The sequence below is a fragment of the Triturus cristatus genome, chromosome 11, assembly GCF_964204655.1.
Source record: "Triturus cristatus chromosome 11, aTriCri1.1, whole genome shotgun sequence".
NCBI classification, from domain to species: Eukaryota; Metazoa; Chordata; class Amphibia; order Caudata; family Salamandridae; genus Triturus; species Triturus cristatus.
The window spans coordinates 1,181,368,878-1,181,440,966 of NC_140594.1; the positions used below are offsets into that span (position 1 = coordinate 1,181,368,878).

Here is a 72,089-nt window from a genome sequence, read left to right on the forward strand (position 1 = left end):
GTGTCTATACCCCTGTCTTTCTCTCTAATGAGAATGCTGCCACCAGTGGGATCTAACCCACTCAATTTCTGTTCTCGGGCCAAGGCAAGTCTTTCTTTGGCGAGGGCAAGTTCTTCCCGCTCGATCCTCAGATTGACATCCCTCATCTTCGCTTCGTGCTCCCTTCTCTGAGGGGACGTCATTCCTCTCTGAGAAGATGCCTGAGAAACATGTGTTCGAACAGATCTGTTAGAGCCTGTCGAGAGAGACCTAACTCGTCCGTTCCCAAGGTTAAGCCTGCTTAAGCGTGGGCCCGGGGCTCCCCCAGTTCCATTCTCATGCCTGCTTAAGTTGGTCCTTGTGAGCCTACTGACTACTACTGGACCTCCGTCTGCCTCGTCCCCTGCTAACTCTTCTTCCTCTTCCTCCTCACCATGGAGGTCAAGGTCAGGGTCACCAAGGGTTCCCTCTAAGGGAGGCATGTCCCCATCAGGATTAGGGGGGCATGCGTTAGAAGCCCTCCTAGCATCATAAGTCTCTAAGAGACCTATCAAAAACGTGATGGTAGGGTTAGAACCCTGGTTTAGCTTCCTGGAGGCACACAATTGTCTCATCTCCGTGAAGCTAAGAGCTGCATATCGTGACACGACCTGTGGAGGGTCGATGACCACTAAGGGAGTCTCTGCAGACTCTCCGTGGCCCGACATGCTTTCTAGTGAGGTGTAAGTGATGCACCTACCTACACTATGTGTTTCCGTACTGATCCCTTGCTAAGAGTTATAGTCAGGGTGTGCTAGTCCCTGTTTCACTATAACAGCTGGTTCAGTAGAACTCAGAGTATTCTAAGTTAAGTTATATGTACCTGGGTACTTATGTGATCTTTCAACTTGATATTCTTAGGATACGTGTGTGGTAAAACAACAGCAAGCTCAAATCCCAACCGCTGCTCACCAATGTGAGAAGTTGGCCTGATATGTAGTGCTCACTATTCTAGTGATCACTGTGTATCATTCCAAACGACCCTTATTGATGATTGGTTGTAAGTCAACCTTATAGACCAGCTATCCTAGTAGCGTGGACAAGAGCAGTCTTCAGGCTAAACTCTAGAGGGCGTGTTAAGCCAGCTGTTTACCATCACATATACCCCTTGAACGCCAAGTGAAAGGACACCACACAAGTTGTTATGAAAATAAAGGATATTTATTTATAACAAGACTACCCTGGCTCTTTATGAGTCAGGGAGCTAAGCACAATACAAAACTCTTAGGAGAATACTTCTAGTCGCACAATTTGCACAAATGCCCGAAGGGCACGAAACCATTTACACTGCAAGTGGAATGGGAGAGGTTAAAGAGTCTAAAGTTACTGATTGCGGAGGAATCCGATCAGTTGGACTAAACGGGAGAGGAGCTGGACACTTGCAGAGTGAACCTACGATGGAGCACCGAGATGCTCGAGTTACCTAGCCAGAGGCTGCGGCTGCGTGGGGTTCAGCAAGATGTCGGGAGTCCTTGTTGTAGTCTCGGGAGCCTGAAAGAAGAAGTTGCTGGCAGGCGACCAGTGTCGATGTTCAGCGAGATCCAAGCCTGGATCGGTGATGAAGGAAACCTGAAAGCAGAGGGGACTCAGTTCTCAACTGCTAGCCAGCGATCGGGGGGGTACCAGGAAGGTACCGGCTGAAGTCACCTCGACCAGGTGAGTGGATGACGTCGGACTCGGCTGTTCCTCGGACCAGGAGGCGCGCGGCGACCAGGATGGAGGGCGAGCTGTACCACGAAGGTGTCTGCTGTCGATGATGCTGGGCCCAGGGATGGGGCAGCGGATCTTGGCAGTGGCAAGCCCACGCGGTGGAGTCAAGATGGCGTCTGGAGTGGACCAGGAGGGTCCGAGGTACTCCTCTGTTGAAGGGGAGCAAGAGCCAGTCTGGAGCAACCAGACCAGTGATGAAAACTGTCGTGGTGCGTCGTGAAGAGGGCCACAAGCCGGTCGGCGAGTGGTCGGACAACGCGGTGAGCCGCAAGGAGCAGAAGGGCCCCCCACGTAGATCTCGTGGATGCTGGGGAGGCAGACTTCGGTGCTGGAGCCGCTCAGGGTTAGGGCTTCTCAAACCCTAGGTGCACTCACTCGAGGGTCCCTCGGTGGGCGCGCTAGATAAGCGTCGTGCAGGTTCTGAAGATGGCCGGTCCCGCAGGTCTCGTCACACCTACGAATCTCAGCTGGGTTGACGACGTAGGTAGAGGTCAGAGATGGCAGGGAACCCGGGTCTCGTCGAGCTGGGCAGTCTTGTTCCGTAGGAGAGACGTACAGCAAACCGCAAGCGCTTAGGTGGTGCCTGCTGGTGCAGGGTGGCTAATCCTTAGCCACAAGGGAGAGTCTTCAGAAAAAGTCAAGAGTTCCTTTTGTGGAAAGTAGTTCAAGATTCAGAATTATCCAATTTGGGAAGGGGACCCGCTCCCACCTTTATTCTAGGAAAAGGGGCTGGCCCGTGACTAGGTCGTACCTATGGGTGGGGCCAGGAGGGGGGTGGTTACACCCCTATCCTTTGTCCGGCTTCGCCCCAGCTCAGGGGCTGGTGTGCCCCCGAAACTGGTTTGAGCCGGGCTATGCACAGTGAGCACCGGGGTGCCACTTGCAATCACCTTCCTTTCAGCCCTGCCTACCTGGGATACACAAACCCTGTCTGGGATGGTGCTAACACCGCCCTCAACAGGAAACCCTTTGTCCAAGCTCCCCTCGCTGGAAGGTCTCCCAGCAGCAGGAGGTCAGACTTGTGTCTGGTGGCAGCATCCATTTTGTGATGCTGAGGCTTGAGTCAACTTTAACCGGGGTTCAAGGTTACTTCCATGTCGTGTCCCTCTAGAAGGGTGGAATGCTAACCCCGTCGCCAGAATTGGCGAGGGGTTCGTATTCCAATTCGTATGACACCTTACTCGACATGTGTGGGTGATGCGATGCCAAAGTTAGCAAATAACCGCGAGGATTATAATGCATTTTAAGGTAGTTGGCCCGCGTCACCATGGAACGGCTATTAGGACTTGGTTCCGCAAGCCGTCGACGGGCTCAGCTCGTGCCAGAGCACCATCCCACATGATTCCCCGCACTCTGCCTTCAGGATTGATAAGGCCTGCCATAGGAGTGACTGATAGGAATCCATGTGTCCATTTTAGGGTTAGGTATAGGAATACTACACCTACAGCAACGGGTGATTACACCACCTTGCCCCAGCTGTCGTGCAGCCAGTTGTGTCAGATTTGGGTGGCCATCCAGGGGTGGCATAATACATGCTGCAGCCCCTGGTAGGCCCTGGGTACACCGATGCCCTGGATACCTGTGGTATGCTGATACAGGGACTGTTAAGGCGGCCCAGTTCCAATTGGTGGATGCACCTAATGTACATGTGTGTTAATTTCGAGAGAGAACAGCTAGGCTGTGGGTCTGATTGGCAGGCCCACAGCCGGGGAAAGTCGTAAACCAATGAAGCAAAAGCAAAAAATCTGGGTGATCATAGGATTGCAGACCCTACTCTCCTACACCACCGCTGGCGGCAGATCCTTCTCCTACCTCGCCGCTAAGACCTGGAACACTCTCCCCAACGGCCTACGACAGACCCAGGACCTGCTGGCCTTCAGACGACTTCTCAAGACCTGGCTTTTCGAGTAGCAGCAGCCCCCCCAGCGCCTTGAGACTCTCACGGGTATGTAGCGCGCTCTACAAATGATTGATTGATTGATTGATTGATTGCATACTTGGCATAACGGTCCATATCCTCCGGTGTAATGATTGCTAAGTCATAAAACTGGTGATTGCTGGTGGGTTTTATTTTGCACTACTGCTCTCCACGACCTCAGGCTGTAGGTTCGGCAATACCCGCCTACATCCCTCTTTCCTCTCACACATCCTTTCAACCAGCCATGCATTCATTGTACAACCATTGAACAAACACATGTCCATTTAATCATCCCTTTCTGCACTCTTGAGAAATATTTTCCCATGCACTCACTCCTTCATCAACCATACATTCACTCATCCATCCACACACTCAGTCATTCTCACATCCATCCACTCACCCCTCTACACAACCACACACACACACACAAACTCGTCACTCAATGACGAAGCAGTTGGCCTTATAAAATAGCCAGTATTCGTCAATGTGTGTTGAAACTTGCACTGGCGAAGACAACATTCTGTTTCAGAATGCACCAATAGCTAGTTAAGTTGTTGCTGAAGGTGTATGGGGAACAATCCTTGTGCCGTATTGAAGACTTTGATCGCAGTATTCGTGATTAACCAGCGAGTTGGCAGCTGCAGGCAAGATGGCTCAGCGAGTTAACGTTCACCTCTCACATCTACGGTGATCTGCAGTTCATGAGTGGGAAGCGTGGTTAGGTCAACCCAGCCTTTCCTTCTTCTACATTTGGAAAGTTTTAGGATATTACACTAGTTAATAGTAACATGGTACTCACCGTCACCGGCTGTGCAAACTGAGCATCATTCAGAACTTACGTCACCGGAAGTGGGTAAATGCTGGTTCTGTGTTTTACTGAACTCGGATTTTGTGCAGTTTGCCTGCACGATTTTGACCGTGTTTCATCGTGTTGTTAAAACCTCTCATTCACTGACAGTACATTCCACTATCGCACGAGGCATCTCTTATAGCTCTCTTGAAAGTAATAGTCGACACAAATAGACTTTTTATTTCTCTTAAGTATCATAATTTTGGTGGTGTCAAGGAGGCTTGACAGATTTGTACAAATTTACAAAATCAGAAATGCATTATATTTGCAAAAAACGTGGTTTAACAGGTTTATACAGATTTGTAAACTGAAGCATAAAGGACTGAATGAGAAATGTAAAAGTATGTGTTAGTAACATGGAAATAAGTGCTGGCTATAGCTAGAAAAGTCTGTCTCCAAATTTAAAAATAACATAAAGACAAATTACAATTTTCCCAGTGTTCATTCAGTTTCACAGCATCACACAATAATTGTATTATACTTTGCTGTACCTGCTTGCTGTGTTTGTGTGCCTTGACAATGTGTGTGTAAGCATGTGTGTGCCTATATTGACTTCTATATTCATATGTACTTGATTGTATGCGCACATTTGTATAGATGTGCATGTGTGTGTATATGTGCATGTAAATATGATGTGCATGTGAATGCTTGTAGATGTGTGTGTGTGTGTGTGTGTGTAGGAAATTTGATGTTTCTGGCTGTGAACCCAGGGGAGTGTTTTGTGTACGTGAGTGGCTGCATGCACGTGTGTATGTTTGTGTGTTCTTGAGTGTGGCTGTGTACTCATGAGTGTGTGTCTGTGTGTGTGCTTCTATGTTGGCTCCCATGTCCTTCTTATGCACTTGTTTGCATGAACACATTTTGTATGTAGGGGAATGTGCATACGTTTTGCTGTATGAGCATGTGTGGTTGCAGGCATATGTGTGTGTGTTTGTGTCTTCGAGAGTGTGTGTGTGTTTCTGTGTCAGCTTCTGCGTTCTTATGCACTTGTCTGTGTGACCACATTGGTATGGGTATCTATGGGTGCCTGTGTGTGCACAGACATGCATGCATACATGGGTGTGCATGCCTGTGATTGTAGGTGTGTGTGAGTGTGTGTTTGTGTGTATGTGAGTTCACACCTGCGTTTGATTGTCTAGGTTTGCATGTATCTATGACTACGTGCATGAGTGTGTGTGTAGCTGCCTGCCAATGTGTGGGTGGGCACGCATGCAAAGGCTGTGGTGGAACTGTATCATTGGTTTTCCCTCATGGCACCTCTAACCCTTCTCTCTTCTCCTCACTCATTACATATTAGGGATGCAGCAGTACTGCACAAGCAGTGTGCACACTTTGCAAAGATGCTGGTGAAGTCATTTGTTTATACTTCGCAAACCTCCGGAGGTGGTGTAGTTTAGAACAGAGCAGTGAAAAGTCTCACAGTAAGCAGAAGAGGTGGGGGAAAAACTACAGGTCGATAGTTCCTGTGAGATGTAACACACTTTCTGCAGCATTGGCCATAAAAACATAGGTGCAGGAAGGAGGGGTGGTGTTGCATGCTGAAGCACCCCAAAAATAACCCTTCTGGAGTTCAGAAGGTAATTAAGCAATAAAGAGGCCTTTACATTTTGTTTTTCTCTTGTCACATTTGTTGTGCATTCAAAGGCAGAAGTCAAATATCGGGCAATGTCTTCTGCCAGATTGCTGCTTTTTATGTCTTGCCGGTGACAGCGCATTCACTCTCGCTTGCCAGAGATATTGTATACAACAAGGGGCTGCAGCCCACCCATTGATTAATATTTGCCGGCATCATTGTCAGTCTTATTTGCTGCCTTCTGATTGGGCAGCGTGTGCTGGCTTCACTTGCTCTTTGTTCGGCTGGAGCATGGACCAAGTACTGATTGCTTCCGCTTGCTTGCTGTCCTTCTGGTGATTGCCCTGTGATTGAGACACTACTTTTCTTCTTCCCTGTCATTTTTGCTTAACCTTTTGCCACCTGTAGCTGTGTTTTACTCTTCCACACGTACTTCACAGAAGCCCTTTTCTCCTTTGAAATGGATGTTTATTGTGACATCAGATATTATTTGCTTCCAAATGTATTTTCACTATGACACGGAAATGTGTGCAATTGCTATCTTTAACTGATGGGACTTTTTGACTAATGTTAAAAAAAAATCTTTCTGTTTCATGCATAAGGAGATTAACTGATTAATCCGAATGAAAAAGGGTGTTGTGTCACGACCTAACAAGGGTTGGCAAAGCTAACTGGTGTCGTCTTTGTGGCTATTAATCTTCAATTGCCTTTTGTACATGCTGTACAACATGTGCATTGCCGTCTTTGGTAATGGTTTGTAGTCATGCTGTATAGCAGTGCAGCTACTGTGCAGCATGGCTAAAAATAATAATATAAAAAAAGGATGATGATGCATCCAACATTAATGCACTTAAAAAACATGCATTAGCCCTGAGTGCGTCATAGCAATTTTTAAAATTATTTTTAGCCAAACTACAAAGCATCTGCGCTGCTGTACAACATGAATACAAAACATTGCCAAAGCCATTAGCTCTCACGTGCAAGCCCTATTGGCTTTACCAATGCTTGTTCTTTTCACATAGAGACTGTTCACTTTCTTCTCTGAGTGCAAAGTTAGAGGATTTTGTAAAGTGAACTATGTCACAATCTTGCAGTGCTAAAAGGAGCGTAGAAAGAAAAGCTGTAAGATGTCATTTTTTCTAAACCACAATAACATTTAAACACCTGTGAGTGAGATGAGCAAGTTATTCGAAACATATCAGAAGTTAGGAAAGCACAAAGGAGGCACAAATTATTTGTAATTCTTAAGCATGTGTTCTCCAAAATGCACCACCGGCTACATACCACACCCTTAGCACTCTGCTGGTGACTGTGAGGATTTACACCCATGTAACTCAGGATGAGGTGGGCCGCCGACCCCTCATCAGCCTCCAGTGGGACAGCATGCCGTACAGTTGATTTTCAGATTGCAACTGAAGTATGAAGATTTGCTCACACTTGTAAATAAGTACAGTCATGTGCTGTTCTCATCACTTACGGTTTCAACGCGCGTGGCCTGGTATTCGGGGAGTTAATATCGCACCCGACAACTACCAAAACCACTGGGTGTGGCATCTACCCCTTGCCTAACCACTTCCTGTTCTCTGTTTTCCACTTCCGGCTGAGAGGTAACATAGGAACACCTGACACTTTCGCTTTTCCGAGTTTCCAATATCCGATAATTTCAGTTTTTCTCGTAAAATTCCGCCAGGTATTACCTGACTATTTGGTGGAAAACAAATAGGGGGCAACATTCTCTAAATACCAAATAATTAGAGATATTGGTGCATTTTACAATCTTGCGAAATTTACCCATGTAGGTCTTCAAAATTCTCTTTACAGCAGTTAATGTTTCAACAATTTTTAAAGCGCACTCCTCAAAATTAAAATTGTTTTGAGAGTTGTTTTAGCAGTGCAGGTGCTTCAATATTTTTCCTGTTAAACTGCTTCTCTGCATTGGGATTTCAAATTAATTTTTTGTCACATGTGTTTTTTGGGGGGAATTGGTGTTAGAGGTAGTTCTAAAGCATCTCCGAAGCAAATCCCACACGTTTTATAAACATTATTTGGAATGCAGTACAAATGTAAAGTATATATGGACCTGTTCATTGATCATAACAGAAGTATAATTTAATAGCGTTTTGAAGGTGCCTTTAAAGACCTTCCTCAAATATGTTTTTCAGAACAGGTCACTCTTGGTTTATTTCCAGTCTAATTTAATCAAGTCAATTTTTTATTTATAGGACAGCTTTTTAAAAGCAAATCTAAATCAGATAAGAGATTGTGGGTTCTCACAAACCTTTTCATTTATAGACAAACATCCAATTAGGGAATTAAAACATACCACAAGCATATCATCTGGATCATCATAAAAATGTTTCCACAGTTTCTTGAAGTTCCAGTTTATTAATGGAGCACCGGTTTCAGTACCTTGAATGTAGTGGACTGAGAGATATTCCTGCCAGTCTATACTCCCCTAAAGTTTCTACAAATTTAAAAGAAGTATGTAGCTTCATATTGGATCCTAGATCAAGTATTCAATGTCCAGATCTTGTAGGCCACTGGAAGCGTTGGCGTAGTGGAGCAAAAACCCTCGCCCACCCAGGGGTGGCATGCTTCATCACTGAGCCACGCTCCTCATTGGACCGACACTGCAATTCCCAAAGTGCCCCACAAAAGGGATCTTTGCCGGAGGTCTTTTTATCACCAATATGGTTGTCTAAAGGGTAACTCAAATGCCCCCAGTATTAGAGGGCATGAACAGGACTTTTCTTGGAAGATTGGTGTCGGGGGATTAAAATTAACTATAGAACCCTGATGGTCATTTTTATTTATGAGATGGTTCTATGTTAAGATTAAAATGAATTAAGAGAGTATAGGGCAAATAATGTTCCTTTATTCTCAATAAATGATACTGGGGTGATCGCTTATCTATAAACATTTTGTAAATGAATAGGTCTACATGTTGCATGCCTATATTGTCCAAAAGCACCTGTGGCAGTTCTTCAGGACCTAATCAAAATAACCTGATCTTCTCTTGTGGTTGAGTTCCTATCCCAATCAGGAAAAAAGTGAACCCCCACCTCTAGTGAATGGATAACATTTGTCTTCATGAATTATTTCCCATAAGCTCAGGTTGTTGTCAACTCAATTTATATTAGTGATGCTAAATTCCTCATTAGAAAGTGGACACATAGGGTATGTGGATGCCGGATTATTCTCTGGCCATTTCCCCCAAGAGTCTCCCAGCCATTGCGCCTGCCTGACCTCCACACCCGCAGAGTTCGTGTGAAATAACCGGAGAATAGTCCAACATCCATGTACCATATGTGCCCTTCTGTGTTGTCCCTTGAATGTTACCAGACTGGTAAGAACAGGAGTTGACACCAAACCATAATGTGAGGATGCATAATAAGTCCAGAAGAAAGTCTAGGACTCACAGCGGCTATATTTCTAAGGCTGAAACAAGTAGACTAATAAAAGGGTGTATGGACAATAATATCCGTTAACACCCACATCTGATTGTGACTATACCGAGGCCACCCACTAATAAAGGGACACTGAAGTGTCCCTCTGGTATTTTTATTTTAAAAAACCCGGGCAGGTAAAATCTAAAGTTATCCCTAGAATTTGGGTGAACCCAACCCGGTGTATAGGGACCAGTTGAGACCTGATGATGAAATGTGCCACTAATAGAGTGGGTGAGGGTCTTCAAAAAAGCTAGATGAATTCTTTCATGGGTTTAATTTCCCTGCCATTGGTGTTATCCAAAGAGGACCTTTGTAAATTAGGCCCATTTGAACTAGTTTACTTGAAAAACAATCGTAATATGAATTTCAGTATACGAACAATAAACATGCGAAACAAGCTCCACCCAGAAGAGTTACAATCGGGCTGGTTTTCAAATTTGTTGGTGGGAGGCACAAATTTTGAGACAAAATATTGGGGTGGAGTCGACTCTCTGGGGTACTGGCGCTGATATGCATCAGAAGCGTAATCGGTAGATGATGGCTTCTTAGAAGACCTGTTGCCACTCGGAGTCCAGTCACACATCCCTAGCTGGCAGGCAGTGCAGTGCTCTGGCTGGTGTGGCCCATGGTGGCTTCCATACACGACAATGGGTTGGAGCTCGTCTTCATCCACGTCCTCGCCGTAGCACGACTCCAGGATGGAGATCAGCAGGTTGTTTAAGATGATGTTGATGTTCTCCACGGTAAACTCTGGATCTTCAAAAATTCCAGCGTTGCAGCGGTTACACTTCTGCTTCAAGATGTGCATTTTCACAGTTCCTCGTCTTCTCTTCTTTTCCAGTTTCATTTGGAAGAGGATCCACACACGTACTGAGGTCCAGGAGTGAGCGCAGTGGGAGCAGTCGAACCTGCGGGCGGAAAATGTTGAAAAATTTACCTGGTCCTGGAACAGCGCAAAGCGTAATGACAAAATGTCTAGTGCTACATCTGCACGCTCTTCCAAACCCAAATATTTTGTACCACTTACCCATCCTTTTGATACTAATTTACATTTTTGCGCCTAATGAGAAATATATTTATTAGTATTATAATTGCATAGTAATGTCTTTCAGATTCCAGAATAGCTTTTAAAATAGTTTTGGATTCACCCTCAGAAATTTTTCAGGATCCAACATGATATGGGTGAGTGATGGTTGTGTTAGATCAGAAGTCTTTGACCTTTTCTGCAGTGAGAGCTACTTCTGATCAGTGAAAATGATTGTGAGCTACTGAAGGCTAAGGAACTTGTGCATTGTTACCAGAGTCCCCAGGTCCAGTTTCATTGAATTTAAGCATAATGTCCATAGAGCCAAAGACTATGGTAAAAATTAGGCCTGGGCAGTAAATTCTGTTCCGCTTGCGGAATTTGGGTAATTTCGCGTTCTGCGGAGAACGCGAAATTGCTAATAATTCCGTGATCCGCAGCTTCGCGGAATTTTTTGCTTGTTCGCGCTTTCAAAATACGTCTTCACAAGATATTTCTCCCCGAGCACGCAAATAGCGTTCGCGGACAGGAAAAAAGTATTTCCGCGTGTTTGCGGAACTTTTGCGTGCTCGCTGAGATTTTTTACCATTTTGCGGAGCTTTGCGTAGTGCGCCTACGCAAATTCCGGCCACCCCTAGTAAAAATAGTTTGTCTACGGGCACGATGACAGGCCTGCCATGTGTGTGAGTGAGAGCCTGGTGTTTGGAGATGTATGAACATGTGTGCGTATGAATGAGATATATGTGTATTGGTGAATGAGAGTCTGTGTCACATGTACCTGTGGCACAGGACATACCTTTCACCACATGTGGCACTGTTAAATGTATAAAATAAACATATAACCATTTGTTTTTTAATGGGAGAAATTAAAGTGCAGAAAAATAAAAAAATTAAAACTCACCTCCTCACATCTCTCCGCATCGTCCTTGGTCATTGCTAAGCCTCCAGGTTCCCCTGACCAATCACAACACTGCAATGCAGCATTGTGATTGGTCTGAGTGCCATGGTTCAGTGCTCAGATGGGGAATGGGGGCCTGGGCATGTTCTCCATACAGGCTGTAATGCAGCCTGCATGGAGAACAAGCAAAGTGAGCAGAGAAGGCCGGTCAAACATTCATTCGCATTTTACAGAGTATCAGCACTCCTTCCCCATCTCTCAGAGCAGAGCAGACCCACCCCGCTGCGCCCCACACAGACACAGGAATTAATAAAATGATAATAACATCCAGTTATTATCATTGTATTTCTCCTCTATTTCCACTGCTAAAAGCAGTGGGGCCGCCACTGTTTACGAGACAGTTTGTGCTGTTCCCGCGGTGGAGTTGATGTTATGTTATGTTATGTTATTTTAGATTTATATAGCGCACGTACACCGGTTTGGTTTCTTGGCGCTGCTTGGGTAGGTGATGGGTGGGGAAAAGAATTAAGTGGTGCGGGGTTTGCTCACATGGCCTGGTTCTGCCCCGGTGTGCAATGCTTTTGGACCGAAGTATTTAGGGAGCTACGGGAGATCACAGGTGAGAGGATTACGTCAACCCTCTTATTGGCGCTGCTGGGTAATGACAGAGATGTCCCGAAGACTTAGAAGTGACTAGTAGTCCTGGGATTTGCTGATGATGAGGATTTGGAATTAAAAGCACTTCCAAAAATCCCAATCTACCTTTCTATTACTCATAAGTAGGGATAGGTAAATGTTTCATTCTGCCTGCGGAATTCACCGAATTTTGCGACTCCTGGTTACTCTTGTAATGCAGAGTTCCAGTCATATTTCACCAAAAACCATTTAGTGGAATTTATTCTGGGAGGCTCCAGAAATGCGAACAAGATTTTTCATCCCCTAGCACCATTTTCTAATGCAGGCCGTTGTGTGTGGTCACGGTCAAAGGGCTGCTTCTCGAGTAGATTTGCTGCTACTCAAGTAGATTTTTCACTCGAGCTGCAGCAAAGTAAACTCGAATGACCGCAAGCTTTTCTGCACTACATGGTGCTGTTCCAGCTGTTTTTTTAGCGCTGCTCGCGCTTCTGCTGCTAAATTGCCGCACAAGTAGCCTGACTTGTATAATTTCCATCCTTTGGTGTAAATTTGCGGAATGAAACTTCATAGAATTAAACATCACGGAGTAAAACTCAGCAAATTCCTCCCACCCCTACTTATGAGTCACCCCTAAGATCTGCCCTTGTTGGCAGCATTCTCGGTAACTCCTGATAAAATTAGTCTTGATCTCTACTGATGATGGATAAAATCCCAAAACACATGTCTAGTGATGAACAGCACTACCTCCACCAACTTTGGGAAATACTTCTACTAATATTCAAGTAAGCGCTAATTGTGGACTGCATTCACCATAATACACAGGGGTGAACTGTGTTGGAATGTGAGGCAGTGTGCTCCTAGCCCCCTTCTGTGTCAAAAGGCTCCTTGAGTCAGTGAGCTGACGACCTTTCGGAGAAGCGCCTGTGAGCATCTGAGAGGTACTGAGAGGACTGTGGCAGCATTCTCAGTAACCCCTGATAAAATTTGTTTTGATCTCTACCGATGAAGGATAACATCCAGAAACAAATGTCTAGAGATGAACAGCACTACCTGCACCAACTTTGGTGAACTACTCCTTCTAATATTCAAGTAAGCGCTAATTGTGAACTGCAATCACCATAATGCAAAGGGGTGAACTCTGCTGGGATGTGAGGCAGTGTGCTCCCATCCCCCTTCTGACAATATAAAGAATGTTTTAATTGCTCTGGTAGGGAAATACAGCCAACATATTTTTTCACTATGGTAGTGCTGATAGCACCGTAGGTTAAAATAGGGAGGACTTTATTACATTTAATAAGGTCTAACTTTGGATTACAGCTAGCTAGCCATATAATTCAAAGTATCAAAATAATAGTTACAACAAACCCAACAAGTTGCCAAGGTCAGATCTTCTATAACTATTCCAGGAAAGTAGTTTTAGAACTTACTATCCTGAAGTTACTTAAAGCAGCCCTGCAGCAGCCACTTGTGGTTGGTCAGCATTTGACAGCCTGAGCTAAACTGCTCCCTGATAGGATGTGAAGAGGCCTGGGGCTGCAACAATACAGCCATTTGTTTGGAGGAGATCTCCTTCCTGGAGAAGCCAGGGAGAGGAAGAAGGGTGGGTAGAAAAGCTGTACTTCAAAAGTCGGAGGCACAGCAGAAAGCAGATATCACAAGACCCAGGCTACCCCCACTTTCTTGATCTCTAGCCAGATGGGAGCCCCCCCTAATTAGATTAGGCGTGGGGCTGGAAGTGGAGTGTAGTCAGTTGTTAGTCACACCTCTGGGTTGGGTTACGGAGACACACTCTCATTTTTGGGAGAATGTTGCTTTCTGGGTGAGAAGTTTTCCACACTTCACAGGAAGGTATCTTGATTACTATTGGTTAGGGTACTCCCCTCCCTCAAGCCCAGGAATGAAGAATAAATAAGGCAGCTCTTCGGAGCTCACCAGATAACTGATTGGAAAAGAAGATGAGAAGAAGATCTGCCCTGCTGGACCCCTGGACTTCACCAAAGAAAGGATTGCACTCCGAAAGGCTGCACCTGCTGCACTCACAAGGCTCCACAAAGAAAAGTCCATCCCAGACTCCAAATGGAACATCATGGACTCTCTGACAAACAACAAGAGCTTAAGAAGTCACCTGCAAAGCCAAAGAGAGAACACTCCGGCAGACTAGGGTAACCTAACGTGACCTGATCTACACAAGTGCATCTGGGAGATTGAGTCCTGGTAGCCAAAGTGGCAACCCAGATTCTCTGAACCCTTGGCCAGTGCTATAAGACACTTATCTCCCCAAAGGAACCAACAAACAGCTGGCAGTCTCATCAGAACCAACACAAGACAATGTGAAGCCCCGCAAAGCTTTGCCGCTCAGCTGGCAACGCAACCAGAAGTAACACAAGTTGAATCAAAGCCTCACAAAACCTCACTACACAGCTTCATCTGAATGGAGGTAGCCAATGCAATTTGACGCAGGACCTTGAGCAGCAGCCCTTGCAGCTCCTTGGAACAGAAGCTGGACAACGGGAAGCCTCTCAAAGCAATGCTGCGCAGTCCACGCACCAAAGACATAAGGTACAATACTCAGTAGGCCTAACTTTATCTTGTGCCTGGCCTGAGCACCATCGTGGTTAGCCTGACCTTTTGACTTTGTCCCTGTCCAGCCCGACCATTTTGGTGTCATTTTAAAGATGAAAACATTTCCTATTTTTATAAATTGGTGTTGAATTTTTATTGTGCTGTGTCTTTTACTCATTTACTGTTTTGGTCCTGGTAAATGCTTTACACATGCCTAACTCTTAAGTTAAGCCTGACTGCTCATTTGCCAAGCAACCAAGGGTTGAGCAAGGATTAATTTACTGAGGCTTGACTGGACCTATTAGTGATTGCGGTATTATTAGTAGCTGAGGTTGAATACTCCATACGCTAATAATCCACTTCCCTACAATGACATCACAGGGTAGACTCCTCATTTTTACTATTAGCACATCAAAACCCTTGAATCTGCTCTGCGGCGCTAGCGGAAGGGTAAGGACGATGCAAGTTATCAAAAGTAACAATGACTTTTAGAACCCTGCACTAGAGGTTATATTTTTATTCTTCATGTTTGCAAACATGCTCACTCTTTCATTTGAAAGAGCTATGTACCAAGGTTTTAAGTGGTTTGTGGGAAAGGTGATGGCGTGACCATGTATTATATGGGACAAAGTACACTCCGGGGTACATGATAAGGATATTGCAAGTCACCTCGGAGGTCCATAACCTTATAAAGGAACTCGAACTTCAACCTTGTTCCTCAATATAGTCATTGAAGTCCTCAGTGACTTGCACTATACTTATATTGTACAGCAAGGGGGTGCTTTATCCCTTATATTATGCCGTTTGAATCACTCCGTGCACATATCTCTCATACACAGTTCTCCCCCTTTGCCTCTTAACTTCCTATTAAACAACTCTCTCTTAATAAATTCATAAGGAGAGCCCCATTCCTTGGTCAATTCTTCTCCACCACCTCTAAAACTAAGTTCTTGGCCTCAAGATTTGACTCATTTTATCAAATTTCTATCATCAAGGTCCGCCTAGGCCACCACAAGTATGCGGGCCATTAGAGGGGTCAGGGTGCAGTGCACGCACTTGGGTCTGTAGTGTTCCTAGCTGTGCTCTAGTGTAGGGACTAACTTCTTTTCTGGGCTGTACCACCCGTTTGGACTTTTTATGAGATGCCCTGTGCTTTACCACAGTATATTAAACAAACTGTAAGGACCCTGGATGTGGTTCATGTTTTGTTCAGACTTTAGAGTTTAGTACCAAGGCTCTTGTGTCTTCTGATGAACCTCAACAGTACCTGGTCCCATCATCTGTGGTGGGTCCTGTCTGCTCAGACCAGGCTATGGGATGACTGGCTGCTGGTGGCAACTAATCCTCGTCCCAGGTGCATAGGACCATTTATCCTCATGCATTTAGGAGAGAGGGACAACCAGCCTTTGCTTTTTAAAATCCATTCCGTCCTCCATATGTGGCCCTTGCATTCCTCCCTGAGGGTTGTGTGAAGTGTTCACAAATGTGCATTGCAAGGAAACAGAGTGCAGGGTGCATGTCATGCTCTGAGGGTGCAGAGGGTGTGCATTCCAGATTTTCTTCATCCAATCCTGTGTATGAGGCACACTGTTCCCACCTCCCTAGGCATCTCCTGAACTCAAGACAAGGGACAGCTGCTGCTCCTCAAACATGCTCAGGTTCTGCCCACCACAGTACCTGAGGTCCTCTTCTTCGTTCTTGTTTGTTGCTGTGCATCACCTAACAGCCTGCAGATATTGGCTGGGAGCATCTGGTACCAGTTAAAGGTTAATTCACATATCTTGTCCATTGGTTCAAGTTTCTCCTCCTCTTCATTCAGAAGATCCTAGGAAGATCCTTTCTGTCCTGAGGGGCAGTGCTAAGGTGATGATAAAAGCTGGAGTTGATGCAGGTCCAGGCTTTCCATCAGTGTACCCAAAGCAGGATACAGGGTCCAGCCCAGCCAATAGTTGTACTACATCTGGACATCTTAAGGGTACAGTGTGCACCAGCCCAGAGAATTTCTCACTGTGGCAGGACCCTGCTTGTTGCTGTTTCTTTCTGGGACAGGACTAGGGTAGGAATTTGGAGATGTCCTTTGTCTGTGACATGACCTAGAAGAAGAGGGAGAAGGACTAATGGGTATGGGAAGAAGAGCCGACCAATGGCCGTAAGACCAACAGCAAGGTCTGGTTAACTGAGGCCTATCTGCAGGTCATCCCCTGGGACAGTGTTGACAAAGAGTCACAAAGACCTTGCAGCCCAGCCACACTGAACCAACATGAGCAGCCTGCATCAAGGATACATCCGAGGACAGCAAGAGTGGTATCACCCATGTAGTGACCAGTTCTACCCATAGCCATAATGGAGTCCACAGCTGATCACTAACAGCCACAGAGATTCTCCCTGCATGGTGGGACACCACTTCACGTTTTAGGGGCCGATTCCGATCCAGGTCGGAAGGGCACCGAACGCGATCTGGTCGGAAAAACTACGAGCCGTACGCGTGCTTTCCGCCCTACTCGTACAGCTGTGTGAGCGAGTAAGTACGATGCGAGCTATGTGAAAATCACCGACAGAGTCGTTCCCGGGTCCGAACCGCTCCGTACGTCTCAGTCAGAAGCTAACCCTGGCATGCAATGGATGCGATTTACGACCAAGCCAGTACGATGCACACATCGGACAGCCTGTGCGAGCCGGAGTGTCCGGCTCGCAAAACGTCCAGGTGGTTGCCTAGGGGGGTCCGCGTCGGACCCCCTGTCACCCGCAGCCCTACGACTCGGTCTCCAGCTTCACGGAGCGGATGTCATGGACACCTCAAAGTTTACTTGAATGTTATTTTGTTCTGCCTTGCAGGTCTATTTATTATCTATGTAGCTTAATTGAATGTTGTATCACTTTTCCTTTTATCTACAGGATGTTAGTCCACTAGTTTTGTTGTTTCACCTCTCTCTTTCCCTCTTTTTTTATTCATCTTACCCCATTTCTCTTACTAAGACAGGTGTTTTTTACTCCGCCCTCTGCTCTCCATATGGTCTCCTCTGTGTGTTGAGTTCCTCCCTCCCAAAGTTTCCCTGCTATCCGGTGGAATTCGAGTGCTGTCATCGTCGTCTTTCGGTGTCCCCACCCCCATTCCATCTTGTGTACTGTAGGTATGCTTCACAGTCGTCATTCGTTTGACTTGTACTGTCTTATTGTTTCCTGTTTTGCTTCCCTTTCCTGGCGTTTTTCTCTGAGGTTCTTTTCCACTCCTTCCTTGTCCCTCCTTTCAACCTCTTCACTCCTTCTCTCCTGTTTCTTTTTCACAACCAAACACCTAACTCTTTTTACTCTTTTCCCTCTTCTCTACTGTTTTCTCACTTCATTCTCAATATTGTAAGCACATTGTTTGTTCATGTCTTATTCTCACGTCACATTCCGTGTTACAACATGGAATATTAAAGGGCTAGGTAACCCTATTAAAAGGCAAAGGGTTTTATCCCACCTAGCCAAGTTTTAAAATCGATATTGCATTACTTCAGGAATCACATCTTTCTGAATCTGAAGCTTTAAAATTGAAAAAGTGTTGGGTGGGCAATGTGATTACTTCTCCTGCTCTAGGTAAGAAGTATAAAAAGTTGCATGTATCACTTGTACATCAAGAATCTGATGTTGAAGGTTGTTGGGTTATTGTTAAGTTACTTATAGATAAGATACCTATCATTATTTTTAATATATACGGTCTCACTTCTGTTGATAAAATTTTTGGGACTTACATTTCTGATAAATTGTTTTATATGATGATGATTTCATTATATTCGGCTGAGACTGTAACCAAATTTACGACCTCATATTAGACAGGCACTCAACAGTGAAATCCATTCCCTCTAAAATGCATTCACAATTCACTTCCACAATACGAAGCAAGTCTTTAGTAGATATTTGGTGACTCTGCCATCCGAATCTTCGAGAATATAGTTTCTATTCAGCTCCTCACCACTCACAATGCCATATAGACTACCTTTCCTAAGCAAGTCCTCATCCCAGCATGCTATTCAGTCTGAAATTGGTTATATTTTAATCTCAGATCACACCCCAGTATATGTCGACATTGATCTTTTCCCTTTTTCCCCACATTCAGGCAGATGGCACTTTAATAACTCACTACTTTTAGACCCTAATTTCAATCAACAATTTTGCACCTTTCCCTCTGAATTTTTTCCATTAACTCACTCCAGATTTCCAGTTCGTAATGTTTTGGGACTCTTTTAAAGCACCTGCCAGGGGGTTTATAATAAATTTTGTATCACAAAAGAAAAAATCTTTAGAGGCCCAGTCCACTCAATTACTCAACAAAATTAAGCAACTAGAGTATACATACTATCAATCCAATGATGAGTCTTCCCTGAAAAATCTTATTGACGCTAAAATTACTTTCAATAGACTCTCTACGAACGCAGCCTCCTCCTTTTTATGAAAAGTAGTACTCGCTATTACGGGGGTCAAAACAAATGGGGGAACTATTGGCTAATTACTTGAAAGTGAGAAAAAACAGAACTAAAATAGAATCTTTACAGGGCCCATTGGGAACTTCTTCTTTTGAAGGATAGTTATATTTTAAATGAATTTGTTTTATTTTATAAAAATCTCTACTCTCCTTAAGATAAACCAGCACAATCTGATCTCTCTTCTTATTTCCAGTCCATCGCCTCTCCTCCCTCCCATCGCATTGTGAATCAATATTTCCCTAGCAGAAATCTCCCATTCAGTTTTGGTATTAAGACGTGGAAAGGCTCCTGGACCTGATGGTTTTGCTATTGAATTTTATGATCACTTTGCAAATCTCCTCTTACCCAATCTTCTAACTTTATGTAATATCCTTACCGATAAAGGTATCTCGCAAGGCACATTCCAAGAAGCTTTGATTTGTTTAATCCCAAAAGAGGGTAAAGACCTCTCTCTCTCTCTCTGTATGAATCTTCGCCCCATCTCCCTACTTAACACTGATTATAAGATATTTGCTAAGATCCCTGCTCTACGTATGGACCCCGTTCTACCTGATCTCATAGGCCCGAACAATCTGGCTTTGCTAAGGGAAGATTAGCCTCTGATAATTCTGTAGTCTTTTTTAACATTTTGAGCAAGGCCTCATCTTTAAATCACCCTATTGCTGCTGTTGCTTTGGATGCAGAAAAGACCTTTGACAGGATGGGCTGGGACTTTATGTTCCATGTGTTAAAATGGGCTGGACAACTAAGTTGATTGCTTTAATTTCTCTATTATATTCTGGTCCCAAAGCCTCAATCTTTGTTAATGGTAAAACCTCAGATTATTTTCCACTACTTAGAGGGGTACAACAAGGGTGCCCCTTATCACCTCTTTTATTTGTCATAGCGCTGGAACACTTTTTAACCAAAATAAGACAAAATTATCTGATTACCGGTTTTCATTATGGTCCTCATCAAGTTAAAATATCAGTCTATGCTGATAATATTTTTTTATATTGTTCTAAACCTACAACTGCTCTCCTCCCTTTTTTTCAACAAGTAACTACATTTTCTCACCTTTCAAGATATCAACTCAATATTGCTAAATGTGAAGTTTTGCCTTTAAATGTTTTATGTAAAAAACACTTTTTTACCCACACTGGTTTTCCTTGGCAATCTTCTAAAATAAAATTTTTAGGCCTGTGGTTTGCTACAACAATTTCTGAAACATTAAAACTAAATTTTATCCGCATTACCAAAACATTAAATGATACAGTCATGCGTTGGTATCCTCTCTTTCTTTCCTGGTGGGGCGAATAGATTCGATTAAAATGATGCTTACTCCTCATATTCTATTTAAAATTTCCATGATTCCAGTCCATATTCCAGGGTATTACTTTAAAAAAACAGACTCCCTCTTAACAAAGTTTCTTTGGAAAGGTAAACCCTCTCCTATAGCCTTGTCTACTTTGAAAAAAGACAAAACCATTGGAGGTCTTAAGTTTCCGGATTTCAAAGCCTATCACTATGCTTTTTCCCTAAAACAAGCTACGCGCTGGCTCTCCTCAGAGCCCCTTATATTACTCCATTGTGGTTAGAATTAGAGACATTTCTTATTACCCCCTTTGATTTTCAGGATATTCTTGCCTTTACTTCCAATAATTCCTTTTTACGTTCCCCTAGCATTTCTCATTCCCGTAAACTCTTAATTCCTCTCTTACCGACTTCATATCCTTCAACTAATTCATATCAACAACAACCTATTTCGCATAATAATCATTACAAATTAAAAATCGTTCTATATACTGGAAATATTGGCATTCCAAAGGCTTGCATTGGATCTCCCAACTTATATTTGACAACAAACCCCTTTCGTTCACTGATCTTCAAGCAAAGTTTTCTTTACCAGCCTCCTTTAAGCCGCAATATGAACTTATACTTCCTGCCCTTAATCAAAACCTTCTTACACTACCAAATACTTCCAATCCCCCCCCCCCCAGTTTGTTTAGATCTATCTCCAATTTTAGATACCTCTCCCTCTGCTTCCACTATGTATAAATCCCTACAATTACCCTCGGATAGACTTAAATCAAAGACTGAATTAGCTTGAGAATAGGATTTACTACACTGTTTGCCAACCAGTACTTGGGATAAGTTGTGTTTTAGACTCCACAAAACTTCTCGTGCTGCTAACACCACACAAACCCTTTATTTTGTCTATTTTCGGATATTATTCTCTCCTGTGACTCTAGCATCCTTCACATCGGATTTGTCCTCCACTTGTTGGTCCTGTTCCTGTCCTACTGCTGATTTAAAACACATTATTATTTGAGTGTCCCCCTATCCACAGATTTTGGCAATTGGTTTGGTCCCAAATCGATAATGTTTTAAAAGTTAAAATACCCTTCTCTATAATAAATATATTCCTTGGCACTCAGTCACCTCATTGGCCTCAGTCAACATCGAGATTTAAATTGTTTGACCTACTGTTGCTTTTCATTTAATAACCTCACGTTGGAAACAAGCAGATAAAGTTACTTTTTAGATCCTGGTGGAATGCTGTGTGTTTCCACCACAGACTAGATACTAATTATGTCTCCCCTATTTCCCTAGTGATTACAAGAGACCTCTTATGGGGTCCACAGACTACATACTTATCCACATCTGCATCTTCTATTGTTAAAGCTATTATTGTTTCAGATGATGTTAGAAAACCGCCTTAAATTTTACTCTTTGCCTCTTCCTTCTTACACAATCAGAAGTTATTTGTTTTTCTATATTCTCTACCATGTAATTTTAAAATGTACTTATTGTTATGCTTAATGTGGTAAACCAGTTATTGTTGTTTTTTTATTCCAATAATAGAATTTAACTACATATTGCTCTCTCCCTCCCCTTCTCCCCCCTTTTCTTTTCTTGGTTTATAATGCATATTTTTTCCTTTTGTATACAGCTTGATGGTCTTATTTCCCATTTTATCTCATTTTCCAGACAACTTTTATATTAAATAGGATCTGTTGTAACTATTACAATGCTTTTCTTTTGCTTGTTTTTCTTAATAAACTCAATTTAAATAATAATAAATATATTAATAATATTCAATTAACTACTACATTATTATTTATGTTTGTTTTAATGGTGGACAATTTATATAAAGTGTTTATATTATGTATTACTATTTTGTTGTGTTTAAAAAAGGTAATCTGTTTATTTAAGTATTTTACAACACATTTCAAACTGGTATTTTGATGTTTATTGTTTGTTTTTGTAGGTAGAGAACACACATTTATTTAAATACTTTTTCTTTTTTGTATGCATTTATTATGTATTTTTATTTTTTTAACATTATATAAAATATGTTTTTATTAACATTATTACATTTTTCTGATATTAGATATTTACATGTTTTGAATATAATGATTAGGGTAGGAATGCTATTTTTAGTCCCTCAAAACTCCAGCATTTTGCCTACTGTTGCCTAGACTCGAGAGAGAATAGCAAATCTAAGTCCTCCAGAGTCCAACACTGTCCCTACTGTTGGTGAGACTATAGTGGTAACAGTAAATCTAACCCCTCCGGCGTCCAACACTTTCTCTCTTCTCTTAAACTGCAGTTTGAATAGTAAATGTATTCCCTCTGAAGTTCAACACTTATCCTAATTATTATTAGGATGGAGTGGGATTTGTAAATTAAGCCCTTGCAAACTACATACTTTGTTTTATGTTTGTTAAACAGTATGTATAGTCATTATTTTTTTGAACTGGCATTCGATATTGCAGTTTTTTTATTTTTTGTAATAATTTGCCGTTTTTGTCCATATTATTATTTTCACAACAAATGCTGATTGCATTAAAAATGTATGTCTTTACATTCATTATATTAATGTAATTATTTATTTTCTGGAATTATATGACTTTATGTTTCTATAAATGTTTTTACTGTTAATAGTATTGTACTTTTTTAAATTGTAAATATGCTGTTCTATCCATATATATATATATATACGCACATATATATATATATAAATATATGTGTGTGTGTGTGTGTGTGTATATATATATATATTCACTGAAAAAACCATGGGTTTCACACACGTTATAGTTAGGAATTAGCATTTAAAAAACCTTAGAAATTCAATGAAAAAACCAAAGGTTTCACACATGTTATAGTTAGCTGGACATTTCACTCGTAAAAAACCAATGAAATTTCCCCATTATAGTTAGTTCAGCTAACTATAACTCGCGCGCCCGCAATGCACTGCTGATGACGTCACATATTACATCACTCATGACATGGTCACTGACATCACTCATGACATCACTGATGACATCTCAAATGACATCACTGATGACATCACTGATGACATCATCCTTGTGATAGAGTGGCAGACCTCCTCTTCCCCTAATATAACATTTGATACACACATTCAAAAATAGAAACTAAAATTTTCAAAAAAATGGACATACCAATATCAGTAACAACAACCTATTCAGTAATTCTAAGAACCACATACACATCCACTCATTCACCAACAGTCCTATACAGTCACTCATACATGCACTCACTCTTCATATGTACTCATACACCTATACATCCTGTTACACAATGCCACTCATCCATAGAGTTACTCACACATAGTCACTCATGCTAATAAAGAAACAAACATACATTTATTAGCTTATACAGTTATACACACACCACCACACTTACTTCTACGGAAACTTACACATAGTTAGTCTAAAAAACAATCACTTATAGAAACACATACTTATTCATACAGGAACTCTTTCAATCTCTCACTGTCACATATACTCACTTATATACACCAATAGTCACATATACTAGTTTAATAGATATGTAGTTACTCATAAAGACACTATTGAGACAGTCATTCACTCACTAACACACCCATACACACACTCATCCACCCATACAGTCCTGCACACATGTTGTCTTCAACACATACAAAGAGTGAATCACTCATTCATGCACCAATGCACTACATAATACCCCCCACCGAACCATACAGACGATCAGACTGTTTCTTAAAAAAAGAACTATTTACCTATATAGATACCCATGAAGCTACTCACCAACCCATGCAGCCACTTATACACAAAGTGAGAGACTGATACAGATATTTTCATATTTAAACATTACTCAGTAAGCCATGTATTCACTATGATACACTTAATCAGTCAGTTACACAAAATTTTTTTTCAAAAAAAAGCATCCATTTAAACAATTATATACCCATTTATTCTTCCGTTGACCTTGAGATATCCATAAATATAAAACATATTTAATTTTCAGAAAAACACACATTCACTGGATGATGTCATCAGTGATGTCATCAGTGATGTCATTTGAGATGTCATCAGTGATGTCATGAGTGATGTCAGTGACCATGTCATGAGTGATGTAATATGTGACGTCATCAGCAGTGCATTGCGGGCGCGCGAGTTATAGTTAGCTGAACTAACTATAATGGGGAAATTTCATTGGTTTTTTACGAGTGAAATGTCCAGCTAACTATAACATGTGTGAAACCTTTGGTTTTTTCATTGAATTTCTAAGGTTTTTTAAATGCTAATTCCTAACTATAACGTGTGTGAAACCCATGGTTTTTCAGTGAATTTGCAAGGTTTTTTAAATGCTAATTCCTAACTATAACGTGTGTGAAACCCATGGTTTTTTCAGTGAATTTGCAAGGTTTTTTAAATGCTAATTTTTTTTTTTCATTTTTTTTTTACATATTTTTATTATAATTTTCTATCCTTTTTTAAAGACTATGGTTAAATTTTAAAAATTCTACAATATGTTTTTTTTAACCATTTTTATAAAATAAACAGGTAAGATTTATTAGTATAACATATTGTTTTTTTTTTCCTTTTTTTTTTTTCTTTTTTTTTAACGTGTGCGTACGGTAAGCGCACGTCTTGCTTTCATTACGTTAGATTTCTACGCTGTTTGCGTTCATTTACGCAATTTGCGTAGACGTACGTAACGCGCGTGCAGCGCGTAACGCGTACGCTGCACGCGCTTGTTACGCGGAAATGAAGGGGCGTGCCTGTTTTGCGCATGCGCGCGAGCGCGTGTCTTTTTTACGCGCATGCGTACTTTTACCGTAAGCGCACCATAAGCGTAACGTACGCGCACGGTGGGTCATGTGATCATGAAACACAACTTTTGATTGGTTGAAACTACTTTCAGTTCTAGAACTCTCCTACACCACACCCATTCCCCTCATTTCTGCTTGTGATCCCTTAGGAGAAGGAGCTGAGTTGTCTTTGTGATACGATGGCAGAACAGCAGAACTCTTCTGAGAGTGAGGCTAGCAACACTACCTTGAGGCAGAGAAGGAGGAAACAAAAGAGCTCTTTCATATGGGAGTATTTTTCTTTTCCAGAGGGCAAGAAAAAGGTAAATGCACCCTTAGTGACTTGTAAGCTTTGTGGCCGTGTACTTTCAAGAGGGAATCCCAACAAGAAGTATTCCTTCGGGAATCACACCATGTTGAGACACCTTCAAGATGTACACGGTAGGACATTTGCTCGACATACTGAAGGTAACCCTTCAGTAAGTCAACCAAGCACATCCACAGCAGCTCAGCCTGGTCCATCATCTGCAGTGCCGATTCCATCTTCGGCAGGTCAGCTGAGCCCTTCATCTGTGGGGGGAGCATCTCCTTTTTCTCGTCCTCTGGAAATCAACCATCGGTTTTCGAGGGTTTTAGTTCGGTGCGCCACTTGTCATGATCTAATTGCTCATAGGGAGACCAGTGTTGCCCTAGTGAACAATTTAATAGATCAGCACATTTGTCGTAGAGACTAATATTCCCACTCTTTCTTTCCTCTGTCCCTGCATGAACACAACGGCTCTTTTAAGAGCCAACCTTACCTTTTAACTTTTTTTTATATATTTTTTAAAACTTTTTTTATTTTTTTTTACCGTACGTGTACGGTACGCGTAATTTTTTTTTTTTTTTTTTTTAAAAACACTAAAAATCTATTATCACATTACAAGGTCCTTGAGAGACTACAATGAAAAACTGAAAATGTGATTGTGGAGAAGTGGAAAAAAGGGACCATGAAATTTTTGACTTACCATACCCACTCAAAAAATTATTTATTAATTTAAATTTAATTTAAATTGCTTTAAAAATGGTTCTAGTTTTCGAAAATGTTCTATCTCAATCTGAAAAAAAAGAAAAAAGTATTAATATTTAATAAAACATTTTATAATACAGTACACATATTTACATATTTTCCCCCAAACATTTTTGCCTTTTTTTTGCTGTTTTCAGAATATATTGCATTTCACTATAAATTGTGAAAGCAATTGCATTCATCATTTAACAGCGGGCAAAAAAAATATATAACAATCTCAAAGATTGTTTTAAAAAAGCCCACAATCTCTTTTTGCATAAACATAACATTATAGAAATGCATAATATTCTAAAAAAATATCATCTAATATCAATACTTATTTCTTTAAAATACCGTCTGACATTTTTGTTTCAGAAGTATAATCACAAAAATATATCTCAAATAACTCCACAATACATCTGGTTCCATTTCCTTTAGGCCAAATAGTAATTTTAAAATTCTTTTTTGATTAAATTTCCAATGGTAATCCAATAAAAATCTAAAGTTTAAATTGTACAGATCTCACCGATTGTCTGTAACATTTTGGTTTCCGAAAGATTAATTAATAATTAAATAAGTCCACAATAGAATTGTTTACCTTTCCTCATGGCCAAAAAGTAATTTTAAAAATCTTTTTTGAATAAATTTCCAATGGCAATCCAATAACATTCCAAAATTTTAAATTGTGCAGATGTTACCGATTTTGTCTAAATTTTTGGTTTTCCAAAGTTTCATAAAAAATTTAAAAAGTCCACATTACAATTGGTTACCTTTCCATTAGGCCAAATGATAATTTGTAAAATCATTTTTTAAGAAAATTCCAATGGTAATCCAATAAAATGGTAAAATTGTTTTGTACAGATGTTGCCAATTCTCTCTAAAATTTTGGTTTCAGGAAGATTAGATAGGAATTTGCTAAATCAAACGGCAAACGGTGCTTGAAAATCAATTGGGAATCATTACACAGTGTCCAGCCTTTTTCACATTTAAGATAAACTGTGTAATGTCCAGAAGTAACAGTAGGTCCTTCATGGAAAATTATTGCAATTGTTACAAAAGTTTTTCCTGAAATTGATAATTGCTGTCCTGTAAACTTCTTTATTAAAATATCTAATTTTGAACCATCAGCTTTACATCGTTGCATCATTAAAATTACATATTGTCCGTATTCCTTTAAAATTAACGTTGAAAACATTTCAGATTTACACTCACTGCATTCCATGCTATGATTAGCATCTTTAACTAATTTAGCAAAAGTGACTGTTTTACTTTCTGGCAATGTTAAATAAATAAACCTTTCAGAATCAACATTAGAGCCACATATATTGTAACAGTTTTCACAACTATGTTCCCATTTATAAGAGAGACCAAACAAATTTTCAATGGGAACCCCTTCTTCTTCCAGTACCTGAAGAAAAAACATCAAGAATTCCTGTGCGTCTTGCTGTACATTTTGAGAAAACTGTGTTCCTCCTGAATATACATCTAAAAGTTTTCTAATTTCAGTAGCACTTTCTATTTGAGTTTTATCATTACTCAGCTTTTGAAAAAGGAGACTCAACTCAGAACAGAATCTTTTTCCCTGATTTACTATTATCTGCTCTTGCACACTTTCCAGATAAAAAGCAACATTCAGCACTACATTAGCGTAGCAGTTGACACCAGAGCTATTTTCAAAATGACATCCTACAACCTGTTCTTCATTTTCCTTTTTCTTTTTGCTTGCAATTACATCACTCCTCTTTTTTTTCCTCCTCTCTACATCTTCATTACAGATATTCTCATTTCTCCTTTTACGAGAAACTACACGTTTCTCCAACACAGGATACTGACCTAAATGAGGAGCATAGCTTCTTCTTAATCTATTATACTCCTTTACACAATTTGTATCAGCACTAACTTTTGAGTCATCAAAGTCTATCATGAATAAACCAGATAATGTTTTCACTCGTGACAAAGCTACATAAGCCATACCTTCTTTGAACACAGTTGAACCAATGTTCACAAAAGCACAATCTACAGTCAATCCTTGAGACTTGTGAATAGTTACAGCATATGCTAGAGAAAACGGAAACTGCTTCCTACGTACATATAAGTCTTTCACAAGCATGAAACGAACTGAACAACGACAAATATCTTTAACTTCTTCTATCTGATCAAATTTTATTTTTAAACATTCAATTCCATCTTTTTTCTGATAATTAATAAAACCCACAACTCTTCCCATAGCTCCATTAACTAAACCCTTTTCAACATCCAAATTTCTCCTTAAAAATACTCTACAGTTCATGCAAACATATAGATTTTTTTCTAATCCAGCTGTTTTGGAAATGTTCTTCTCTAGTGAATCCAATTTATTTTTCAGTGTGCCTGTTAATGTGATAGTAATTCTTCCATCTTCAATTTTGTCCACTGCTTCCAATTTCCTGATATCTTCCTTTTCCAATTTTAAAAGCTCCTCATTGAATATTGAGCATTCACGTAGAGTTGGCATTAAGCAGATGACACTTTTCTTTTCTGCAATGTTCTTGTATATCTTCTCTGCAACTATTTCTTCTTTTGGAAATAAACTATGTAGCAGCCGACTCTGTAATGCTTTTTTGCCAACTTCTGTGAGTAGTCCAATCCTGATATCTTTCAGAATACTTCCATATTCTTCATCGTTTGCTTGCCTCATATTAGTAGTAAGTTCCTTGTACTCAAAGAAGGACCAAATATTTGCATTACCAATGCTTCCCAATGACTTCTTTGTGTCTTCATGTGTCACAGTATTAAACACTGGTTGTCCTTTAACTGGAGTAAGCTGTAGAAGATCCCCAAATACTATGACATGTTTTCCACCAAATAACACGTCATAGTCTGTCCTTAGAATTTGCTGCATTCTTAAATGCACAAAGGCAAGCATTAAGTTTGATACCATGCTCACCTCATCAATAATGAGAACTTGCATCTTCTTCAATACTCTTGAAACTTCCAAGCATGCTTCTCCAGTTAGCTTGTTGTATTGTATTTTGTTCTCATGCTCCACTGGTAACATTAGCAAACGATGTAAGGTGATTCCTTTTATGTTATATGCTGCTAACCCAGTTGGAGCAGTAACCACACAAGACAAAGTAGAATCCGTTTTTTGCTGTAGGTAGCTTCTGATGACTTTTATTAGGAAACTTTTTCCAGTTCCAGCTTGTCCGCTTACATACATCCTGATTGGATGAAATGATGTGCATGAGCACTCTTTTTTTTCATGTAGAAATCCGTGATCAATTTTGTTTCTGATCTCTTCATAAATTTGTTGCTGCTCTTCGTTCAGTTGTCTTTCCAAATTTTGTAAGTCTATAAATTCTTCTTGAGCTTAATTCATAGCCGTTTCCACTTCATTCGTGGCTATTGATGCTTCATTTACAACGATTGGTTGTCCTAGGGGATCTTGACTGAGTGTTCCTGAACTTTGGCTGTCCTGAGAACTGTCTCTAGCTACTTCTGCTGCAATTGTAGTTTCCTGTTCAATTTCTTCATTTAACATTTGCAGATAAGTTGTGAATGTATTGCATTGTATGCTGTCTTTGCAAGCATTAAATGAATCTTCATAGCTTTGAAATTCTCCCAGTAGTTCATCCTCTGTACGCCATGGTTTAAACAGCTGTAAAAGAGCCAAGTAGTAAAATTCCTTTTTGTCAGTAGTGTCGCAACTCAGCTTCCGGTGATTTATCAAACTTCCTTTTGTTTGCTTCACCAAACATCCTTCCTCACCAATGACTTTATATTTTCCATTTTTGATGTCTTCTGCGGCTTTCCGTGAATAAATGTAGTTCTGCAGCACTTCATAGAGACACATGTTCTCCAGATGTTGACTTCTCTTGGGATAATATGTGTCCAACATGTTTGATTTCAAAATATCTGTACTTTCTGGGTCATTCTCGGCCAAATATTAAATTTCTCCAACAGATTTCAGTACCCAATTTCTCATTGCTGCAAGGCCTAAACTTGCCCAAATTATTCTTCTTGATTTCGAGTAGAGACTTGCAGAAGATAACCTATCTGAACATTCGTAGGATCCAATTTCTCGATGCGATAACATCTTTAAACTGAAACTGTACAGCTTCTTACTGACAGTCTTCTCGTGAGGAATCTCTTCCCACATTTCCTTCAATTCCGTTTTCTCAGATTTAGTAATGTAAGACGTTACATATCGAGCAACAGCAATGGAATTGTCAGCTACATACTGTATATCCATGTTAGCATTCCACATGGATAAAATGACTGGGTTGTAGTCATTTATATTTTTTGATTCTTCTTTTCTTTTTAGGTTGTAGGTATTCTTAGGTGATTTTCTTGTGATAGTATGTCTCACAGATGACATAAAACTGTTTACTCTTCCATTTGAAAGAACAGGTCTAGGAAATCCAAATCGACATTTAGTGTAGTATTTATCTTTGCTCTTGCATTTCCGTCGACAGTATTTTCCACACCGATGACTTTGGAAACGTAAAACTTGCTCCTTTAACTTTTTCTCTTCTGTGCTTTTTGGTATAGCACATGTTGCATATTCTTCAATGTAAGATAACACTGCTTCATCAGTATCTGTTCCAAACTTTGGGGCATCCTTGATCCACAACAGCATATGAATATGAGGAGCACCTCTTGCCTGGTACTCTTTTCTCCAAAAGAAATCCACTACTTCTCCTAGAGGTGGATTTTTTTTATTGCAGATGAAGGACATCATAGCCTCAAATCTATGATTGAAATATCTGCAAACATTAACCGGATCCAATGAGCACAGTTCTCCTGCTGTCTTGTATTCGATGTTTTTAATGTTTGAATTTGCCTCTCGTAGAAAATCCAGTAAATCATCCCAAGCGTACTCAGCACAGCTTAGGGTAAGGAACCATGTTGGTGTTCCTAAATTTCGTAACATGCATTTTAATTCACCATGGCGTCGGTACCAATATTCATTTGTCCCACGCTGACAAGCCATCAGATTGATCAGTTGTGTTTCCAAATGATCATCTCGGTGCTGCACTTTCTCCATAAAATCCTTAGCAGACACATTTTGTAAATGTACTCCACTTTTTAAAATGTGATTTACTGCATAAGATAGTGCAGACAAGTCGCTTTCAAATAAAAGATGGAACAAATAAGGAATACTTTGTCGAAATCTGGGATCTTCTGCATATAGTCTTGTAGTCTGATACTCAGAAGCTGGAATCTGTTCTGGACGTTCATCGTATCGTCCTCCTTTTCCTGTAGGAAACAGCTGGGGAAAACATCGATCTTCCAAGCTCTCCTCCCATACACTCACGGGAGTTCCTTTTGCTTTCTTCATCTGAAACAGATCAATATTGTCTCCCATAACTTCTTTTGAATGAAGAGGATGTATGCTAAAATGTTCATAAATTTCTTCTTCCTTTGACTTGTCCACTTTTTCAATTTGTCCAGTTGGTGTTTCTGTGTCTTCTTGTAAATCTTCTTCTTCTTCTTCTATATTAATTGTTTCATACCATTTGTTATTCCTTTTCAAATACAAATTTGCTCTTTGTACTTTCCGTACATCTACCAGCTCCTGCCAAATCTTCTTATTCTTTGTAGGTACACCATTAACCAGAATAACTAATGGTTCAGTTTCCAAAGTATCCGCATCAATAGTTTCCATATTTTTTTTCAAATCCAAGGGCAAATACACCACTCTACCTTTTAAACCTCTCAGTAAATCTGAAAGAGGTAATTTACCAGTTTTGGGCTCCATACGTACTATGGTCTGGAACGGATGAACACATTGAATAAGTATAGACTCATATGTATTTAATTCACAAAGTTCAGCAGGAATAGCATCCAATTCTAAATTATTATGTACAGCTCTGGTCGGCATTCTATTTTCCTCTAACTTGTTGTAACAGTATTTACAAATACGCTGATCTTCACCCAATTCAAAACAATTTTCTAGAAATATATATGTGGCAAAATCCTTCCACTTATAATTATCTTCATTTTCACTCTTTCTGTAGAGATCAACATTCCTAGTTTGTTTTCTATAATGAGTTCTGCGGCAACAAATACAAGTAATATTTGGTCTTTCATTAGTGATTATTGCAAATTTTGTTATGTGATCATTAAATGTCTTACTTACAGAGGGTTCTACATTCTCTTCCACTTCTTCCTCATTTACTGTGTCCTTTTCTGCACTGTTTTGTTCAGGACCAAAGTAACAAAACTGAATTTCATCAACAACCTTCTCTACATCTGATACCGATCCACGAAACAGAGCCCTATTCAATTCATCTAACTTTATTGCTGGACTTTTAGCAAAATACAACCGTCTCACAAACTTTCTCATTTCAGTATGATGAACGGCCAGCATCCTAAAATGATGGAAAACACTATTACACACTTTTCTAGATAGACAAGCCAGAGAATGACCCTGCAAACCAGTATTCTCTCTCACTCTGCATGGATCTAGACTTTGAAGCACCTTAATCTTCTGTTTTACACTTTTTTTACTATATTCTCTTAGAAACTCACGAAATTTATCAATAGATTCCTGACGCACAGTGCAAATACTACTACAATTCCAAGTGTACACTGGGGCTTTAGGACGTCTCCCCATAGCCTCATCCGCCATCACTTGTACCTCATCTCTTGGAACCATTATCTCCTTCTCCATTATGCAACCATTTTTCACTTCATAAGCACGACCTCTGGTGTCAACTGCATGCAGCAAACTATTACTTTGAAAATAGCTCTCTTCATTAATAAAAGGTTCACTACTTGAACTATGCATCCATTTTCCTAAAAACACTTTACAAAAGTTTGTTCTGTTCACTACTCTTTTCCTTTTGCTTTGTGATTTCAGTACAATAACCATTTTATCTAATGTACGCATCCTATTCAAAATTAAAATGAATAGTTTCCTTTTTAATTCTAATGCCTTTGCTGCAATGGCTTCAATTTCTTTTTTTCTCTTGTAATATTTTGCCTTTTGCTTATATTTCTTCACATCCTTTATCAAATTGGACATAACTCTTCTCTGAAACATTTTTCTGCGTATCTCTTTAAACGCAGTTTTTCTGTTTAAGTTAATCTTTATTGTTGCAGAAGGTATATTTGCATTAACTAAATTCTCAAGTTTTTCCTGTTTTTTTCTATTGAAAACATTATTTCCAGTACAGACATTTTGTACATTTTTCCTTTTTTTGAATATGTTCTTTAAAAAATCTTTTGTCTGCTTACCAGAAGATTTTTTCTTTTTCCCAACATGAGCATCTCCAACTAACTTAGGATCTCCAGTTGTCTTCAAATATAGGTTTTTTTTGTGGTCTTTCTTTATTCTGGATTTTGTAGGCATCTTAAATTTTGTTCACTGCTCTTCAGCAATACCTGAAAAAAACTAAAAAAAAATTCCTTTATTTTATTTAAATATATTACTACATTTTTTATGATCTTTTGAAATCTTAAAATACTATAAACCCCTTTCCTATAAATGAAAATCACAATAACACCTTCACAAATTAAATATCTAAAAACAATTCCTGTGTGCACACAGAGTCATGCTTTGAAATTAGGCAGAAAACGAAATTTCTTTGCCAATTGCAAAGCATACTTACTACTCTTTTTTTTGGCAAGTGATAAACACTTTTACAGACTGACACATTATGAATCCACTTTTCAGATTCTTAAAAAAGCACATGTCCAAACTGCTTTTTCAGACCAGCACCATGTGTAACCTGGGTGACTGACTACACTCCAGCAAGGGCAACCAGCCTTATTGATGCTGAATGTATTTGCATTACTGACTGAAACCTCAAACCCCACTCGGTTGTGAATACTGTGCATGATTCCACAGGATATGCAGCTGGCTGTGTGCTAAGAGTCTGCTTCTGCACAAAAAAATGGCTCCCCATTTCCATCTAATGCAAATGTAAAATCTCCAGAGCAATACGCAATAAATCTCTGCCTGTAATTCCTCTTTGCACACAGAGTCATGTTTTCACATTAGTCAGAAAACGAAATTTCTTTGCCATTTTGAAAGCACACTTACTACTCTTTTTTTTGGCAAGTGATAAACACTTTTACAGACTGACACATTTTGAATCCACTTTTCAGATTCTTAAAAAAGCACATGTCCAAACTGCTTTTTCAGACCAGCACCATGTGTAACCTGGGTGACTGACTACACTCCAGCAAGGGCAACCAGCCTTATTGATGCTGAATGTATTTGCATTACTGACTGAAACCTCAAACCCCCCTCGGTTGTGAATACTGTGCATGATTCCACAGGATAAGCAGCTGGGTGTGTGCTAAGAGTATGCTTCTGCACAAAAAAATGGCTCCCCCTTTCCATCTAATGCAAATGTGAAATCACCAGAGCAATACGCAATAAATCTCTGCCTGTAATTCCTCTTTGCACACAGAGTCATGTTTTCACATTAGTCACAAAACGAAATTTCTTTGCCAATTTGAAAGCACACTTACTACTCTTTTTCTTGGCAAGTGATAAACACTTTTACAGACTGACACATTTTGAATCCACTTTTCAGATTCTTAAAAAAGCACATGTCCAAACTGCTTTTTCAGACCAGCACCATGTGTAACCTGGGTGACTGACTACACTCCAGCAAGGGCAACCAGCCTTTTTGATGCTGAATGTATTTGCATTATTGACTGAAACCTCAAACCCCACTCGGTTGTGAATACTGTGCATGATTCCACAGGATAAGCAGCTGGGTGTGTGCTAAGAGTATGCTTCTGCACAAAAAAATGGCTCCCCCTTTCCATCTAATGCAAATGTGAAATCTCCAGAGCAATACGCAATAAAGCTCTGCCTGCAATTCCTCTTTGCACACAGAGTCATGTTTTCACATTAGTCACAAAACGAAATTTCTTTGCCAATTTGAAAGCACACTCACTACTCTTTTTTTTGGCAAGTGATAAACACTTTTACAGACTGACACATTTTGAATCCACTTTTCAGATTCTTAAAAAAGCACATGTCCAAACTGCTTTTTCAGACCAGCACCATGTGTAACCTGGGTGACTGACTACACTCCAGCAAGGGCAACCAGCCTTAGTGATGCTGAATGTATTTGCATTACTGACTGCAACCTCAAACCCCACTCGGTTGTGAATACTGTGCATGATTCCACAGGATAAGCAGCTGGGTGTGTGCTAAGAGTCTGCTTCTGCACAAAAAAATGGCTCCCCCTTTCCATCTAATGCAAATGTGAAATCACCAGAGCAATACGCAATAAATCTCTGCCTGTAATTCCTCTTTGCACACAGAGTCATGTTTTCACATTAGTCACAAAACGAAATTTCTTTGCCAATTTGAAAGCACACTTACTACTCTTTTTTTTGGCAAGTGATAAACACTTTTACAGACTGACACATTTTGAATCCACTTTTCAGATTCTTAAAAAAGCACATGTCCAAACTGCTTTTTCAGACCAGCACCATGTGTAACCTGGGTGACTGACTACACTCCAGCAAGGGCAACCAGCCTTATTGATGCTGAATGTATTTGCATTACTGACTGAAACCTCAAACCCCACTCGGTTGTGAATACTGTGCATGATTCCACAGGATAAACAGCTGGGTATGTGCTAAGAGTCTGCTTCTGCACAAAAAAATGGCTCCCCCTTTCCATCTAATGCAAATGTGAAATCTCCAGAGCAATACGCAATAAATCTCTGCCTGTAATTCCTATTTGCACACAGAGTCATGTTTTCACATTAGTCACAAAACAAAATTTCTTTGCCAATTTGAAAGCACACTTACTACTCTTTTTTTTGGCAAGTGATAAACACTTTTACAGACTGACACATTTTGAATCCACTTTTCAGATTCTTAAAAAAGCACATGTCCAAACTGCTTTTTCAGACCAGCACCATGTGTAACCTGGGTGACTGACTACACTCCAGCAAGGGCAACCAGCCTTAGTGATGCTGAATGTATTTGCATTACTGACTGCAACCTCAAACCCCACTCGGTTGTGAATACTGTGCATGATTCCACAGGATAAGCAGCTGGGTGTGTGCTCAGAGTCTGCTTCTGCACAAAAAATGGCTCCCCCTTTCCATCTAATGCAAATGTGAAATCACCAGAGCAATACGCAATAAATCTCTGCCTGTAATTCCTCTTTGCACACAGAGTCATGTTTTCACATTAGTCTCAAAACGAAATTTCTTTGCCAATTTGAAAGCACACTTACTACTCTTTTTTTTGGCAAGTGATAAACACTTTTACAGACTGACACATTTTGAATCCACTTTTCAGATTCTGAAAACAGCACATGTCCAAACTGCTTTTTCAAACCAGCACCATGTGTAACCTGGGTGACTGACTACGCTCCAGCAAGGGCAACCAGCCTTACTGATGCTGTATGTATTTGCATTACTGAGTGCAACCTCAAACCCTTAAAGTATTCCTTATTTTTACCAGTACACCTTAATTTATCGTGAAAACATAGTCCATATTATTTTACATGTTCCTCACATTTAAATTTCTCCCAAAACAGAAAATAATAAACACAACTTCAACAAAAGGAATTCCAATTCTATTATTCATTTCTTAATTTACCATATACATCCCCTCTCAAACTCTAAACTCACCTTTTAAATTAGTTAGTTGTGAAAAAAATGTGACACTCAAACAGCAGATTATCAGAGCCAGGATCTCTGTTCTGTTCACCTCTCTCCTCTCAGCAGAACCAGATAATGGCAAACTTTCCCTCTCTTTTTCCACACTTATACATGTTAATTTCAAATCTCAGTGCTTCCCCCTTTTTTTCAAATGTAATCACACATTTCTATTGGTTGAAAACCAACCCTTTTCCAAAAGTACCCTTCCCCCAACTTCACTTCTGCCTAGTACCCTTCCCCCAACTTGACTTCTGCCTGCTACCATAGCAACAGCTCATGGAACACTGCTGTGTGGAGTTAGGTCAGTAGTTCGCCACACAATGTTTCAATTCCAAAGAGCAGGAGTGCTTGACTTTTCAAACCTAACAGCAAATCCATAGTACTGTTCTTTAGTAACACATTTTTCTGTACCAATACAAAACATGCTTCTATAAATTTACACATACAGCCTAGTTTTTATTCTAGAATGGTATGAAACAGCCAATCAGTTCTTTTTTTTATAAAAAAAATATGTATGCCTCCATTTCCAAACTGTCTTTCATTTCTTTTTACCATTCTACTGAATTACACCTCCTGAGTGCATCCAGTTCTCCTTTGAAGATGTTCACAGTGTGGATTGTAGGGCACAGCTATGTCTTCTGGAGTGAAAAGTATGCAGGGAAAACAGATATGGTGAGAGACCTTGCTTTGCCAAATGTAGACATTAAATGGATTGGTCAGAGAGGGTTAAAGTGGCACCAATTGATGCCATTGGTGAAATCCTTCATGCAAATCCAACACCCTGACCTCATAATAGTGCACTGTGGTGGCAATGACCTAGGCACTTTGACTGGGGTAGGTCTGGAAATGCTTATGAAGGACACCTTTGCACAACTGTTTTCACTTTTCCCTAAAACTGCCTTTGTGTTTTCTAACATATGCCAAAGGCAAAAATGGAACTGGTCCAATCATTTTTGTCCGCAGATTGACAAAGCAAGAAAGCACGTCAACAAATCTGTTTCTACTTTCCTCCGTGACTATGGTATGGGTTCCATTTACCACAACAACTTGCGTTACGACATGCAAGACATTTATAGAGGAGATGGTGTACACTTCACTGTTGAAGGGAACAGAGTCTTCCTCTTGAACCTTAGACTCTGCATCGGTACTTACTTGTAGGTACCAATAAAAAATCACTTCATAAACACAACGGCTCTTTTTAGAGCCCCCTAATATCTAAACACTTAAATCTGCATTTCATTTCTTTTTTTTCTTTTTTTTACCGTACGCGTACGGTGAGCTTACCGTACGCGTACCCCGTGATTTTTTTAAAAATCAATAAATGTTTTCTTTGTACTTTTCTGTCCTTCTTTGACCCCCTTACAAATGTTAGGGGGTCTGTAACTCTCTTCCTTGCCCCCTTTTCAAGATATCACCCTTTTTTACCGGAGTGAAATACACAAAATGGCGGCCGCCGCTTCCTGGTTTCGACCGATTCGAATGTTTACTAAGATCTAAGAGCCAATCAGAATCGCACTCGCGCACGTCACCGTACGCGTACGGTAAGCGCACCGTAAGCGCACCGTAAGCTGGCTCAGATATATATATTTATTTAAAGGCTATTTTCTCAGAATCTACTGAACAGATTTACACCAAACCTACAAAAGGCACTTCCTTGACCTGAGGACTACCTCTCTGCCAAATTTCATTAAATTCTGTTCAGCCATTCGGGCTGTAGCTGTGTCTAAAGGTCCTATGGAAAAATGCATGGGAAAAACGTGTTTTGGGACCCCCGTTTTATCTCAGCCCCCGCTTGACGAATCCCCCCGAGACTTTCAGGGTAGGAGCGGAGCGTAGCGCCCCACCTATTTTGAAAACTTCGCGAGGATTCGTCGACTGGCGCCAAAGTTATTCAAAATAGAATGTTGCGGATTTCCTATGGAAACGTGGTCCTAACTATAACTACCTACTGGCGACCGCCAGTAGGTAATATATATATATATATATGATCATGTGATCAAGGCTCCACGGAGCTGAAACGTTATGACGGCAGCCTCACGATTTAATTAAATCAAGCACTTATCACAGGTCCGTGTCAGCGAGTGTTTATTGGAACTCTGGATGTCGACTACGTCTTCCATGCACCAGCTATTGTCGGATATATATATATATATATATATATAAATACCAACAAATGCCACTTTGGACCCTCAAACACTTTTCAGACCGGGTGCATCCACAACGTGCAAGTGGCTGCACATAGTTTATTTCTCATCAACAACACCCCCAAGTAAGGAACATTTCAGAGCACTCACGGTTTCAAATCCTTGTTTATTAGACAGACGCTTTTTGGCGGAGATTTCGCCTTTCTCAATGTCGGAAACCACAGAGCATCTCACATTGTAGATTTTTTATATGATAGTTTATCTTACAACCCCGTTCAACCTGCAGTCAGAGATTTGAATAATGCTGCATTCACAGACGCCGTCAATGTCTGAGGTTACTGAAATGGGTTCCACTGGTTTTGCTGCCGGCATTTATTCCTAGCAATATTTTTATATCAGGCCTGCTAAAACCAGGAATAAACAACACAAGCTGGCCTTCTTCTCCTTTGAAAAATAAACTTAAAACATCACATACAAGACATAACCTCTTGAAAAGCATTTTAAAATTATATAAAGTAATCCTAAACATTTTATGGAAAAGCAACAGAATTGGCACGTTAAAATATGAGGGCAGGTGACTCTAGTATTCTCCTAATTAATGTCTTTAACTTTATTGATCATTAACCAACCTATCTATATTGCTATGTCTGATAATATTATAATCATATACTTCTCTTTAGCCGAGTTAAACTTTAACTTTTCTTTGAAAAAAGTTTTTTTTATATATTTATTCGTTGTCAAATCTGCAAGTTGCTGTTTAATACGTTTCTTTTATGAGCACCTGTGTGCTTTAAAACATTGATATAAACTAAAAAGATTAAGCTACAGGAAGTTATCAAAATGCGCATTCAAATACCCACTCTTGACTTTTCCGGCAGCAATGCACCGTATTTATGCAATATGGTGCATTCCTGTCCATTTTTCCATGTGTCAGCCGTTTCGGTAGCCTAGCGCCAACGTAGGCACCCTTGCCCCATATAGCAAGGGTGCCGCCGATGCATGCAGGGTTGTTTTTGAACAAGAAAGGACACTTTTCTGCACAAAACAATCCCAAGAGGCATTTTGCTCTTTCTAGGTGTGCTGCATGGAAAGAGGAAAAACTAGGGGAAACAAAGATATTTCTTCTCGTTATACCTCACCTCGGGTGGCGTACAGAGTTGGTGCTTCCCCAGGTTTACACCACTTTGTAAATCTAGGGCAATCAAATTCTATGGTTGTTGTGTGGGAAAATCCACTGCAACGCCCATCGAATGCCTCCCGGGCACAGAGTAAGGCAACGCAAGGTGGTTTTGCATGGCTTCATAAATCGAAATGAGAGCCCGCTACATGGTGCAAAAGTGACCCAGGGCTCTCACAAATAAACCCCATATTCTCTTGGACATTGTCAGGTCTGCAAAAAGTGGAAAGCATGAGCAATACTCTAGTTATATTTCACAGCTCAGCATTTCATCCAAGATGAAATTCCTTTGCCCCCTGTGTCTCACCTGCCAAAGGCCTGCTGTTCGTAGTGCCCCCAGTCACGTCCCACGGAATCGCAGTTCTCCCACAGGAGGGACCAGCTGTCCTCCAGCTTCTCTCGAAACATCAAGGCCTTGAAGTAGTAGTCCCAGATTTCCTCATCTTTGCCCATGTTCACCTCGATGGAAGCCTGGAAGGGACACTTCTGTCAGAAAAGCGCTGTGTGTGTCGGTGGAAATGTTGGGTGAGGAGAAGCCGAGATATCGGGCGTGGCCAAGGGTAGAAAAACTCTCGCCAATGAGGACTGAGAAACGAAACTGAGAAAGAAATTCACTGAACAAACAAAACTCTTTCAACACACAGCCAGTTGTGAAATTGACTTTGTTTTCAATCTTTATCATGATTAAGGAGGAGAGACATGCTTTCATCCACCACAGAAGAGATCTGCAAGGAACTAGTTGCATTAACGGTAGGGCTGACTCGCCTTTTCATTCTTCCCAGGCCGAAAGGTGGCATTCTGCAACATCAACCAGTGTGTGCCAAGATTCTGGGATTAGACTGTTGCCAAGGCCATTGGAATTCTGCAACTATGCGGGTATGATGTTTTCCACATAATTAAGGATTTACTTGCTGAACTGCCCATCTGCTACATAATTGTCAGATTTTCAAAAAAATTGTTTCTAGCTCAAATGGATCAAAGGGGGTCATTACGACGGCGGACGGACTTCTGTCCGTCTGCCATCGCCCCGGTGATGGGGACCGCCTGCCTTTAAGGCGGTAGACCCACATATGATATTACAAAGGGGCCGCCTGGCTGGCTGTAGCACCCGTCGCAATGCTAAAAAGGCAGGTTTTTCTTTTCCCTGCACTACGTGGCAGGCACCATGGTGCAGGGAAATGTAGGGGGTCACCATAGGTGTCCCCAAAGTGCAAATCAAAACTGCTTCTGCCCAAGGGGGGCGTGCAATGGCCTCCCAAAGTCAATCCCTGCCAGCGTTTCCATGGTGGGTAAACCAGCACCCTAATCTGGCGGACAGTACCTGCTAGGCACCGCCACCATTCTGAGGATGCGTACGGGTCCGACAGGCAATCGTAACGATTGTCTCTGTCAGACCCGTGGTGGTCAGGCTTTCCACCCGCCAGCACACTGCCCGCCATCACAATCAGGCAGGCGGTAATTGGCCTTACGATAGCAGTGAACCCTCATGGTAATCAGGCCCAAAGTTATTACAGAAAACACCCAACGAGGTGCTTCTCTTTGCCCAGGTTACCTGCCCTCCTAATTTATTTTTTATTTTAATTATTGAGCTTTATAAAGTGCAAACACGACCCTTTCAGGTATTAGAGCGATGTACAACTTTGAGGAAAATAGATAAGCATATACAGGGGACCTTTTTGGGAATCGGAGCACTGTAAATCAGGAAAAATAAACATATATGAGTATAAAAATGCGGGGACAACAAAAGTGAGTAAAAGTGTGGGCGAGGGTTGACATACTTAGGTGCCGATTCCGATCCTGGAAAAATTTCCCCCGTACGAATCGTATCCGGATTTTTTACCGTCCGAACCGTACAAGTAGCGTACAAACTGCCAAGTACGATTTGCATGGGAAAAAGTCCATACGAATCGCAGTGGGAAAATTTCCCCACACGTCCTCGGGTCGGAAAATGTGTCCGACACATCCTCGGACGAATTACCGTACGAATCGGAAAAATGAAGTCCGACCGCGCAAGTACGATCAGTCCCGTCCTTTAGATTTCACAACCGTATGGAAAAAACACCGTACGGACTGAACTCCTATAGCAACCATGGAGACATGTGCCCGCATACGCGCAGAACACCCCACCCCAGACCCCGCATGTACGCGCAGAACACCCCCCCATGCCCCGCATGTATGCGTCAAACGACCCTCCCTGCCGCGGATGTACGCGCAGAACCCCCACCAGTGTATGTACGGAGTGCACCCCCACCCGTGTATGAATGGAGCGTACCCACACCCCACCAGTGTATGTACGGAGCGTACCCACACCCCACCAGTGTATGTATGGAGCGTACCCCCACCCGTGTATCAATGGAGCGTACCCACACCCCACCAGTGTATGTACGGAGCGTACCCACACCCCACCAGTGTATGTACGGAGCGTACCCACACCCCACCAGTGTATGTATGGAGCGTACCCCCACCCGTGTATCAATGGAGTGTACCCACACCCCACCAGTGTATGTACGGAGCGTACCCACACCCCACCAGTGTATGTATGGAGCGTACCCCCACCCGTGTATCAATGGAGCGTACCCACACCCCACCAGTGTATGTACAGAGCGTACCCACACCCCACCAGTGTATGTATGGAGCGTACCCCCACCCGTGTATCAATGGAGCATACCCACACCCCACCAGTGTATGTACGGAGCGTACCCACACCCCACCAGTGTATGTATGGAGCGTACCCCCACCCGTGTATCAATGGAGCATACCCACACCCCACCAGTGTATGTACGGAGCGTACCCACACCCCACCAGTGTATGTATGGAGCGTACCCCCACCCGTGTATTAATGGAGCGTACCCACACCCCACCAGTGTATGTACGGAGCGTACCCCCACCCGTGTATCAATGGAGCGTACCAACACCCCATCCGTCTATGTACGGAGCGTACCCCCACCCGTGTATGTATGGAGCGTACCAACACCCCATCCGTGTATGTACGGAGCGTACCCCCACCCGTGTATCAATGGAGCGTACCAACACCCCATCCGTGTATGTACGGAGTGTACCCCCACCCGTGTATGCATGGAGCGTACCCATACCCCACCAGTGTATGTACGGAGCGTACCCCCACCCGTGTAACAATGGAGCGTACCAACACCCCATCCGTGTATGTACGGAGCGTACCCCCACCCGTGTATGTATGGAGCTTACCAACACCCCATCAGTGTATGTACGGAGCATACCCCCACCCGTGTATGTATGGAGTGTACCAACACCCCATCAGTGTATGTACGGAGCGTACCCCCACCCGTGTATGTACGGAGCGTACACCCAGCACCACCTGTATGTACGGTGCGAAACACCACCACCGATGGACGGTGCGGACCAACACCCTGCCCGTGTCTGTACGTACCCTACCCCAGGTCCCTACACCAGCACCCTCACCCAACATCGCGCATGTACGAGTCGTACTAAGCCATAGCAAAGGACAGCACTGTACAACAACATGGCCCATGTACGCACCGTACAGACGCCAAAAACACTCGTACTGAACCAGGACAAACAAAAACAACACAAGGAGAGTCAATTTGATGCACACAACACCACAAAACATGTCCAACAAGCCCAAATACATCCTATACACTGACCTGCAACTGCCAAACAGATAAACAGAGGCCCAAAACACAACCACTCCTTATAACACACCCACCCAAAGTTCAAACACAGCCACACCCACAAATGGACCAATAAAAAGGCCCAACACAGACAAACCATGATCCTTTGCAACAGATCCACGACTGCCAGAGCACTGAGACAACGCACTGCACCATACTACATCCCTCAATACACCTTACACTTGCACTGCTTCACACAACCACCATCACAAACATCCCCTCATCCCATTCACATACACACACCTTCACAACCACACTCACACAACCATCCAAACCCCCACAAACATCCACACCCACACCCCACACCATGCCCACTAACAAGAATCCAAAGTTCACAAAGGAGGAGCTGGAGGTCCTTGTCGACGAAATCATCAGAGTCGAGCCACAGCTCTTTGGAACATTGGTCAGACGGACCAGCATATCAGAAAAATCTGCCATGTGGGAGAGGATCGTCAATGCTGTGAATGCTGTTGGGTCCACCAGAAGGACCAGGCATGAGTGCCAAGCCAGGTGGTACGATCTGCGGAGGACGGTCAAGAGAACAATGACGGACGACCACAACCAGGCCAACATCACTGGAGGAGGGCCGCCCCGCAGACCCATACAGTACCATCCCTGGGAGGAGATGGTGATGGCCACGCTGCCGCCGGTGGGAGTAGACAGAGTAGAAGGAGTCCGAGAGCCTGGTGAGTACACAAACAACTCACCTCACATGGGGGGGAACGCCATACACAACCAAAATTCCAAGCATGCACGCAACCCCCCCAAAGCCAGCACCGGACACAACCACACTCCAAAAACACACACATGCCACTAGCGCCTCCATGCCCCAAACAAGGCCAGGCCAAGTCACAGGCCACACAAAACCCCAACACAAGACCGGATGTCCCAGATGCCGGGAGGGTGGCCCACTAAACTAACATAGAGCGAATCTGAAGCACACAACAATGCCCTCAGTCCATATGGCCTAGGGCACAGCCATACAAACAGTGTGTCCCCACACAGTACTGTGTTGCATGCAAATGGTGGCCGCGTTGCAGGATGACATGGGTATAAAGGCACAATTTGCACATAACAGCAGCTAATGAAGACGCCTCACTCTGAAAGAGTGACAGCACACACCGCCACAGCAGCAGCGCAGACTCACACACTCCGCCCAATGGGTGCCCGGAGATAAGCAACAAACCCACATGAACAAGCCAATGGCCTTTGAAAGACCTGCAAACTGTGTGTGCCCAGGAAGCTGGGCTGAGGTGACAGAGGGTGACACACAGAGGGAGGGAGAGGGGGAGAGAGAGGGAGACAGACAGAGGGAGGAGGTTGACAGAGGGAGGGAGAAAGGGAGACAGAGGGAGACGGACAGAGGGAGGAGGTTGACAGAGGGAGACGGACAGAGGGAGGAGGTTGACAGAGGGAGGGAGAAAGGGAGACAGAGGGAGACGGACAGAGGGAGGAGACTGACAGAGGGAGGGAGAAAGGGAGACGGACAGAGGGAGGAGGTTGACAGAGGGAGGGAGAAAGGGAGACAGAGGGAGACGGACAGAGGGAGGAGGTTGACAGAGGGAGGGAGAAAGGGAGACAGAGGGAGACGGACAGAGGGAGGAGGCTGACAGAGAGAGGGAGAAAGGGAGACAGAGGAAGACGGACAGAGGGAGGAGGTTGACAGAGGGAGGGAGAAAGGGAGACAGAGGGAGACGGACAGAGGGAGGAGACTTACAGAGGGAGGGAGAAAGGGAGACAGAGGGAGACGGACAGAGGGAGGAGGTTGACAGAGGGAGGGAGAAAGGGAGACAGAGGGAGATGGACAGAGGGAGGAGGTTGACAGAGGGAGGGAGAAAGGGAGACAGAGACAGACGGACAGAGGGAGGAGGCTGACAGAGGGAGGGAGAAATGGAGACAGAGGGAGACGGACAGAGGGAGGGAGAAAGGGAGACAGAGGGAGACGGACAGAGGGAGGAGGTTGACAGAGGGAGACGGACAGAGGGAGGAGGTTGACAGAGGGAGGGAGAAAGGGAGACAGAGGGAGACAGACAAAGGGAGGAGGCTGACAGAGGGAGGGAGAAAGGGAGACAGAGGGAGACGGACAGAGGGAGGCGGTTGACAGAGGGAGGGAGAAAGGGAGAAAGAGGGAGACGGACAGAGGGAGGAGGTTGACAGAGGGAGGGAGAAAGGGAGACAGAGGGAGACGGACAGAGGGAGTAGGTTGACAGAGGGAGGGAGAAAGGGAGACAGAGGGAGACCAAAGCACCCTTGGGTGGTGTGGCCATGTCCGCTCGTCAGCAGGTGGAATGTGTGCATGTAGACAAGGTTTGGCAGTGCGTGCACCCCCCCTTCAACCTCTGATAAACACTGGGCCATGTGTCAATCTGTGCACGAGTACATCCGTGCTGCAGGCACAAACCTAACCTTACACCCAGTATACCCACCCACTGTGTTTGTTAGAACCCTGTCACAAATGCTTAAGTCACCCACCTGCATTCCAAATAGCATGGAAAAGACACCATTTGGCCACGTACAGTGCAACACGTAAGGCGGCTCTGCATGGCTTGCTACGCCCGCTCACTACACTGCTGATTGCGTTCCAAAAAGATGCATCAACTAAGATTGTGTCACACATAGGTCAAGTGTCGAAAGCTGTGGCCAAGGGACATACCCATGCACGAGTGCACTGTGAGAGGAATGCAAGCCAAATCCAACCACACAGAGGAACTGTGCCAACTCAAAATGAATTAAACATGGATGTCGCATGTAACACAATTAACATTGTCTCTCTGACACACAGGTCAACGTCGTCCATCTCCCCCCAACACTGGGGGGGGAAGACTCACAGGACCAGGCTCTGCGTGAAGAGGACCCCACTGGCAGCGACGACTCTCACCACTCCATGGATGACCCAGACCAACCTGGCCCCTCTGGTGTCCAACCACCTGCGTCAGGTACAACTGTGCCAACCACCACCCCCATTCCTGCCACATCCCAGGAGACATTCAGGAGCCCTGTCCACACACAACAACACAGCCAGTCTGTCCAGGAGGGACAAGGTTCTCCGGGCACCCAGGAGGAGGCAGGCGACACCGCAAATGCCTTCCCTCAGGGGTCCCGGAGACCCGATGTGCCCACAACGGCAGGCCAGGCACAAGTGGGCAGGGGTGGTGGGAGTGGAGGACGGCGGAGGCGTGAACCTGACCTGTTGGCTCAGGAACCTGTACTGTCCCACGTCACCAACATCCTGGACTCATACCGGCGTGACGCCAGGGGCATGGTCCAGATTGCGTCAACCCTCACAGACATCAAGGGGACCCTCGAGGAGATGAAGACCCTGCAGGCCGAGCAACATGCCTGTCAACAGCGACACCAAGGACGGATGGAGGCAAGACAGGCTGAGCTCGTGGCGGTGCAAACGGACATGACCCGTGTACTCCCTCGGATTGCCGAAAACATGGGCAACCCTCCCTGTGCCACCAGGCGAAGAACATCACCACCCACAGGGAGGGATCAGGAGGAGGAGGATTCATCCGACGGAGCATCGCAATCATCGTCACGGCCTGCTTCTGAGGGTCCCCGCAGGAAGGTGGGTCGTCCACGCAAAAGACCGTGAGAGTCAGCGGAACATCACCATCTCCCAGGTCACCTGGCCTGGCACCTGGCCCTCTGGCCCAACAGCAGCACAGCAGCAAATGACATTCTCTGTCACATGGCCTTGCTGGTCACTGTCTGACCAATGTTCACAAAGACTGTGGCACAGACTCAGATGACTTTCAATGGCAAGGACACCAACTCCCCCTGTGAACTTTGGATTCTACACTCCCGCCTAGCACCTCTTGTCACTTCCCCAACACGTACCCCAGCACTAATAAAATTCATCACAATCACAAGATGATGCCGTCATTTTGCATTATTCCACTACATGTGTGTGTTGTAAAGTCAAACCATGCCTGATTTCAGAAGTAACTCCAAACATCCTGTTGGACCCGGCCTCGTAGAATGGCCCTCCGTGCCCCCGCACCCCCGAAACCTGGTGCCTGCAGCCCGAGCACGCGGCCCAGCCGACCTTTCCCACCAGGACACCTGCACCAACCCCGGACATCCCCGTCCATGGCCTCTCTCCTTTCGGCCACCCCGGGCCCGCGTGCCCACTCCCTGCAACAAGATGGCCGCCCGGCTCCAGCGCGACCCGGGCCTCGAGGCGCCACTCTGGCTGGAGGACATCACGCTTCCAGGGGATGAGAGAGGGAGGAGCAGTTTCTATCGCACCTCTGAACTCCCCTGGGACGATGGGTTTCGATCGGCCCTCCGGCCTCCCTGCGGGCTGGCTCCGTGCCTGCTGGGTGTCTGAGACTCCTCCCGACCCGGCCCTGAAAGGATCAAAAGACAATAGCAGGAAACCCCGACAAACGGCCCCCAGGTGACAAGACCCCTGCCTGCGCAGACTCCGGACATCAAAGCGGGGTCGACCTATAACAAGGGGTGCTCTGAGACTGTCCGGCAGATTCGACGCTGGAACAACGAGAGCCTGCTGACGTGGTCGCGGCTCCTGGAACTGGAACCCACCTGAGCCCTGCTGAGTGACTCGCGGCTCCCTGAAGATCGTAAGACCTCCGAACTTGTACCTGAGCCCTGCTGAGTGACTCGCGGCTCCCTGAAGATCGTAAGACCTCCGAACTTGTACCTGAGCCCTGCTGAGTGACTCGCGGCTCCCTGAAGATCGTAAGACCTCCGAACTTGTACCTGAGCCCTGCTGAGTGACTCGCGGCTCCCCCAGACTCTCACGGTCCCGCCGGACCCCGACTCCGACCACGTATCCCCCAGCTCGAGGATTGTGAGCTGTGCGCCGGATACGTCCCTGCTTGGAACCGCTACCAGAGACAGTCCCGCTACCCCCTACCTTTCCGAGACTCTTGAGCCCGTGCTCACCTTGTACATATTTGCAGTGATACCTATTTGATAAAGCTTGTTTCTGAGAATACCCAGTGTGGTCTCTCTGTGTCGTGTGGTGCCAGAAGTACGATCCTAGTTCCGAGATTCCTCCCCCTGGGGAATCTCTCGCCAGTGCCCGGCTACAATACTACGCGGGTGGGACTCAGGGAAGTCAGGACCCCTTTCCGGGCTCCTCTGAGGTCGCCGTCTAACATTGGTGGCAAGCGACGGGATTCGGGCCCATCACCTAGAGATCGTACAGTGAACAACGGACGCACGACCAACAAAGATGGCAGAAGGAAGCGCCATGAGCTCCGCAGAAACCAACGCCAACAGAATGTTCCAGGTGGAGCATCTGGAAGAATACACACACAAAGAGCTAAAACAATTTTGCAAAGAACTTAAAATAGCTACCACTGGCCTCAACACTAAGGAAGACTTGCAGAAAGCACTGAAAACTTGGGTGGAGACCGGGGCATCCCGCCCGGAAGGCACGGGGGAGCGCCCCGACGAAACCGAACCCCCTCCAAGTGAAAGCAGCGACAATCAGGTGCAAGGCATTGTACCAGACGGGGGCCTATCCCCGGGAGAACTCGCGGACAGAGAGAGACGCCGCAGTCATGAACTCGAGTTAGCCAAACTCAAAATCGAGGGCGAATTGAAGTTAGCGGAGAAAAAGCTAGCGGTAGAGCAAATGCGCGTACAAGGCGAACTAGAAGAAAAGAAGCTCCAACGGGAGCACGAAGGAAGAAAGCTCCAACTAGAGCACGAACGCAGCTTAAAAGAACTCGAGCTCAAGGCCCGAAATGAGGACGGGAGGCCCTCGGGGAACCGAGAGACGGCCCCCCCAGCGGAACAGAAGGTCCACATCCCCAAGGATGTGGTCAAAGAATATTATAAAAACGATGACATTCAGCAATGGTTTCGGGCCTACGAGGTCGCCATGACCTCCCATCGGATTCCACAGAAGGACTGGGGGGCGGGGTTGTGGGGGCGGTTTCTGAGCGAAGGAAGGGACACCCTGCTCGACCTACCCCTCTCCCTGCAGACCTCCTATAGCCACATGAAAGAGGCTCTCCTCACAAGATACGGCCTCACCCCAGAAATGTATCGCCAACGGTTCCGGGACTGCAGGAAGATCCCGGGCACCACCTGGGTGGAGTATGTAAACTTTTTTAGTCGGGCCTTCGATGGGTGGGTCAAGGGCAGCAAGGTCACCACCCTTGCCGAACTCACTGACCTCATGTTATGGGAACATCTGGCTGCGAACTGCTTCGTAGAGCTACGTCAACATCTGCTGGATAGCAAGCTCACAGATCCCCGGAAGCTGGCTGTGGAGGCCGACCGCTGGACCAACACCCGGGTCTCCCGGGGCATGGTAGGAGAGTACCCCCGAACCAGTCAGGGACCACCCCGCCAGAGAGGGGGAGGGAACCAGGGAGGGCCGAGAGAGTCCCAGCCTAGCCCCCCGAAGACACCACCTCCACCTTTCCCGGCGCCCCCCCCACCAGTAACAGGGCCCCCTGGGAGACGAGGACACCGGGTGACCGTCACATGTTTTCGTTGCCAGAAACCCGGGCACTACGCCAATGACCCAGAGTGCCCCATGGCCACCCAAGTCACCCCTGCGAGACAGATAGCCAACGTAGCCCTGGGGGAGGAGGTTGAGGAAGCCGAGGAGTGGGAACCCGCCGCTATGGCCCTAGTATCCCTGGGAGATAGGGAAATGATCCCTGGTAGCCTCCTACCGTCCAACACACAGAAATATGGGCAGCTCGTTAAGATCAATGGCCACCAGGTAGAGGCCCTGCGGGACACCGGGGCCAGTATCACCGGTGTCCTCAGGCACCTAGTTCCCGAGGAGCAGATCCTCCCCAATGTCTTTTGCCCCGTAATCTCTGCGGACAATAGGGAAAGTATGTGTCAGGTAGCCCTGGTGCCATTTGAGTGGGGAGGGGTGATAGGTAAACTCAAGGTGGCCGTAAGAACCTCCCAGCCGGTCGACTGCCTCTTAGGGAACGACCTGGAGAGTTCTCCCTGGAAGCACGTAGAGCGCAAGGCCCACCTAGGAATGATGGGACTCCCCGAGTGGGTGTGTGCCACCACCCGATCTATGACAGCCCGACTCACTCCCCGGAGAGAAGTCGAGAGCACCCCGGTCGAAGAAACCCGTACCGTCCCCGCCGAGGGTCCTCCCGTTCCCCCATCGGAAGGGTCCGACACCAGCGACGAACCCGCACCATCCGACCCCGCCCCGGTCCCCGAGTTGGGGGATCTACCCGAGTTGGCCCATTGGCGCCACGAGGGCGGGCCCACCCGGGAATAATTTTGCCGGGAGCAAGCCACCTGTCCTTCCCTGGTCGGGCTGCGGCGCCAGGCCGAGGGCCAAGCCGCAGGTGACCAGACCGGAACGCACCGAATCTATTGGGAGAATAACATCCTGTATAGTGAGCAGAAATCAGTGGAGCTGGGATCCGGACGGGTACTGGTGGTACCCCTCCGCTTCCGGGATTTCCTCCTGGGCTTAGCCCACGATGTCCCCCTCGCCGGTCACCTGGGTCAAGACAAGACCTACAGCCGTCTCGTGACCCATTTTTATTGGCCTAAGATGAAAGCAGCGGTAGAGGCACACTGCAAGTCCTGCCCCACGTGCCAAGCCAGTGGGAAGAGTGGGGGGAAGCGCAAGGCTCCCCTCCAACCCTTCCCGGTCGTCAGTACCCCCTTCGAATGAGTCGGAATCGACATCGTGGGGCCACTGGACCCCCCCACCTCCCAAGGTCACCGCTTCATCTTGGTCCTAGTAGACCACGCCACCCGCTATCCAGAGGCTATTCCCCTGCGCACCATTACGGCCCCCGTGGTGGGCCGGGCCCTGATGGGGATCTTTTCCAGGGTGGGTTTCCCCCGCGAGGTCGTGAGCGATCGCGGCACTAACTTTATATCAAGGTATATGACGTCCCTGTGGCAACAATGTGGGGTGTCCTATAAGTTCACCACCCCGTACCATCCCCAAAGGAACGGCCTAGTAGAGAGGTTTAATAGGACTTTGAAAGGGATGATCGCTGGCCTAGAAGAGCCCCTCCGGCGTAAGTGGGACGTCCTGCTCCCCTGCCTCTTGTTCGCTTACCGGGAGGTCCCCCAGAAGTCCTTAGGGTTCAGCCCGTTTGAATTACTCTATGGGCACCCCGTCCGAGGTCCCCTCAGTTTGGTTAAGGAAGGGTGGGAGGCAGCACCCCAGACCACCCCCCGAGAGGTGTTCCAATATGTCCTGGCCCTCCGGAACCAGACCAGGAGGTTCCGAGAACTGGCCGAGGCCAACCTGGAGGCGAGTCAAGAAGAAATGAAGCGCTGGTACGACCAGAATGCTACTCTGGTCGAGTTCCAGCCGGGCCAGCAGGTGTGGGTCATGGCCCCCGTGAAGCCTGGCGCTCTCCAGGACCGATGGACTGGGCCCTACAAAGTGGTTGAGAGGAAGAGCCAAGTCACCTACTTGGTGGACGTCCAGTCGCCTCGGGATCCCCTCCGGGTCCTGCACGTGAACCGCCTCAAGCCTCACTTCGTGCGGACAGAACTGAGCCTCCTGCTGGCCACCGATGACGGGGCCGAAAATGAGTCGGATCCCCTCCCGGACCTCCTGTGTGTCAAGGAGCAGGATGGCTCCGTGGAGGGAGTGAACCTCTCCCCAGCCCTCACTGCCCAGCAACAAGCGGACTGCCGCCAGCTCCTCAGACAATTTTCTGACCTCTTCTCCCTGACCCCCCGGGTCACCAACTGGTGTGTTCACGATGTGGACACCGGGGACAGCCCTCCGGTGAGACACCGAGCCTACCGGGTTCCTGACCGGGTCCGGTCCTGTATTCAAGCCGAAGTCTCGAAGATATTGACCCTGGGGGTGATCGAGCCCTCTGACAGTCCCTGGGCCAGCCCCGTGGTCCTGGTCCCGAAGGCAGCAGCCCCCGGTGTCGCCCCCGAGCTCCGGTTCTGCGTGGATTACCGGGGGCTCAATGACGTTACCCGAGCCGATGCCCACCCCATTCCACGAGCCGACGAGCTCATTGACCGACTAGGGGCCGCCCGGTTCCTCAGCACTTTCGACCTCACCTGCGGCTACTGGCAGATTGCGCTCACCGAAGGGGCCAAGGAGAGGTCTGCTTTCTCCACCCCCGATGGGCACTACCGCTTCCGTGTGATGCCCTTCGGGATGAAAAATGCCCCGGCCACTTTCCAGAGACTGGTAAATAGGGTCCTGGCCGGGCTAGAACAGTTCAGCGCGGCCTATCTGGACGACATCGCTGTCTTCAGTTCAGAGTGGAGTGAGCACCTCCAGCACCTCCGGAGAGTGCTAACCGCCCTGCGCCAGGCGGGCCTCACCGTAAAAGCCAGCAAGTGCCAGATCGGGCAAGGATCCGTAGTCTACCTGGGGCACCAAGTCGGGAGTGGCCAGGTCGCTCCTCTACAGCCGAAGATCGACGCCATCCTGGCCTGGGACCCACCCATCACCCAAACGGAAGTCCGAGCCTTTCTGGGACTCACGGGCTACTACCGCCGATTCATTCGGGGGTATGGCAGCCTGGTCGGCCCGCTCACTGAACTCACGTCTAAAAAACAGCCAAAGAAGGTGCAATGGACGGCTGCCTGCCAGGAAGCTTTCGATGCTCTAAAAAAGGCCATGTGCACGGCCCCCGTCCTCCAGGCTCCCGACTACACCAAGGAGTTCATAGTCCAGACCGATGCCTCCGAGCATGGCATTGGGGCCGTCCTGTCCCAAGTGAATGATCAAGGCCTAGACCAGGCCGTCGCCTTCCTCAGTCGGCGGCTGCTACCCCGAGAACAGAAGTGGAGCACCATAGAGCGCGAAGCCTTTGCCGTGGTCTGGGCACTCAAAAAACTACGACCCTACCTGTTCGGCACTCATTTCAGGGTCCAAACTGACCATCGGCCCTTGCGATGGCTCATGCAGATGCGAGGAGAAAACCCCAAGCTACTGCGGTGGTCAATCTCCCTCCAGGGAATGGACTTCACCGTAGAACACCGCCCTGGTACGGACCACGCCAACGCTGACGGCCTCTCCCGGTTCTTCCGCCTCAGCAAAGAGAACCCCCCAAGGTGATGGGCAGTTCTCTCCGGCTTTCAGCTGGGGGGGACGCGTGTTGGACCCGGCCTCGTAGAATGGCCCTCCGTGCCCCCGCACCCCCGAAACCTGGTGCCTGCAGCCTGAGCACGCGGCCCAGCCGACCTTTCCCACCAGGACACCTGCACCAACCCCGGACATCCCCGTCCATGGCCTCTCTCCTTTCGGCCACCCCGGGCCCGCGTGCCCACTCCCTGCAACAAGATGGCCGCCCGGCTCCAGCGCGACCCGGGCCTCGAGGCGCCACTCTGGCTGGAGGACATCACGCTTCCAGGGGATGAGAGAGGGAGGAGCAGTTTCTATCGCACCTCTGAACTCCCCTCGGACGATGGGTTTCGATCGGCCCTCCGGCCTCCCTGCGGGCTGGCTCCGTGCCTGCTGGGTGTCTGAGACTCCTCCCGACCCGGCCCTGAAAGGATCAAAAGACAATAGCAGGAAACCCCGACAAACGTCCCCCAGGTGACAAGACCCCTGCCTGCGCAGACTCCGGACATCAAAGCGGGGTCGACCTATAACAAGGGGTGCTCTGAGACTGTCCGGCAGATTCGACGCTGGAACAACGAGAGCCTGCTGACGTGGTCGCGGCTCCTGGAACTGGAACCCACCTGAGCCCTGCTGAGTGACTCGCGGCTCCCTGAAGATCGTAAGACCTCCGAACTTGTACCTGAGCCCTGCTGAGTGACTCGCGGCTCCCTGAAGATCGTAAGACCTCCGAACTTGTACCTGAGCCCTGCTGAGTGACTCGCGGCTCCCTGAAGATCGTAAGACCTCCGAACTTGTACCTGAGCCCTGCTGAGTGACTCGCGGCTCCCCCAGACTCTCACGGTCCCGCCGGACCCCGACTCCGACCACGTATCCCCCAGCTCGAGGATTGTGAGCTGTGCGCCGGATACGTCCCTGCTTGGAACCGCTACCAGAGACAGTCCCGCTACCCCCTACCTTTCCGAGACTCTTGAGCCCGTGCTCACCTTGTACATATTTGCAGTGATACCTATTTGATAAAGCTTGTTTCTGAGAATACCCAGTGTGGTCTCTCTGTGTCGTGTGGTGCCAGAAGTACGATCCTAGTTCCGAGATTCCTCCCCCTGGGGAATCTCTCGCCAGTGCCCGGCTACAATACTACGCGGGTGGGACTCAGGGAAGTCAGGACCCCTTTCCGGGCTCCTCTGAGGTCGCCGTCTAACACATCCACACCCTGTGGTCTGAGTCTGGCACAGGACACACATGGGTCACAATGTACCATCCAATACAGACATGGAGCACCATACTCACCCGTGATGGGCCCAACCAGCTGAGGGGGTGCCCGCACATCTGTGCCTACAGACCTATTTAGAAGAGCAACAGTCATGCGCAGAGGTCAGGGATCATGTGGAGTGTCCTGGGGTGCTACTCCCAGGTATGTGTAGACACGTGGCAGAACCATGTCCTGCATGCTTGAGTCAGGTGGATGTGGAGAACGGTGGGCCGGCCAAGGTTGGATGCATGGAGATGGCACAATGGGGTGTTGGAACACAGTGCCACAAGGTTGTGTTGTGGTTGTGGGCTGCATCCTGAGGGTGTGCGTGGATTGAGAAGGTCATCCTGCAGCTGGCAGTGGTTCATTCCCCGCCTTCTCTGTTGGACGTTGATGTGGCCTGGTCGCCGGATGTAGAAGCAGAGCTGTGCAGATGCACCCTTGATGTGGGCAAGTATCATGGGAGTTGTAACGCACACGTCCGTAGAGTGCAGGGTAGGATTTGACACGGATGTCGTAGTTGACCTGGGGGATGGTCTCTCTTGCCTTGAGATGGATGGAACTGAGGTTCTTGTGCATAATCCAGAGTGTGCAGCAGCATGAGGCACAGATGCTGCTGATCAGCATAGCACATGTCAGCAAGCAATCCATGATGAACACCAGCTCGTTTGCGTGGACACTGGGTGCCCTTGCTGCAGGGCCTGCAGCAGCATGCGCAATGTCAAGAAAACAATGCCACAAGTAGAACACAAAGACAAGGATCTCAGGAAGGAATCATGCAAACGGTGTATGTCAAGGAAGGACTGTCTGGTTCAACATGGCACACACACACACAATGGATGCACATGCAGGACAGTGGCTGTCGTGGAGACTGATATGCCACAATACCTACACAGCCATGGACATCATGCACAATACAGATTCTAATCCCTGACAAACAGCTTGCATCTTGCTACTCTACACATAGACTCATATGCACCATCTCTGAGAACTATGCCAGACATGCCGCATGCACAGTGGCAACAGACCACCATTGACAGAGATGAGGCACCTTGGAGGCAGAGGGACACCTTTATTAGTCATGTGTGTCGGAATGCTAATGCAACTCTGTCAACACATACACAGGTCATGTGGATGAACATGTGGGACCAACACTGGCACCCCCCTGTGCACCACAGATGCTGGAAATCCATAGAACTGGCACACAAGTACACCCCCTGCTGCTCACGGAGAGGCTGCTATACACCATTGAGCCTCTAATGGGGAATTCACACACCATGTCAACCCGGTGCAACCCGTATGTTTCCGAGGGCAGTGTTACACACATTGATGGCTTCATCACAATCCACAATCCCATTACAGATGACTGTCACCAAGTCTGACCATCAATTCAGGTGAATTCCGCCCCATGTCATGTGCCCCATGGTGATTCTACATGTATGCAAAGTATCCAAACATGAACAGGAGCAGTGCACACACATTCCACACAAATCCCACACCCAAAAAGCCGTGATGCATCCCTTACCTTAAGGAGATTTTCAAACTTGTCCGTGCATGTAACGCTGATTCAGCACATGTTGCTGTGTTCATGAGGAATAGCAGGAGCACAACAATGCCACCAGCAGACAGCAAGCGCAAGTACCTGTGGATGAGAGACACACCAGAAGTCAGCCAAAAGAAGCACATCCGCATGCATGTGCATGTACTCGACACGTATAAGGTTGTCAACATGCTAGGTGACAATGATGTCTCTGGAAAAACATTCTTCCATTGCACCATCACTCGAGTGACACATCCAAACACACCTCTGACTCACCTGGCAGACATGCAGATGGACACACACATCGCAACACATGCCACACACGGCCAAATGCGTGCACACTCAGACACTCACCACTAAGCAAAGAAGTTGCGTATGAGCCGACTCCGGATGTCCTCTACCGCCTCATCCTCCTCCACATCACTTGCCTCGTGACCAAGCCCTTCATCCTCCACGGGTGGATGGTCCTGCTTATCCGGATCCAGGATGAGTGGCACAGCTTTCTCCACTGCCATGTTGTGCAGCATGCAGCACATGAGGAAGATCTTGCAGACCTTCACCGGTGCATATGGGAGGGCGCCACCGGTTTTGTGGAGGCAACGGAATCGGCTCTTCAGGAGGCCAAACGTCCTCTCTATCACTCGCCTGGTCAACCCATGGCGTTGTTGTAGCGGTGCTGGCCAGCCGTGCTGGGGTTGCAGAGAGGCGTGATCAGCCATGGCATGTTGGGATAGCCAGCGTCCCCTACATGGAAACATCATGGACAAGAGTGGGTCAGGAGAAGCAGTAAGACAGGAAGATGACGTTAACTACAGGACTGGCAGAGTATACCCACCAACAAGACATGCTCGTGCGTTGCGCAGCTGCAGCATCATTTCAGGCACCCTGCTACGCCTCATGATGTAGGCATCGTGTGCTGATCCTGGAAAACGAGCACAGACATGTGAAATCACCATGTTGGCAAGACACACCACAAAGGCATTAATGGAGTGGTAATGCTTGCGGTTCCTATATGCTACATCCTGTGCCTGGGGTGGTACCAAAGCCACATGTGTTCCATCTATGGACCCAATGACATGGGGCATCCCTCCCAGGGCATAGAACTCACGCTTGACACCTGTCAACTGCTCAGGAGTTGGAAATTTAATGAACTCATCCAGGTGCTCCAACATGGCCTCTAAATAATCATGCAGAACACGGCTGAACATGGTTTGGGACATGCCCCCAACATGAGCAATGGTATGTTGAAACGTACCCGTGGCAAAGAAATGTAGGGCTGCCATCACCTTCATCTTGGGTGTCAGTGCAGTAGGATACCTGTGTAGCGGTTGGAGGTGTGGTGCCAGCCGTGTCGTCAAGTCCTCAATCAACCGTTGGGGGAAGCGGTAGCGGCATATACAGTCATGTTCCCTCAGGTCAGCCAAGTCCGGAATTGGTCGAAGGAGAGGCGGAGCCCTGCAGTGAATTTGAAGGGACAACGAAGAGTGAGTACAGTACACCACCAATGTCAATGTACTGAGCACATGTACAACAGGCAATACACATATGCTACATACAGAGTCAGGTCTGTGCAACATGCCCTGGACACGTATGCCAGGCAGGTGACACTCCTACCAAGAGCCAGCCACAAACGTGGATTCTCAGGCTCAACATGACATGGCATTAAAGTAGCGGTGGGCTAGTGTGAGTGAACAGGCAGACGCATCACAGGAGTGCCAGACATCCGCATATGGGCAGAATACATATGTTAATCATACAGACAGGTTGGCGAACACTAGAGGCACAGGTGACATGTAATGTGAAAAGGACAGACCACACACCTTGCCATCAAGGGGTACATGTCAAGACTGATCTCACAAACATTGAGAGTATGCTGATATGTCCTTGTTTTGGAACTCTGAGTCGATGCATACATACACACCTTACGTCGGATTACACATGTGGGCTGGTGTGCGGAACAGTGTGCCATGCCCATCTACACACAGACACATGTTGGTTGCAGCTACTGCAGATGCATTTGACCAAACACCTATGGCAAACCCATGGGAAAACATGACACACACATGACATGGTCACAGCGTACAACGCGGGCATTCACTTCTCAGGTGTAACATTCCGTGTACCTGGCATCAGGGGACAGTTGCGGGTGTCGGTCACTGTGCCATGCCAGTGATGCATGGCTCAACAAGTCTGTACTACATGCACACTAGGCCTGGGCAAAAATTTTGTTCCGTTCGCGGAAATTGCGATAATTTGACATTTTTGCGTTCCGCGGAGAGCGCGAAAATGTCAAAAATTCCGGTTTCCGCAGCTTGGCGATAATTTGTTTCTTGCTCGCGCTGTAAAATGATACATTCTCGCGCGCGCGCGATCGCCTTACCTGAATCCCTGCGTTCTCCGACAAGTTTTCTTGATCCGGTCGCGTTCTCCATGAGATGTTGTATTGTTTTTAGCCATTTGCGCTGTCTCGCGACAGTTCGCGCCCGCAGTGACGTCATGCGTCGCGCGATCACGTCTTTCTTCTCGCGATCATGCACCGCGAGAACAACTCAAAACAAGATGGCCGCGCCCGCAAGCAACCACATGGGTAAGTTGGCGACCCGCAACCATGCAGAAAATCTCGCGAACATGCCGGAAAAAAACTTCCGCATCTTCGCGATATTTCTGCTTGTTTGCGATAATTTTAAACATTCTCGCGATAATTTGCGAAGGTTAATTCCGCAAATTCCGCCCACCCCTAATGCACACATGTCAAAGGAGTGAAGGGGATGTGTGGCACATAGTGCACCATCACACATGACATGTGTACACAGCTCATCATACAGTCATTTGCTTCACACCTCAGGAGTAATGTGCCACATCAGAGCCTGACACACCTGTGCCTGACACATGTAGTACTGCACAGACAATGCCTTGATGTCCAGCCTTGGCCAAGTAGGACAGCTCTATTCCTGTCTGTGTGCCGCCTGTCACCACTGTCAGGTGTGAAAGGCACCGTACATACGCACTGATGGCGTGTGTGGTGTCCCTATCACTATGGGAGTGCTGGCATATGCGTACGCCATGGTAATACGGTCCGTACCCGCGTGTGTAGGGTCCGTACCACCATGGGTGTGCAGCCCTAGGCGTACACCATGGTGATACGGTCCGTACCCGCGTGTGTAGGGTCCGTACCACCATGGGTGTGCAGCCCTAGGTGTACGCCATGGTGGTACGGTCCGTACCCGCGTGTGTAGGGTCCGTACCACCATGGGTGTGCTGGCGTATGCGTACGCCATAGTAATACGGTCCGTACCCGCGTGTGTAGGGTCCGTACCACCATGGGTGTGCAGCCCTAGGCGTACGCCATGGTGATACGGTCCGTCCCCGTGTGTGTAGTGTCCCTATAACTTTTGGTGTGCTGGTGTATGCGTTCGCCATAGTAATAGGGTACGTACCCGCGTGTGTAGGGTCCGTATTACTATGGCGTACACATACGCCAGCACTCCCATAGTGATAGGGACCCTACACACGAGTGTACGGTCCGTATTACTATGGCGTACGCATACGCCAGCACGCCCAGTGTGATGGGGACCGTACACACGCGTGTACGGTCCGTTGCAATGCATTTGGGGTGCCCTAGGGCTGTGGAACGCACCGTACCTGTGTTTTAACCTAGGATTGACATAGGGGACACATGAGGGACAACTATAGGTGCCTAAATGCATGCTGGTTGTCATGGAGACCGAGTTTCATGTTTGAATTTTGCATCATGTGGCCAGCAGAAGTCGGTTGGAGACAATATACTTTGTTGCAATGTGGTTGTTGACATTACATCATGCTAGATTTTGAAACCATGCAAAGCCTATCACTGGGGTAGTTTTAAAGTGATTGGAGGACACGTAGGATACAAATGTGACTGAGCCAATCACTCTGTACTCCTGTACATGATACAGGCCAGCAAGGAAGATATAAGCCAGCCAGGTCCCTTGAGAGAGCACTTGCCTGCACATCCTTTCATTCCACAACACTGCTGCTGCTTGTGATTCCTCTGACACCATGTCCAGGTCTGTGGAGAGGGCCCAGCCATTCACCATGGAGGAGAATATGGCGTTGGTGGATGTGATCCTCCCACAGTACACCATGCTGTATGGTCGACCAGGGGAGTGCAGACTCCACTAGCTTAAACTGTACCCCTTTTGGTGACTGTGACTTCTGGCATTGTGTCCAGGTGTGACAGACATGCAGGGTTCTTCATAGTGGGTCCCAGGGGGGGGAAGGGCTCATGTCTCCCATGCAGAGCATGCTGTAGTTTGTGTGTGCACAACGCACTTGCATAGTGCTTACTGTGACGATCACTGCATGGTGCATGCCGCTTTCGGACTGCCTAATCCTCCTGGAAATGTTGTTTCTACAGTCCTGATGTGAGTCTGTGCTCCCCCCGGGTTGACAGGTGCCTGTACCCACAGATGTGTGTCTGTTCAGTGTACCTGTGGTGAGAGTGTCCAAATGATGTGGTCGTCCCCTGGACATTGGTGTGTGTGTGTGAGTCCCCTGTCATGTGGGTGTGTGCATATGTGGAGTGTTGCACCCCAGCTGCATGTGGGATGGATATGTCCTGCCCATCTGATGTGAGCAGGGAGCTGTGCTGGATGTCTGCCGTGCTGAGACAGCCCCACATCTGTGACACCCCCAGTCTAGTGGCACATGTGCAGAGTGAGGTTTGTAGCGGCAGTTGCCAATGCCAGGTGATTGTTCAGTGCCTGTGTGTGTCTGTGTACTCTGCTGAGGTAGCGTAAGTGTGCTGGGGCATGTGACTGCTTAGGGGTACTGTTCAGATTCCTGGTGTAGCTTGGGATGCACAGTGTGAGCCTGCATCATTGATTGTGTTGCACCCCTCATGCCACCTGTGTACTTTCAATGGCACCTACTGCATTTGGCCATTCCCAGGAGGATGATGTCACTATGACAAAGGTGCAATGAGTTGGCAGCATACTATGGCCAGTTCAAACATGCATAATTTGTAATATGTGTGTCTCTGTATCATTGATACGGTGGATTGATGTATTGTCACTTTTGCATCCTCACAGGTAGGCGTCTGTGCCAAGGGGGAGATCTGGAAGCAAGCCGTCAGTGCCGTGAGGAGGTCGGATGGTCGGAAGCGGCGCCTAGCCCAGGTGAGGAAACGCTGGCAGGATATCCGGTACTGGACGCGGAGGATCGCACGGGTCCTGCTGGGGGACTCACCTGTGAGCCACAAAAACCGTGGGTGCCGGCGTCTGACCCACATCCAGAAGCGTGTGCTGGCGGTGGTCTTCCCCGACTTGGACAGGCGCTTAGCGGAGAAGCAGCAGCAGGAAGGGGGTAGGTACATGTGTGTTTGTTGTGTGTGACCAGCTTTTGGAAGTGCGCAGTTGCATGGATACACTGCCAGGGTTTAAATGTGCAGTGCATATCCTGTTCCCCAAAGTAAAGCGGTGCTGTTCTTCCTCCCTTCCCCTCCTTGCCATGTGTTCCCTGGTCTGTGTGTAGTCACTCTTGCACAAGGTTATCTAGGCTGGCAGCTCATCCAAGTGCCCAATGCTTGCAGCATCATGTGTGGGGGTGGTGTGTAACAGGTTTTTGGACGTTGCCTGTGCCCTGGCCAGTTCTGTCATTGTGGGGTCCATGTTAGTTGGCACTGATGCTGAGTCCCGACATCGGAGTGTGTGTTTCATGTGTACTGCCTTACTGCCTGCATGTCGAATGTTGTGCCCTCTGACATGATGTGCTTGAGTGTGAGATATGCATAGTGCAGGGATGGTGGCTTATATTCCAGTCATATCCATCCAGGGCCATGGAGTAGTGTGGCCACTACAGTCCCCTGGGGCACCTATTCCTAGGTATCATGTGTGTCATCAAACAATGTGGACATTCTCTGTGTCTTCAGCATTGTTTGGGCCCTGTGGCATAGTACCCTGGCCTCATTTGTATTCACGTATACTGTGCTACATGTGTCCACTGTACAGGGTGACCTAGTGTAGCTGGTGCATACTCACAGGGGCCAGTTCCTGTGTGTCTTGGTACAACTATATGATGATGGTTGTTTGTCAGTGATATATGTGGACAGGCGCACCAGGGGTAGTGTGTGTACGATCAGGATTTATTGCAGGCCATGTGTTTTCATCCCAGACTAAGAGGTGTAAGTACTTCCTCTGTCTCAATCACATTGTCTCAGGTAGGGGGGGGGGGGGGTTGGTGCGGGCAAGGCGTACATGTCCAAACCTGAAGTCTCCTTGCTCGGTCTGGCCTGTGGAAATATGGATTTTTCTGGTCAGTTATGTCCCCTATCTTGGACCCCAACGGTTCTATGTGCATATTACAAGTACATGTATGTTTCCTCCAGTTCCAGTTATGAAGACGCAAACACATGTGCGTCCACCGTCAACATGTCCTCTGTCAGATCCGCCATGAATAGGCCGGATATTCCATTCCTAAGTATGAAAAGCCACCGGCTTTATATGGTTCACCTATGCCATTTTACAGTCCAGGCAAGTAGGCCCTGATTCTGTCGTCAAACTCTTCTTGCCTTCTGCCTCTGAAAACTCCAGTCTGAGCCTGCATCTGTGACCATGAACTTTGTCTCATTCTCTACGCGGCTCACGAAGCCTGACATCAGCCTATTCTCTGCCAAGAACTGTATTTCACCTTCGAGTTATCTGCTTCACCCCTTAGCCGATGCATTCCTGTCTAGTAGTTTAAATAAACATTCTTCCAGCTACCGAGCAATGGCTCGGCTTCTCTGTCTTTATGCAAGTAATTCATAGTCCTGTTACCATGGAATATTCCTACGCCCTCGCATCTAGTGTAGACACTTAGACGCTTGTACACGCACACACAGTCAGTATAGAATAGATTCTGTCCGAGAGTCCTTCTTTTGTGGATAACATAGTTCTTTAAACATAGGATGTTAGATATGATTTGGGATTAGGTTGACTTGACCCCCCAGACTTTTCGTCTCCACATGTAGAGCTAAATGTCAAGTCCCCTTCACCCCCTAGTTGCACGTCAATCACACGTCATGCTGCTGCGCGCGCATCTATGCCAAGTATTATCTTATAGATCCACCTATATATGACATCATAACCAATTATGTTCCTTTTTACTCCTTATTACACCCATTTTCGGTTACGCATATGAATCGTCATTTTCCTTATCAATTGTTACGCCTACTGCATTCGCTTCATTGTAATGTATGTACTATAAAAGTCATTTCTTGTCAATAAAGTATGTACTTCACTTCCTGAACCCCCGTGGTGATGGAACTTGGAGCAACCGATTATAATCGATCATTGGAATAAAGCCCATTCCGAACCTCTGATACCACGGATTCTGCCTCTCATTTTACTGAGCTATTTTATTATGTTTCCGTATCAAATTAAGTCCCGGTAATGAATTTTATTTACCACATGAATGGCGCCCGAACAGGGACACTTTCTCATCTCACGCGCCGGCGGTGAGTTGCAGGCCCGGTCTCCTGCCACAGCTGGACGGACAATAACGCGTACCAGCAGGATTTCCTGTATCTCCCTCCGGTCAAGCGGGGGCGACTGAGGCTGCGATCAACACCCAGACGAGGCGGTGAGAAGTGCGAAGTATCCCGACCAGAGCCTAGCTGAGAGAGCAAGATCCGAGGTATACAGAGGCCCACCAGTTCGAAGTCGAGTCCAGTTTCCGACGAGTCGAGTCGAGTCCAGTCCGGTCCAAGTTCAGTTTCCGAGGCCTTCCGTTTCCGAAGCTACCCGGTGAGTACCATTGCTGGGGAGGCATTTCTGACGTGCACATAGGTTGTGCCGGTCAAGACGGGTTTGGGTACACAAATCCGGTCTGCACTGTTTTAGCAGTGTATATGTACTGTTTAGCAGTATATCAAGTATTCCGAAGTATCTAGTTATTGTCAAAGAATTATGCTTGGTGATTAGTTATGCAGACGATCATCATTGTTGGTTATTTTAAAGGTTAAAAAATGTTTAATGTTTAATGTTTACTGTGTTAAACGTCCTGCATATTGTGGTATGAATGGTTGTTCATTATTGTGCTTTTGTACTAAGTGTGTTCAAGATTAAGTATCAGATCAGTTCTCAATATGCCGCTCTTTTCGAAACTAAGACAGATCACTACAAGAAAAGGGGTACTCGAAGAAGCCGTTCCTATTCCTCCTAGGGACACTCCAGGGTACTTCATGTATCATAAACATGGCTTAGACGCTATATTATTTCTTGATTTATGGGTAGACTACACCAAGGAATTACCAGAAAGTCAGAGGTGGCCCACAGCGGGAACCTGGGATGCAGAGTGCATCATGAAAGTAGAAGAAGAGTTATGGAAAAGGAAAGTCAGACAGTCACAGAAAGATGCCGTTGAGTTATGGCGTAAAGAATCTCATAGACGTACAGAAAAAGCACGTAGACAGGAGGAGAAGAGTAAAGAGAATTCCAATAAAGTTCGAGAAAATCTATTAATTGAGGAAGGTATCCGAGTGAAATCAGAACAAGTAGACAGACAAAGAAATGCCCTTATGAATGGTATGTATCCCCTTCTGGCCGAAGGATTACCTAAAGCTACTCCAGAAACACCGAAAGACTTGCCGCCCCCATTATTCCCAATAAAGGTACATCCTAAGGGGCATCCTAGAACCGCAGAAGATGTTTTTCTTTCCTCATATTTAGATGACGCAGCTCCCGAGTATGCTAATTCCGCCCCACATAGACCGCCTATCAGGGAGGTTCAACGCCAAGACCCAGTACCCGTATCCCTACAGCAACAGATCGTGTCACAAGTTCCGACAAGCACATCTGTTTCTACATCTGTTCCTACAGCTGCTTCTATAGCTGTGTCCACACCTATAGTTGCTGTGTCACGTTCAACGAATCCTTTCACACCCGACACCCCAGATGGGGCTACGGGAGGTGCTAGTAACATTTTGTCTACGCCACCCAGAATAAATAAACTTACTTTTCAAGAGTCAGCACATTCACGTACCCCCAAACTCATAAATGCCCGTACGCTTAAGGAACTTCTTATAGATTGCAGATATGACCCTGTGCCCGGCAAAGAGGACGAAATGATCATGGCATCATTGCGTATCAGACGAGCCGCAGTGTACTTAGGGAAGTTACCAGGAATGACTGCGCATCTAGATAAAATATACCATTTTGTCCAAACAGGGCGAGATCCAGAATGTATTAACAGAGCTATGGAATACCAGAAAGTGGAGATACAGGGGGAACTGTTACGTTTCCTCATAAATTGTGTGATCAGAAATGAAGACCGACCGGGGGTAGACCCGGAAGCAATGCAAATTCTTACCAGATGGAGTCAGAATATATCAGAAGGTAGACATGATAAACAAAATTGTATAATAGCCATGTGCCGAAAGATCCGTAAAGAAATAGAACGCCTACACGAAGAAAGATTAGCGGTAGACGAGTTCGAACAAAACGAGGAGGAAGGGTCAGGACTGCCCGCAGGACAGTCAGACACCATAGCCTATGTAGGTAAAGGAAGATCTTGTAATAGTAATAGATGTCCTATTGACCCGATACGTCCGATATGTCCAGATAATAACAGGAATTTCCAAACACCCATAGTCCATATAAGGTCTAACGAGCATTCGTTCCAAGCCGCCGACAAACTACTCCGAGAACGAAGGGGTTATCATTTCCTCGATTCTATGGATGAACAAGATTTAGCTAGGGCAGCTGTCCATTGGGTTGACAGTCCCGGAAAATATAGTGATGATACAGTAGCACGCACATTTTTGAATCTCACCCCAGATGAACAGCGTTTAGCTGGGATTTATATGATTCAACAACTCCTTATACTATATCAGAGTCAGCATTCGGACCCTGGTCCCTTACCTGACATATTGACTGAATTGCTTATGAATAGATGGAGAGGTTCAGGTACTAAATTAATTAAAGAAATTCTAGAATCAAGAAAGCAGTATATTGTTTTTGTATGTTCAGACCGTGTCTCATTGCCCATCAAGGAAAGAACCACGTATTACATGGATAGACAGAATCCCTTACGAGAAGTGCACCCAATAAAGGGCGAGGACAACGAGTTTAAGCGCGTATTTGTATACACGCCCATATCAAAAATAGAATTGTTAGAAATGAAGAAAGTGGTACCCAGTCATGACAAAGATCCAGCGGGTTTTCACCGAGAAATTAAAGACATGTTACTCATGGGAGAGTATACCTATCCCGACATTATGACAATATTAAAGGTATTGATGCCTGCTGGCATTTATGAGAAACTCAGGGAAAAAGAGTGGGAGGTAGGAGACCAAAAGATAGAATGGTCAGTATTAGAAGCAGAAGAAAAGGCCCGAACTGCAGGAGCAGGACTTGGGGATAAAACTAAAGCACTACCAGGTTTATTAGTACAGGTACTGCCACGTTTACTAACTACAAAAAAGGAAGATTGGGGTACAATTTCAGCCTGTAAACAGAAGCAAGATGAAGACACTAGTGATTACTATGCCCGATTTGAAAAATGTTTTGGTATAAATAGTGGCCTAAAAGCGAGTAGCGAATCATACCCACATCTGTTTGTAACAAAATTAGTAGAAAATGCCCTGCCCCAAGTAAAGAATAGAGTATTAAAATTCGAGAGTACCTGGCAAGGTAACACTCCATCACAAATGTTACAAATGTTACAGTACCATCACAATAGAATTAGAGAGGAACAAGAACATGAACACAGACGCATGAAAGACACGAAAATGAAAATGTTAGTTTCTCAGACAGTTCCAGCTGAAGGACATAAAAAGGGTATGACACATTCCGGTGATTCAGCAGGACCTGTAAAAGGGACATGCAATTATTGTAAAAAGCCAGGTCATTACGTACACGATTGTCCAGTTTTGAAACATAATATCGCCATAGGTAATACAAAAGAAAGACCACGGCCACCTAGACAGGATCAGAATGAACAAGGAGCTCCGCAACACGCACAGTACATGCCAGCTCCACCACAGTCTATACAGTTTGTGCCAGCTGCACCAGCGCTGCCTGTTGCTGCCACACAAACCACGACACGACAACTGTACCAGACCGCACAGTACGACTATCCTGATTATCAGCGATACGCATGAACAAGCCTAGAGAGGGAAGTTGACTTACCCCTTATCGAGATCCCTGTAGATCAAGAAGGACCTTATGTACATAGTGAATTATTAGGGCAAGACAGAAAATTTTTACTCGATACAGGGGCAAGTCGAACAACCATAAAACGTAGTGAAGTTCCAGGGGCACCCCTCTCAGGCTCACAGAATATTTCCCTTGGTTTTTCAGGAAAACCTATTGTTAATGAAGTGTCACAACCTCTTCCACTTATGATAGGACCTTTGACCCGAACTACCGATTTATTGCTTACTAAATCATGTCCAGAAAATCTGTTAGGAATAAAAACACTGAAAGCTCTAGGAGCTATAATATGTTGTTCTCCGGAAGGAGTAAGGTTGTTTTTACGTGATTTTAAAGGTCATTATGTGTCTAGAGACATGGATCCCCGACTGCAGACTTTACCTACACATCTATGGGCACAAGGCCCTACTGATGTTGGATGCATGAATATTACACCATATCGAGTCACATTAAAGGCAGGAGTGGTGCTACCACGAATGCGACAATACAAGTTACCACCAGATGCTGTAGTGGCTTTACTACAAATCATTGACGAGCTCATTACCCAAGGAGTAGTTGTAGAAACAGACTCCAATGTATGTAATTCACCGATAATTCCGATTCTTAAACGAACAGATCCAAAGGCCCCGCCAGTATATCGATTGGTTATTGATCTGCGCAAATTAAACAAATGCATTGTGCCACAATTTCCTGTGGTCCCAGATATCTCGTCATTACTGACAGCTATTGATTCCGAAGCGACATTCTTTACTGTAATCGATCTCAAGAATGCCTTTTTCAGCGTCCCAATAGATCCGGAAAGCCAATATTTGTTCGGATTTAGTTTAAATGGACGTAGCTTTAAATTCTCACGCGCACCTCAAGGATTTACAGAAAGCCCCAGCATCTATAGCCAAGCACTGAAACGAGAACTCGACAGTATCCACATGCCAGTTAACACTGCCTTGCTTCAATATGTCGATGATCTGTTGATCACCGCGAGAAGTGAACCGGAATGTGAAAAAGCATCACTGACAGTTTTACAATTTCTAGCTGAAAAGGGACACAAGGTGTCCCCTTCTAAGCTGCAATTCTGTGTCCAGCGAGTTATTTATCTTGGACACTCGCTGTCCAAGGAGGGAAGGCAGCTTACACCCGACCGCATTCAGTTAATAGCTAACATGCCAATACCCAAGACACAAAAGGAGGTGCGGGCTTTCATAGGCCTCACGTCATATTGCAGGCAGTGGATCCCTCAGTACGCATTTCTAGCAAAACCACTCATTCAGTTGACAACACAGGAGGCAGCCACATCGACTGTTCTCCCTTGGACTCAGGAACATACACAAGCTTTTGAAAGCCTAAAGAAAGCTTTATGTCAAGCACCTGTTTTAGCAACGCCATGTTACAGAAAACAGTTTACACTCTTTGTTACAGAACGCGAAGGTACTGCCTTGTCAGTACTCACACAGGAACAAGCAGGAGCACACAAACCATGTGCTTATTTTTCTAGTACATTAGATCCCGTAGCTCAGGCTTTGCCTGCATGTCTAAAATCAGTGGCAGCGACAGCTTTAGCAATCAGACAGAGCGATGCCATAGTGTTAGGACATCCATTGACAGTTCAAGTACCACATGCAGTAGAGGTTCTTGTAAATAGAACGCAAACACAACACTTGACTATAGCGCGACTTACAGGGTACGAACTTACATTGTTTCAGCCACACATAGAAAGCAGACGCTGTAACACATTGAATCCTGCCACACTTTTGCCAGTAACCGGAACAGACCCACTAGCCCATGACTGTATTGAAGTTATTACAATAACGACGAAACCTAGACAAGACTTAACCGATGTCCCATTGTCAGATCCAGACCTGACATTGTATGTAGATGATTCATGTATGAGAACAAATACAGGAGAGTTAGTGGCTGCTTACGCAGTCACAACAGATACTGAAGTCATTGAAACTAATCGTATAAATACTTTGTCAGCTCAAGCCGCAGAGCTTATTGCTCTGACACAAGCCTGTATTCAAGCCACAAATAAAAAAGTCAACATATACACTGATTCACGTTATGCATTCGGAGTTGTACATGACTTCGGCGTGCTATGGCGAGAGAGAGGTTATTTAACTTCCCACGGTGCCCACATTCAGCACGGACCCCTCATTCATGCCTTATTAGATGCGATACATCTACCGACTGCAATATCAATTATGAAATGTAAAGCTCATACGAAAGTCACTGATATCATTTCTCAAGGCAATGATCTAGCCGACAGAACAGCTAAACAGACTGCTCAAACCCAAACATCCGACATGACAAAGACAATAGTCCCGATGCCGACACATTGTATGACAGTTAAAGATCCTACCCTTGACGTAATTGACATACAGACACATGCTACACCAGACGAAATAAAGAAATGGACTGAATTAGGAGGGATCCAAACGGACCAAGGATGGATGATGAAGGAAAAGTCTGTGTGGTTCCTTCCTGATTCAATGGTCCAAGTTATAATTAACACTATACATAGTCCAGCACATCTAGGAGAAAAAGCTATGCTAGACAGCATTCAACACATTTGGTTCAATAAACATTTACGAGCAGCAGCCAAACAAAAGGTCCGTACCTGTATGATCTGTTGCCAGTTCAACCCAGGAAAAAGCGTTCCCGTAGAACAAGGTGGATTTCATCCTCCTAATCACCCTTTTGAAGTACTCCAGATGGATTATATCCAGATGGAACGATGTCGAGGATTCAAATATGTTCTCGTAGTTGTCTGCGCTCTGTCCCGCTGGACGGAGGCATACCCGGTTTCAGATTACACTGCCCCGACTACTGCCAAACAGTTAGTTCGAGAATTCTTCCCACGATACGGTTTACCACGTGTTGTTCACTCAGATAACGGCCAGCCGTTCTCATCCGAATTAATGAAACATGTTTCACTTCTGTTAGGTTATCAGTGGAAATTTCACTGTGTCCGACACCCCGAAGCAGCAGGTCTCGTAGAAAGACATAATCAGACCCTGAAAATGAGATTGTCCAAAATATGCAGGGAGAAAGGTGTCGACTGGGTAGTAGCACTACCAGTTGCACTCTTTTACATGAGAATGGTAGCACACTCTCGAACAGGGCTATCCCCGTATGAGGTGATCTTCGGCAGACCACCAAATATGTGGGGGACGCCTATACAACGCAAAATAACTGATATTGACTGTAATATGCTGACAGATTACTTGGCTTCCTTGATGTCTGCACTACAATCTTGTCGTTCACAGGTAGCTGCAGCCTTTCCCGACAACACTGAGGTGAAACCCCATGACGTAGTTCCGGGGGACCTTGTGCTTGTGAGAAATTTCGACCGAAAGACTCAGCTGGAGCCCAGGTGGAAGACACCCCAGCTGGTCCTGCTGACCACAAGGACAGCCGTGAAGATCGAGGGCAGGAAAGGATGGGTGCATTCAAGTCATATCAAGAAATTTCATGGACTTCCTTCAGATGTAAACAGCCCACCTCGTGTGTCCTCACCAATTGACTCAAAACTACCTCTGGCTGAGGCCGACAGTAAAGAACTCTATAAACTAAAATTAAGGCCTAGGCCGTCGGACGATTTGATTGTTTAAGTCCTCTCCTAGGTGAAGCGGTTGAATCTGTTTCCGACATGTATCGCCTAGACCTGAATCATGGACAGTCGCGAAAAATGATGAAACGACAGGCGTATTGTAAATCACTGCGTAGCCATTGCATAGTGACATTATTAATCTTGTTTTTCTTAAGTATTTTAATAATTACTGCAAGTATATTGTTGCACATATATTACCCTATTGCCAGAAACGTTTACAATGTTACTGCTGAACATTCTTTTAGTGACTTACCCCCGCATGAATTGTCTTATAGACTTGCGCTGCGCAATAACACTTTCATTAGTATGTTACATCATTCCCATCAGACTAGTAATGCAACTAATTGTTGGGTGTGTGGCCGGCTCCCTCCCTATCAGAATTATGAAGGAGTCCTGCCTTTCTTTCCACATCCGTTTACACATAATGGCTCCTGTGGAGCATGGTTTAGTTTAATCAATTCCATAGACTCAGATACAGCCGTTTACCAAGACCAGTGGGTATGGGGAAATCTGAACCTAGTTTTATTCAAAATCTGTTACCCTGACAAGGAGGGTCGCCCCAAAGGAACAGGAACTGATCTAGAAAATGAAGTATATGGATTAGGTAACCTTACTCCTAATCTCATGGTTCTAAATGTCGA

General features: G+C 45.5%; 1 protein-coding gene across 1 annotated transcript; it reads right to left on the reverse strand.

Annotated features, from left to right (window-relative positions):
* Positions 1–4,655: 4,655 nt before the first annotated feature.
* Positions 4,656–40,760, reverse strand: LOC146788679 (receptor-transporting protein 3-like). The gene is made up of 2 exons (XM_085635909.1): positions 40,488–40,760; positions 4,656–10,426 (listed from the first exon to the last, which is right to left on the reverse strand). The coding sequence occupies exons 1-2, from the start codon at positions 40,631–40,633 to the stop codon at positions 9,856–9,858; spliced, it is 717 nt and encodes a 238-aa protein (XP_085492035.1). The 5' UTR covers positions 40,634–40,760; the 3' UTR covers positions 4,656–9,855.
* Between the last annotated feature and the right edge of the window lie 31,329 nt (positions 40,761–72,089).

Coding starts and splice junctions, on each gene's coding strand:
- LOC146788679 (XM_085635909.1), bottom strand. CDS start 40,633: ATGGGCAAAGATGAGGAAATCTGGGACTACTACTTCAAGGCCTTGATG. Junction 10,427..40,487: donor GAACAGCAGGCCTTTGGCAG/GTGAGACACAGG, acceptor TTCCGCCCGCAG/GTTCGACTGCTCCCACTGCG.